Source organism: Hyla sarda, chromosome 12 (assembly GCF_029499605.1).
Source record: "Hyla sarda isolate aHylSar1 chromosome 12, aHylSar1.hap1, whole genome shotgun sequence".
NCBI lineage: Eukaryota > Metazoa > Chordata > Amphibia > Anura > Hylidae > Hyla > Hyla sarda.
The window spans coordinates 61,186,913-61,259,001 of NC_079200.1; the positions used below are offsets into that span (position 1 = coordinate 61,186,913).

General features: G+C 43.1%; 1 protein-coding gene across 5 annotated transcripts; it reads right to left on the reverse strand.

Annotated features, from left to right (window-relative positions):
* Nucleotides 1-6,692: 6,692 nt before the first annotated feature.
* RBBP8NL (RBBP8 N-terminal like) lies at nucleotides 6,693-49,384 on the reverse strand. Of its 5 annotated transcripts, none has more exons than XM_056547739.1 (14): nucleotides 49,354-49,384; nucleotides 37,575-37,705; nucleotides 27,167-27,209; nucleotides 26,670-26,765; nucleotides 26,438-26,550; nucleotides 25,411-25,495; nucleotides 20,780-20,937; nucleotides 19,685-19,767; nucleotides 19,115-19,272; nucleotides 17,133-17,943; nucleotides 13,305-13,386; nucleotides 13,055-13,134; nucleotides 10,781-10,886; nucleotides 6,693-9,588 (listed from the first exon to the last, which is right to left on the reverse strand). In XM_056547739.1, the coding sequence occupies exons 2-14, from the start codon at nucleotides 37,639-37,641 to the stop codon at nucleotides 9,491-9,493; spliced, it is 1,980 nt and encodes a 659-aa protein (XP_056403714.1). In that variant the 5' UTR covers nucleotides 37,642-37,705; nucleotides 49,354-49,384; the 3' UTR covers nucleotides 6,693-9,490. The 5 variants fall into 5 exon arrangements, with proteins under 5 accessions (XP_056403714.1, XP_056403715.1, XP_056403713.1 ...); XM_056547740.1 differs by lacking the exon at nucleotides 49,354-49,384 and adding an exon at nucleotides 49,141-49,243; XM_056547738.1 differs by lacking the exon at nucleotides 49,354-49,384 and adding an exon at nucleotides 44,729-44,875.
* Between the last annotated feature and the right edge of the window lie 22,705 nt (nucleotides 49,385-72,089).

The following is a 72,089-nucleotide window of genomic DNA, read 5'->3' on the forward strand; positions in this document are numbered from 1 at the left end:
CCCTAAGGAGCGGGGCCGCATGTGCCGGGGGGACAGAGACAGCACTTGGGAACGGAGCTGCAGGTAAGGAGGAACAGGATGAGGCGCGTGTGCGGGGATCAGCTGCCACGCTCACCGCAACCCCGCCGGAAGAATCCCTGCGCTCTCGGCCAGCGTGTCTGGCCGGGAGGTGCCAGGAATCAGTAGACAGGGGCCGAGACAGCAAGCGCTCCAGTACAGAGGAGGGGACCGGAGCACACACTGTTACAACATTACTTTGTGTATTATCCTTGTACTGGGACATCATTGTACAGTCATGTTTTGCTATACACATGTTTATTCCCTTTGTGTATATTGGAACTAAACCAAAAAGGGAAGAAAAAAAGCAAATTGGACTTAATGTCACACCAAACTCCAAAAATGGGCTGGACAAAATTATTGGTACCCTTAGCTTAATATTTCGTTGCACACCCTTTGGAAAAAATAACTGAAATCAGTTGCTTCCTATAACCATCAATAAGCTTCTTACACCTCTCAGCCGGAATGTTGGACCACTCTTCCTTTGCAAACTGCTCCAGGTCTCTCTTATTGAAAGGCGTCTTTTCCCAACAGCAATTATAAGATCTCTCCACAGGTGTTCAATGGGATTTAGATCTGGACTCATTGCTGGCCACTTCAGAACTCTCCAGCACTTTGTTGCCATCCATTTCTGGGTGCTTTTTGACGTATGTTTGGGGTCATTGTCCTGCTGGAAAACCCAAGATGTCGGACACAAACCCAGCTTTCTGACACTGGGCTGTACAGTGCAACCCAAAATCCGTTGGTAATCCTCAGATTTCATGATGCCTTGCACACATTCAAGGCACCCAGTGCCAGAGGCAGCAAAACAACCCCAAAACATCATTGAACCTCCACCATATTTCACTGTAGGTACTGTGTTCTTTTTTTTTGTAGGTCTCATTTTCGTTTTCAGTAAACAGGAGATTGATGTGCTTTACCAAAAAACTCTATCTTAGTCTCATCTGTCCACAAGACCATTTCCCAGAAGAATTTTGGCTTACTTAAGTTCATTTTGGCAAAATATAGTCTTGCTTTTTTATGTCTCTCTGTCAGCAGTGGGGTCCTCCTGGGCCTCCTGCCGTAGAGTTTAATTTCATTTAAAAGTCGACGGATAGTTCGCGCTGACACTGATGCTCCCTGAACCTCCATCACAGCTTGAATATATTTGGAACTTGTTTGGGGCTGCTTATCCACTATCTGGACTATCCTGAGTTTACACCTTTCATCAATTTTTCTCTTCCGTCCACAACCAGGGAGATTAGCTACAGTGCCATGGGTTGCAAACTTCTTGATAATGTTGCGCACTGTGGACAAACGCAAATCTGGAGATGGACTTGTAACCTTGAGATTGTTGATATTTTTCCACATTTTGGTTCTCAAGTCCTCAGACAGTTCTCTTCCCCTCTTTCTGTTGTCCATGCTTAGTGTGGCACACACAGACACACAATGCAAAGACTAAGTAAACTTCTCTTCTTTTTATCTGCTTTCAGGTGTGATTTTTATATTGCCCACACCTGTTACTTGCCACACGTGAGTTTAACCCCTTACCGACGCAAGACATAAATGTACGTCCTGATGAGCTGATACTTAACGCACCAGGACGTACATTTACGTCCTAAGCATAACCGCGAGCATCGGAGTGTTTCCCGGATCATGCTCGGCAGGTCCCGGCTGCTGATCGCAGCCAGGGACCCGCCAGTAATGGCAGACATCAGCGATCCCGCGGATGTCCGCCATTAAAGGGGTACTCCACCCCTAGACATCTTATCCCCTATCCAAAGGATAGGGGATAAGATGTCAGATCGCCGCGGTCCCGCTGCTGGGGAGCCCTGGGATCCCCGCTGCGGCACCCCGCTATCATTACAGCACAGAACGAGTTTGCTCTGTGCGTAATGACGGGGGATACGGGGGACGGAGCAGCGTTACGTCATGGCTCCGCCCCTCGTGACATCACGGCCCATCCCCTTATTGAAAGTCTATGGCAGGGGGCGTGATGACCGCCACGCCCCCTCCCATAGACTTGTATTGAAAGGGGCGGGCCATGACATCACGAGGGGTGGAGCCGTGACGTAACGATGCTCAGGCCCCTGTGCTGCCCGTCATTACGTGCAGAGCGAACTCGCTCTGCGCTGTAATGAGAGCGCGGTGCCGCAGCGGGGATCCCAGGGCTCCCCAGCAGCGGGACCACGGTGATCTGACATCTTATCCCCTATCCTTTGGATAGGGGATAAGATGTCTAGGGGCGGAGTACCCCTTTAACCCCTCAGATGCCAAGATCAATACAGATCACGGCATCTGCAGCATCGGGGTCACTAAAATGGATGATCGGATCGCCCTCAGCGCTGCCGCGGCGATCCGATCATCCAGCACGGTAGCTGGAGGTCCCCTCACCGGCCTTTGCTGCCTTCCCGGCGTCTTCTGCTCTGATTTGCCTTCCTGCAGACCAGAGCAGAAGATGACCGATAACACTGATCAGTGCTGTGTCCTATACACTGTGTCATATAGCACCGAACAGTATTAGCAATCGAATGATTGCTTTAAATAGTCTCCTATGGGGACTATTAAAGTGTAAAAATGAAAGTAAAAAAAAATTGAAAAACCCCCTCCCCCAATAAAAACTTAAATTGTCCCATTCTCCCTATTTCACCCCCAAAAAGTGTTAAAAAAATATTTTATATACATATTTGGTATCACCGCATGCGTAAATATCTGAACTATTAAAATAAAATGTTAATGATACCGTACGGTGAACAGGGTGAACGTAAAAAAAAAAGTCCAAAATAGCTGCTTTTTTTTTTTATAACATTTTATTCCCAAAAAATTAATAAAAAATTGATTAAAAGTTTTATATAAGCAAATACGGTATCAATAAAAAGTACAGATCACGGCGCCAAAAATGAGCCCTCATGCTGCCGCTTATATGGAAAAATGAAAAAGTTATAGGTCTTCAAAATAAGGGGATTTTAAACGTACTTTTAAGCGCAACAGTAATAGAAAAGTATGTTATCATGGGTATCATTTTAGTCGTATTAATAGTATTAATAAAGAATAAAAAACATGTCATTTTTACCGTAAATTGTACGGCGTGAAAACGAAACCTTCTAAAATTAGCAAAATTGCGTTTTTTTTAAATTTCCCCACACAAATAGTATTTTTTTGTTTGCGCCATACATTTTATGGTAAAGTGAGTGATAGCATTACATTTTTGGAGTTTGGTGACATTATGTCCAATTTGCTTTTTTTCCTCCCTTTTTTGGTTTAGTTCCAATACACACAGAGGGAATAAACAAGTGTATAGCAAAACATGTGTTACTGCAATCCTTTTCTGTGAGAAGTACTTCATTTTCTTGAAAAATTTAGGGGTGCCAGCATTTATGGCCATGACTGTATGTGACAGTTATGCCCTTTCCTTTATTTCTTGCTATTGCGCTGCTGCGTGCAATGGAGACGGGGAGACGGCTCACCAAGCTCCCCTGCCTTCGTCCCTCATAATAAATATGCAAATGTATTCACTCTTACGTCACTTGGATGTGAGAGCCTACCAGGGGTGAACTTTAAGCTCACAGAGCAGACTGCCACTGCCTTACTACACTCACAAGGCAGTGATGTCAGAGCGCTCACCCTCGGCAGGCAAGTGAAGACATTTGCGTATTCATCACAGGGACAGGCCAGGCAGTGAATATTGAGGAGGCAGTAAACATTGAGGAGGCCCATCTGTCAATGTATTTATACATTTCCAGGAGGAATAACAGAGGAATAGCACAATGGTTAAACAAAAAAGTGATACATACCTACCACGATGCTTCTGAGAGGAGAAGCAAGAGCAGGATTAGCCGATTCAGCCAATCATTGGTGTCTTCTCATCCTTTGATTGGTTGAGTACACAGGTCCTGTTCCAACATCTCGTCTCAGAAGCAGAGACCAGTGTATGGCCAGGGTATATATTACATTTTTTTATTTCTATTGAAATATCCCTTTTAAAGCATTAATGTGGTTTTATAAACTTTTGACATGTCATGCAGACACGTCAAGAGTTAATAGTGGTTAGAGTGTCATTAGTGAGACCCCCTCTAATCTCTAGCTATAGCTTAGTAAAGCGCATGGTAGCATTGTATGTCTATGGCACCTGTGCGCTCCTCCTGGCTATATTTAATGCTGGGATCTTATTAATAGGAAAGCTACCAATCTAAACGTTTGATATGTTTGTGTGACTTGTCATTAGTCATCTCCCATTGTGGAGAGGGCAGCGGGTTCAGGCTCTGACTGCAGCAAATTGACTCCCAGCTGCCCCCAGTCATTCAATCTGAGGAGTGTGCGAAGGAGGGGTCCCAAAAATAGATGCTTTCTGGGACTCAAACTTTTATTATCTTTTTTTTTCTTTCAGATAGCAGCCTGCATAAGAGAAGAGTAATTTTACCAATTAATGAATCAATTCAGTTAAGTATATTTCTGTCATCATCATACCGCATAAAGAATAATCTACTGTAACTACACAGTAAAGCACTTCACTGCTCCAGGCAAGCAGATTCAAGGTGACCTACCTAGGTTTACAAGGAGCCAGTTTGGTGAGAAGTAAATAATTATCCTTAACCCATGATGATACCTAATGTACGGGACTCAACGCAGAACACTGCATTTTCATACATGTACATACATTACATTACTTATCCTGTACTGAGTTATATTCTTTATTATACGCCAGAGCTGCACTCACTATTCTGGTGGTGTACATACATTACTTATCCTGTACTCCAGGTAAGTTACATCCTGTATTATACTTCAGGGCCACACTGTCATGACCAGGGGTGGACAGGGAGAGTGAGCCCTAAGCTGTCCCTAGAAACACTCTCCCTGCCTACTTGCCCATCCGCCCTAAATAGCGGATCGACAACCATGGTGCTGGTCCCTTCCTGCGCTAAAGTCCATTGAGAGTAAAGGTACACAAATAATACTGAACATAGTCGGGAACAGGTCAGAAACATAACGGGAAAACAACCAGATAAACCAGACAGGATATAAATATACAAACAGGGCAGGATATAGCATATTAACCTACAGAACAGTAACTGGAATCAAGATAAGCGGCAGATATGAATAAATGAATAAGACTAGATATGGAATAAGTATACGGAGAAACCAAGAAATGTAGGGGATGAACAGATAAACTGAATGTAAAACACTAAACAGGTCAGGAAACAGAACACTGTTTACACTGGACACTTAACAAAGAACAAACTAGACTCCCCACTCCAAACATGGAGGAACAACAATACTAACTCCAAATAGACTTCTAGTTAGCATGCACATTCCACCGTGTGATCAGGATACTGGCCTAGAAGGAAAGAGAAATATAATACACAGAACGCAAGACTGAGAACAGGATGAGTCTGAACAGATTCCAGAGAAAACTTCAAAAGCCAAACTCCAAAACATGGAGGAGTACAGGTCAGGATACCAAACAGGAATATTACAAACCGAGCATGGTACAAGCAAGACTCACAGTGTGAACACAGACTAAGATAGCAAAGTTAAAGCAGAACGAACATACATAATCCTAAAAACCGACAAATTAACTAAAAACCAAGCAGACTAAAATCAATCTTAAAGGAGATGTCCGGTGCAGACTTTTTCTATTCCATCCTGCCGGGCTGCAAAAAAAGACAAAACAAACTTTCACATATCTTCCTACATTCCCCTGGAGCTCAGCTGATCGGTCGGCCGGGCTGTTTACTTCCTACTTCCTTTAGCCCGGTACGTCACACGGCGCTTCAGCTCCGGGGGAACGTAGGAAGGTAAGTAAAAGTTTGTTTTGTCTTTTTTTGCAGGCCGGGCAGGATGGAATAGAAAAAGTCTGCACCGGACATCTCCTTTAAACAGAACTATTAAACGTGGTTAAAACTCAGATAAACAAACATAGCAAAGATAAAACAATAACCAGCACAGAGTTCAGGAGAGCTTGGGTTTAAATAGCCACACCCAAGCTGTCATTGGTTAAGAGCTTTAACTATTCCCTAATCAGGAAGAATAGCAAAGAACAGCCACAACCTAGTGTCTGAACAGACACCAAAAGGGAAAAATAGAAAAACACAAAAACTGACATTACACACACTTACTGACCACAGTGCTCTCTGCTGACACCTCTGTCCACGTCAAGAACTGTCTAGAGCAGGAACAAATCCCAATAGCAAACCTCTTCTGCTCTGGACAGTTCCTGACACAGACAGAAGTGTCAGCAGAGAACAGTGTGGTCAGACTGGAAAGAACAACTCAACTTCCTCTGTAGTATAGAACAGCTGATAAGTACTGGAAGGATTAATATTTTTTAATAGAAGTAGTTTACAAATGTGTATAACTTTCTGGCACCTGTAGATTACAAAAAAATTGTTTTCCATCGGAGTACCCCATTAAAGCACAAATAATGCAACATGTATGCCTATGGGTAAACGGATGGTACCCAGTGGTAACTAACAGCATGTTTAAAACACTCTGCACTAGCGAATTTTGTATGCTTAAAAAAAAGACCCCCTTTTTTGTGTTTATATGCACAGAGAGGTATCGGAAGACTCAATGGCCCCGTAGGTTACGCCAGATAACCTTTGCAACATTGTAATGTTTACTAATCCTTTATGAAACACAAATATTTATTTTCATATATTAAATCACATCATATTACAGAATAGCAGTCACAACAATTACATAATTGGAGGATTATTGAACCTGTACACACATTTATATGTACAACATCTATGAAAGTATCACAAAAAGAAGATGAGAGGGACGACTTACACTACACATCTCCTACTCTCTAATTCGTTGGGTTGCTTCATGGTCCGGGGGAGTGTAGGAAGAATTAGTGAGGTTAAAGGGAAACTCTATGAGAAAATATTCTGATATGTCATATAGGCAGGAAAGGACAGTGCTTAGTTTGCTTGCACTGGTCAGAGTTCTCCATTACTTTGTCAGACAATGCTTTGCAGTTCTTCAGGAAACATGTTTTTGCTGAATTGGTGTACACTGCCATTGATGCCAGCCACAGAAAACAACTAGAGGTGGAAGGTGTATTAGTGAATAAGTGCATACAATGTGTAGGTACATAACCGTTACATTCAATATCGAAAATAAGGATGATTATATATATAGAGAAAATATAAGGGGGAACCTTGGAGCTGATCTCTTATTACAATGGACAAGCAGTTACAGGGCATGATGGGAGTTATCTTATTGTATAGGGAAACGCTGCACTACAACTAACAATCTATCTTTTGATAAGTGCAAAGGTCGTAATGAAGGAACACATTCTGTTTTCACCTGAGATATGTAATATTATAGAGTTGGGAGAGGGGCTGCACAACACACTGTGCTCTGCCTTTCTTATTATAAGTGACAGTGACCTTAAAGGGGATGTCTCTGGATACATGGGTGACACATTCCTAGGAGACACCATCCAAGTCCAATTAGGTGGGCTTCAACTATGAAGTGACAGTAGTGCTAAGAAAGCCACATACAACTTCTATTGTTGCTTGCCACCTATTCCAGGGGTTGCGTGGATGATCCATAAAAGTGAACGACTCACCATGTGGACCCCTGCACCCACCCCAACCAACTAAAATGGTATATATGTGTATGTAGGGACATGTAGCGACACTGTATATAGGGGCATGTGGCTGCTTTGTATGTGGAGACATGTGACAGGTTATTCCTACAGTGATGTATTTAATACTTTGTGTATGATGTGGCATGTGTCTTCACTGTATATTAAACCATACGGCAAGGACATTATATGACAGTGTTTCCCAACAAGGGTGCCTCCAGCTGCTGCAAAACTACAACTCCTAGCCTTTTCAGACAAGTTTTAGTTTGCTACAGCTGACGGCACCATGGTTGGGAAACACTGTTGTATGGTGATGTGTGTGCCTGCACTGTATATGGAGGGATGTGACAGGCACTTTGTATGGTGTGACATGTGTATGCATTGTATATGGAGGTATGCAGCAGACACCTTGTATAGGGTGCATGTGGTTGCACTGTATATAAATGGCATTCAGCAGGCACTTTGTATGGTGATGTATGTAACAGGCACTTAGTATGGTGTGGAATGTGTCTGCACTGTATATGGAGGTATGCGGCAGACACCTTGTATGGGGTGTATGTGGCTGCACTGTATATAAATGGCATTCAGCAGGCACTTTGTATGGTGATGCATGTAACAGGCACTTAGTATGGTGTGGAATGTGTCTGCACTGTATATGGAGGTATGCAGCAGACACCTTATATAGGGTGCATGTGGCTGTACTGTATATAAATGGCATTCAGCAGGCACTTTGTATGGTGATGCATGTAACAGGCACTTAGTATGGTGTGGAATGTGTCTCCAGGTGCCTCCAGCTGTTGCAAAACTACAACTCCTAGCCTTTTCAGACAAGTTTTAGTTTGCTACAGCTGAAGGCACCATGGTTGGGAAACACTGTTGTATGGTGATGTGTGTGCCTGCACTGTATATGGAGGGATGTGACAGGCACTTTGTATGGTGTGATATGTGTATGCATTGTATATGGAGATATGCGGCAGACACCTTGTATAGGGTGTATGTGGCTGCACTGTATATAAATGGCATTCAGCAGGCACTTTCTATAGTGATGTATGTAACTGGCACTTAGTATGGGGTGGAATGTGTCTGCACTGTATATGGAGGTATGCGGCAGACACCTTATATAGGGTGTATGTGGCTGCACTGTATATAAATGGCATTCAGTAGGCACTTTCTATAGTGATGTATGTAACTGGCACTTAGTATGGGGTGGAATGTGTCTGCACTGTATATGGAGGTATGCAGCAGACACCTTATATAGGGTGCATGTGGTTGCACTGTATATAAATGGCATTCAGCAGGCACTTTGTATGGTGGCGCATGTACCTGTTCTCTATATGGGGGCAGGTGACAGGCACTCGGTACAATGCTTCTCCATACGGACTGCAGGACCAACCCCAACCAATCAGACTGTGATGGTTTACCCTATAGCAATATACCCCCAATGTATCCTGTGACATCTCTTTTGCAATCCCTGTGGCGTCTCTAGTGACCACTTTATTGTTCTCCCCAGATTGCACAGAAATATGGCAGGATTTACCCAACTACCACACCTTGACTTTCTCTGCCAGCCCTATTTATCTTTCCTCTTTCTCTTGCACAAATTATGACTCTCTAGCTATGTATCAAGTAAATTTTGTGTCTGACACCTCAACCAATAAATAAAAGTTTTATACAATGTCACGATTACACTGTATAGCGGCTGATGGTATACCCCTCATTCCTCATAGCCAAATAGTGAGTTATATTAAGATAACATGGGGGTCTATGACTGAGGGCTTCAGCCTGGTCTTCACCATATGTTGCAGGCCCGTTCCTGTATCTCTACTACATGTAGGTATTGTCATTCCATTCCCTGTCCAGTCACTCAGGTTGGTCATTTTGGTCATTCTCCTCAGAGGTGTCACTCTCTGTAGACTCGACTGTGACTTTCTTCTTCTTTCTGAGAGATTTCTTGGTTGCTAGCAAAAAAAGAACATAGTACCATCACCACAATTGTCGTGTTCTTACAGTTACATTGCTTCTACACACTGCAGTACTACAAATCTTAAAGGGGGACTCCACCCCCAGACATCTTATCCCCTATTCAATGGATAGGGGATAAGATGTCTGATCACAGCCATCACGCCCCCTCCCATAGACTTGCATTGAGGGGGCGGAGTCGTGACATCACGATCCTCCGTCCCCGTGGTCGGGAGCCAGACCCTCCAGCGCTTCCGGAGCAGTAACAGGTGGGTGCTGCATGCTATATTGTGGGGGTCCCCCGCGATCAGACATCTTATCCCCTATGCTTTGGATAGGGGATAAGATGTCTAGGGGTGGAGTACCCCTTTAATACATTTCTAAGCACTTTGTAAATAATAAAGCTGCCTATTGACACATAACAGCATTAGCATTTGGTCTCCTTCCCCCTCTGACAGCTGACAACAAAGTCCCACCTTACTGACCCAACAGAAGATGTTCTATCATCTTTAAAGGGGTACTTCGGTGGGAAACATTTTTTTTTTTTTTTTTATCAACTGGTGCCAGAAAGTTAAACAGATTTGTAAATGACTTCTATTAGAAAATATTTACCCTTCCAGCTCTTTTTAGCAGCTGTATGCTACAGAGCAAATTCTTTTCTTTTTGAATTTCTTTTTTGACTTGTCCATAATGCTCTCTGCTGACACCTCTGTCCGTATCAGGAACTGTCCAGAGCAGCATAGTTTTGCTATGGGGATTTTCTACTGCTCTGGACATTTCCCGATACGGACATCAGGTGTCAGCAGAGAGCACTGTGGACAAGACAAAAAGGAAATTCAAAAAGAAAAGAATTTCCTCTGTAGCATACAGCTGCTAAAAAGTTCTGGAAGGGTAAAGATTTTTGAATAGAAGTCATTTACAAATCTGTTTAACTTTCTGGCACCAGTTCATTTAAAAACATTTTTTTTTTTCCACAGGAGTACCCCTTTAATGGTAAGTTGGTATGACCTGGCCACTTTGTGCCTAAATGGTGTTATAAATGCCATGCATTATTATTTTTAGTTTACATGACGGCCTCTGAGTGGCAAAACAGTCAAAAGAGCGGCATCCGCAATGTTGGTCACGTATGTGGGCTACTTTTGTATTTTTCTGTGTAAATATCTGCAATTTCTCTTGTTTCTAATGTGTTACCTTGAGGCAATCTCTTCTTCCATCTGGCTTTGTCTAGGTTCCTCTCATTAGGGTAGCTGTCTCTTAGCATGTCTGCTGGGGATTGTTCTGATCTTTCCATTTTTTCCTGTAAAATTAACGTAAACATTATACACACACAACACATATCTCATACCATGCACATACTCACATAGAAGATACACCGCACACCATGGACATATACATACAATACACACCATGCACACACCATGCACACAGTCATTCACTACACACAGGTATGCGGGGTATGTGGCAGATACTTTGTATGTTGATGTTTGGGGCTACCCTGTTTATGTAGGAGCCATATGTAAAGCACTTTGTATGGTGATGTATGTGGCTGCACTGTATTTGAGGGTATGAGGCAGGCATGCCTTTTTGTGGGGATGTATGTGGCTGCAGTGTAGATGGGGCGTGTAGCAGGTACTTTCTATAGTGATGCATGTGGCTGCAGTATATTTGGGGCATGTAGCAGGCACTTTTCTATAGCATTGATTCCCAACCAGGGTGCCTCCAGCTGTTGCAAAACTACAACTCCCAGCATGCCTGGACAGCCGTTGGCTGTCCGGGCATGCTGGGAATTGTAGTTTTGCAACAGCTGGAGGCACCCTGGTTGGGAAGCACAGTTCTATAGTGATGTATATGGCTGCATTGTATAAGGGGGCATGTAGCAGGTACTTTCTATAGTGATGCATGTGGCTGCAGTGTATATGGGGCATGCAGCAGGCATTTTCTATAGTGATGCATGTGGCTGCACTGTAAATAGGGCAGGTAGCAGGCACTTTCTATAGTGATGTATGTGACTGCAGTGTATATGGGGCATTTAGCAGGCACTTTCTATAGTGATGCATGTGGCTGCAGTGTATATGGGGCATGTAGCAGGCACTTTCTATAGTGATGCATGTGACTGCAGTGTATATGGGGCATGTAGCAGGCACTTTCTATAGTGCTGCATGTGGCTGCACTGTAAATAGGGCAGGTAGCAGGCACTTTCTACAGTGATGCATGTGGCTGCATTGTATATGGGGCATGCAGCAGGCACTTTCTATAGTGATGTATGTGACTGCAGTGTATATGGGGCATGTAGCAGGCACTTTCTATAGTGATGCATGTGGCTGCAGTGTATATGGGGCATGTAGCAGGCACTTTCTATAGTGATACATGTGACTGCAGTGTATATGGGGCATGTAGCAGGCACTTTCTATAGTGATGTATGTGACTGCAGTGTATATGGGGCATGTAGCAGGCACTTTCTATAGTGATGTATGTAACTGCAGTGTATATGGGGCATGTAGCATGCACTTTCTATAGTGATGCATGTGACTGCAGTGTATATGGGGCATGCAGCAGGCACTTTCTATAGTGATGCATGTGGCTGCAGTGTATATGGGGCATGTAGCAGGCACTTTCTATAGTGATGCATGTGACTGCAGTGTATATGGGATATGTAGCAGGCACTTTCTATAGTGATGCATGTGGCTGCGCTGTAAATAGGGCAGGTAGCAGGCACTTTCTACAGTGATGCATGTGGCTGCATTGTATATGGGGCATGCAGCAGGCACTTTCTATAGTGATACATGTGGCTGCGCTGTAAATAGGGCATGTAGCAGGCACTTTCTATAGTGATGTATGTGACTGCAGTGTATATGGGGAATGTAGCATGCACTTTCAATAGTGATGCATGTGACTGCAGTGTATATGGGGCATGCAGCAGGCACTTTCTATAGTGATGCATGTGGCTGCAGTGTATATGGGGCATGTAGCAGGCACTTTCTATAGTGATGCATGTGACTGCACTGTAAATAGGGCATGTAGCAGGCACTTTCTATAGTGATGCATGTGGCTGCACTGTAAATAGGGCAGGTAGCAGGCACTTTCTACAGTGATGCATATGGCTGCACTGTAAATAGGGCATGTAGCAGGCACTTTATATAGTGATGCATGTGGCTGCGTTGGATATGGGGCATGTAGCATGCACTTTCTATAGTGATGTATGTGGGTGCAGTGTATTTGGAGCAGGTAGCAGGCACTTTCTATAGTGATGTATGTGGGTGCAGTGTATTTGGGGCATGTAGCAGGCACTTTCTATAGTGATGTATGTGGGTGCAGTGTATTTGGGGCATGTAGCAGGCACTTTCTATAGTGATACATGTGGCTGCACTGTAAATAGGGCAGGCACTTAGTAAGATGAGGCCTTCTGTCATCTGTGAAAGTTGGGAAGTATTCACACACATTACATATTCCAATACTCCTTACTACCTCACTGTCTGATGTGCCTGATCCCTCGTCCATGTCTTGTTGCGCGGAGTTGGCATCCATAATTTGTTCTTCATCCTCATCTAATGACAGAACACGAAGGTTACACAACTCACTTCACAGACTGAGATTTTCTTACAGAGAAAAAGTAACCAAACTGCAGTATAATGTTACTTCAATGGTCATGTGCATTGTACAGACATAGATATTTCTATGGCAAAACTTTGTGCACCCCCCTCCCCCGTTCACTCACCTGAGTCTCGGTATCTTTTGTGCCCCTTTGTTCTCTTCATGGAAGACAATTCTATCTCTGCTTGTGGAACCAGATTAAAGTCCTGCATTAAAAAAAACACAAAGGACACCATAAAAATCTCAAGATAAATGTCTACATTGTTGCCTCTCCATCGCCATGTCTGCTATTACAGCTCAGCCCCATTCAGATAAATGCTGACACCTTGGATGGGTCTGAGCTACAATACCGCTCACAACCTGCCGACAAGTGTGGTGCTGCCAATCCTCGACAACACAAAAAAAACTTTGGAATTTTAGAAGTTTTCACATGATGTAGATCCATTAATCTGTGTTATTGCCAGAAAGGGTGGGCCCCTAAGATCAGGTTATCACCTTTTTTTTCACTACCTCTTCATATCCTACAATTGTAAGACTCAATGGCCCTCATTTACTAACAGGATCCCAACACTTTTTGTCGGGTTTTGCGCCAGAATTTGCACCAGAATCTGGCGCACAACCCGACAAAATCAAAATCACTCAGAGTGAAAAAAAAAACTACAAAAGGGGCGTTTTTCCCGACAAAAGGGGCGTGTTCCCGACAAAAAGAGAAAAAACTCTCAGAGTGTGAAGAAAACTCACAGGAAAACCTGTGAGTTTTGCTTCACAGAAACCCGACATCTCAGAGCTGTGGGGAAATTACTCAAAACGGAGTGAATTCTGCTACCCCCAGCATGGAACAGGGTCTGTTCCATGTTGGGGGTAGTAGTACAGGGGCTGAGGGATTGATCGCACCGGGTCTCACTTCTGAGACCCGATCCGATCAAAAGTTATTAAGCAGGGGAGCGGGCGGCATGTTCCGATCCCCTGCAATGTACAGTAAACTTTCATTTTTAAATTCCCCACCAGAAGCCCTGAATGGCCGGGACCGAGGAGCCAATCAGGAACCCTGGCAGGGTTTTAATATAGAAGCGCTGTGGTGGGCAAAGATGTATAGAATCGCTGGGGGGGGGGGGGGGGGGTATATATCTGGCCCCTCCAGCGTTTCTATATATATTTCCCCCTGCTGTGCTATATCAAACTTAGTGGCCACTGTGCTTGAATAAATGTACTGCTCCCCCCAGCGCTATTATATATCTATACTGACCCCGCTGCGCATATACTGACCCCCGCTGCGCATATTTATATATATATATATATATATATATTTTTATATATATATATATACTGCCTCCCCCAAGCTGCGCATGTTAATCTTCATCTTCTCTCTCCCATGGCTGCCAATGAATGAAAACTCTATTAGCAGCGGAGCGGAAGGTTGCTGCCCGCTCACACTGCTAAGAGTTTGTCATTCATAGCGGGCAGCAGCTGTATATCATGCTGTGGGGGTCAGACATATGGATATATGTCTGACCCTCACAGCATCTATATATACAGGTGCCGGCTCACCGCTATGAATGACAAGTAAGCTATTAGGAGCAGCAGCGCGCCTCCGCTCCCTGCACTGCTTTACTTGTCATTCATAGCGGTGAGCCGGCACCTGTATATATAGATGCGCAGTAGGGGTCAGACATATGGATATATATCTGACCCTCACAGCATCTATATATACAGGTGCCGGCTCACCGCTATGAATGACAAGTAAAGCAGTGCAGGGAGCGGAGGCGCGCTGCTGCTCCTAATAGCTTACTTGTCATTCATGGCGGTGAGCCGGCATTTGTATATGTATGATGTGGGGGTCAGACATATATCCATATGTCTGACCCCCACAGCATGATATGCAGCTGCTGCCCGCTATGAATGACAAACTCTTAGCAGCGTGAGCGGGCAGCAGCCCTCCGCTCCCCTGCTAATCGAGTTTTCATTCATTGGCAGCCAGGGGAGGGAGAAGATGAATATTAATATGCGCAGCTTGGGGGGGGGGGCAGTATATATATAAATATGCGCAGCGGGGGTCAGTATATTTGCGATAATAGCGCTGGGGGGAAGTACATTTATTCAAACGCAGCGGCCACTAAGTTTGATATAGCGCAGCAGGGGGAAATATATATAGAAACGCTGGAGGGGCCAGATATATACCCTTCTGGTGGGGAATTTAAAAATTAAAGTTTACAGTACATTGCAGGGGATCGGAACATGCCCCCCGCTCCCCTGCTTAATAACATCTGATCGGATCGGGTCTCAGAAGTGAGACCCGGTGCGATCAATCCCTCAGCCCCTGTACTACTACCCCCAACATGTAACAGACCCTGTTCCATGATGGGAGTAGTAGTACAAGCACTAATGTAGTCAGAATTTGCTGAGACTTTTTTCTGTCGCACAGAATACATTTTGTGCGACAGAAAAAAAAACTGCGACAGAAAGAAAGGGAAATTGGGCGACAGATTAGTAAATCACAAGGAAAAAAAAAGAGGAGTACACTGAAAAAAAAACCACCTAACTGACACTCCAGTCTTTGTAAATGAGGGCCAATATCTATTTTAGCTCTTTGGAGGTAGAAGAGATAAGCGGCAACAATGCATCATTGACAGCACTTATCCATGGAAAAACTATACACTTAGATCAAACTCTATCTATTTACTGTTTCCTTGATATTAGACTAGCAGTCCCTAGAGCAGTGTTTCCTAACCAGGATGCCTCCAGCTGTTGCAGAACTACAACTCCCAGCATGGCCAGACAGCCTTCGGCTGTCTGGCCATGCTGGGAGCTGTAGTTTTGCAACAGCTGGAGGTACCCTGGTTGGAAAACACTGCCCTAGAAACACAGTGGGAGCTGCCAACAAGTCTGTAATGTAAGGGCCAGCTTGTGATCGATAGACCTAACAATAGATCCTGTTAAAATGGAGGGGTGGCTGGCTCCACGAATTGCCTGTATCAAGGCTGATAGACAAAAAACAGCCAGGAACAATCTGGCCCTTATGTAAATGAACCAACCTGACAACTTCTTACATTGTTTTCAAAAATTTGCAAGTATCATATGTTGGATAAAAGGGAACTGGTGATACAAATGAGGTAAGCGATTGCTTAATTTACATTGTACTGATAAAGCAGGACAACCATGCTATTGTTATGTTAAGCCCTTCCTCCTGTTTACGTGCCACTCCATGGCGCTGTCTGGGAAACAGCGCCATAGGCTGAACGTCTTATCCCCTATCTGCAGCACAGGGGATAAGTGTCTCCGTGTGCGAAGCAGTGACAGAGCGGTGGTCGACATGCATCTCTATGGGAGAGTCAGACTTATAGCGCTCGTGTATCTCCAGCTCTCCCATAGAGATGCATAGAGGAGACATGTCCACCACATGCATCTCTATGGGAGAGTCAGACTTACAGCGCTCGTGTATCTCCAGCTCTCCCATAGAGATGCATTGAGGAGACATGTCCACCACTGCTGTGTGCGTTGGTCGCTCCATGCATGAGGAGAGCTGGGGCAGCTGGGGCAGGAGATTGTGGGAGGTACCTGCAGTCTGACCCCCTTGATCAATCACTTATCATCTATGGATATCCCCTTAGGTGATAAGAAGTTAATTACTGGAGAACCCCTTTAAATAGAGCTGAGCCTGTCCATGTTAACCCTGCTTGTTTTGTATTTCTTTCAATGCCTATTTTTTTTCTTCATGTGTAAAAATGGAAATGTGTGGAGAAATTGACTAAATAAAAATTAAAAAAAATAAAATAAATAGAGCTGAGCTGCAATACCAGACAGAACCTTAGATTGGGTTGGTGCTTTTATTTTTTTTTGTAGAAAACAAACCAAATTTTGCTATCCTCCTATGGAAATACACTGATTTCATTGAAACCATGGGTGACCTTCATTCCACTGAATAGGTATACAGAATGGACATTGGACAACTTACAACCACTTTGTCTTTTGTGTCTTCTTCACTGTCTTTTTCATGTTCCCCCTTAGCCACTGAGTTGGGATCTTCCAGCCCAGTTCCATGTATGCGGTCAGAGCACGATGTCCTGACAGGAGGGGAGGTGTTATTTCTGTACGCTGGGCTTAGTGTAGGGCCCTCATAGCTATGCCTTTGTTCTCTCTTGATGTCATTTGGATAGGTGTGTTGACTTCTTTTGGTGTCGGAAAGGTCCAGTGGTTTGTCTGGAGCCTCCTCATTCTCCTCGGATGTCATCTCGGCCTCTACACACTTGGTTTCTTTCTCTTCCAAGTCTTGCTCTCCTTCTTGGCTATTGATCTGCTTGCTGTTCCTCCAGTGAGCACTTAAGACCTGTATCAGGGACATTTCCCTGTCTTCTTGGCTTTCCCTCCGTAGACATTTCTGGACGTCGCCTCTTGAGTTTGCTATCCTAAGTCCTTGGTTTTGCTTGGTTAGCAAGTAGTGAACTTTCTCTCTTTGGGCTGCTTGATTTATTCTGTTCTTCAGTCCTTGCTCTCTGACGTATAACATGGCTCCTTGCAGCTCTGCCATCGCCACCTTTTCTTCCCAGTTATCTTCAGATCGTTTCCTTTCTAAAGGAGTTTCCAAATGTTTGTCCAGTAAAATGTGAGCTGCCCCATCACTCTGCAATCCACCACCGCGTTGAGCCAGATGCTTCTGGATGTAGTGTTGTTTCAAGAGAGTAAATTGTTCTGCTGAGAGGACGTGTTTTAAAGGTTCAAGAGGAAAAGGCGAGCTACGCGTCTCCACCGGGAGCTCCTTCGAATGTCTATGAATGAGATGCAATATTCATGAATGAACAACCCTATGAGAAATCTTATTGTATGCTATAGGCCGGTGGTCTCTAACAGCTGTGAAACTAGAATGCTCATTTGTCAGTGTATGAGCTGTAGCCTTTAAACAGCTGTATGTCTTTAAAGGTATATTCCCCTCTCATGATGTGATGGAATATCACTAAGATATATTTTTTGCATTATGATTGGGAAGGGTTTGCCATATAGCCTGAGAAAGAGGGTACAGTAGTGCTAATGTAAATCTATGGCCCCTTCACTTTTTTCCTGCATACTGGTTCCATTTACTTGAATAGAACTGTGTTGCAGTTCCCTGGAGGGTCCTAATGTTTGTCCCACACAAATCATCCTAGTGATTTACCATCACTTTTTAAGATGGGAATACAGCTTTAAAAAAAAACTATGATATGAAATAATTGCACCATGTACATTCACAACACAATCTTACTAAGTGTATGGCTTCATCCCAACCCTATAAAGAGAGTCATCATGCAACTAACAAAATACCTTGCGTCGCCCTTTACTTTAAAACATCTCTTATATATCTATGGACTATGGACACCTTTGCATCTTTTTTTGCATTGTATGTATTATGTGATTTTTTATTTTGTTTCTGCAGCTTACATGTATTATAATACAGAGCAAGCCTCTTGATGCCTTTAGTGCTGATCCTGTCATCTGGGCTAACTGTAGTCTCCAGCCCCTCCTGTGTTTTCTTGAACGCTCATCTAAGCTTGCATCTGATAAAAAAACGATTTGTGTACAGGTGTGGCTAGAACTAGAAACCAAGCTGAGCTCAAGAAACCTAATGGCATTTAGCAGCTTGCAGTGTGTTCTGAAAGTTTTCAGACACTTTCACTTTTCTCAAATTTTGTTACGTTGTAGGCTTGTGCTAATAAAAGAAAAGAAAAACAAATTTCCCCCATAATGACAAAGTGAAAACAGATTGGTACAAATATTTAATAATTTATTGAAATGGCAAAACTAAAATTTAACATGGACATAAGTATTCAGACCCTTTACTCAGTACATAGTTAAACATAATTATGCAATGCAATGAAAAAGATGCAAAGGTGTTCATAGCCTTCAATTCCAATAAAGCCATATATCATCCTTACTTCAACCATATAAGAAACTTAGGTGACTTACATTTCATGGTTAGGGCTACACTTATTCATAGGTGGTGGTTGCACATTGTGTCCACCCTTGGCTCCTGGTCTCATTACAGCGATGGTTCCATGAAGCTGGTTGGATATTCGTTGCTGGTTGTGAGTACTAAGGAAGAGTTTCTGCACACCAGACATATTCTGGAAAGCAAAATTCTGTGAAGTTAGATGTAGTTCAAACCCACATTGTTATAGCAGACAATTCAATTAAAGAACATTTCCCAAAAAGAAAGCCATTTCTGATCCTACACAAATGCTGGGTAACAATCACTAAAGAGTAGAGGGTACATAGCCTGTCACTGCTGAAGAGGGCACCAACGGTGCTGATTTGAACTTCCTGTGGATATCTAGCTGTTGCCAAACCACAACTACCACCGGTTGAGGAACAGCACCATATGATTTGACCGATACCCTGCCATTGTGAGTCAATCTTTACTATATGGCCTTTTATTCATGAACCAGTTGCTTGGACTGAATTGTCCTTAAAGTACCGGAAATATATATTATATATTTATATATAATATTAAATAATATTCAGTTCCCCCATACATACCATGTCAGCCTGGCGAGCTTCATTATCTAGTCCCTGCAGATTCTTCACTGCCGATGACAGTCTTAAGACTGCTGCGCATGTTTCTGACATGGGAACATAGAAACAAAGCCATAACATATCAGATCTTTATTTTATTTTTTTGTTGCTTGACACATATTTTGGGATAATCTCTTTTAGGGTGGGCTCACACATGCACAAAACACACCCGTGTGAATTGCTGCACTGGGGCTCTCTCTCAGTCATGGGCAGTGCAGTGATGGGTATGGATCAGAGGTTCCCATTGATGTCATTGGGAGATTTAGCGCTGAACCACACTGAAATGACATGAAATGTCACTTTTTTTCAGCATGTTTCCCCCATTCCCATTGAAGTCAATTGGAGCAGGGTTTTGGTCAGTAACACTGCGCTGTTTGAAAATGAAAATCAGTGCATTTTCTGCATTCAAAAACAGTGCATTTCAGTGTTACCTGGAATGTTCCTTTAAAGGGTACCTTTCATCAAAAAAACATTTGATATATTATAGTTTAATGTATGCAGAATAACTTTCCAATAGCATGTTATTAAAAAAATATGCTTCTTTCTATTAATTTTCCACTTTGAAAAAATGACCACTAGGGGTCTCCCTACCAGTCCTTTTGTATAGATTTCAGACTCATGCTGGAGTTCTAAATCTCAGACTGCAGCCGGGACAAAAGCAAAATCCCTGGCAGTGAGCAGTGCTGAGTTTGTCTGTGTTCCGGCTGCAGTCTGAGATTTAGGACTCCACGAGTCTGAAATCTATACAAAACGACTGGTAGGGAGACCCCTAGTGGTCATTTTTTCAAAGTGGAAAATTAAATAGAAAGAAGCATATTTTTTAATAACATGCTATTGGAAAGTTATTCTGCATACATTAATCTATAATATATCAAAAGTTTTTTTGATGAAAGGTACCCTTTAAGGTGGCCATGCATTGCCAAATTGGGGACCTGATTTCAATGTCATATTGTGACCTCCTCCATAGGTTCCCATACAATCTGATGATAGGTAACCTGCATGCACATTATGTCCTGTATACTGTTGTGTATGTATGGTATCAATTAATGTATGACTGACCTTCAGGTACTTGACGTTCAAGGATTATCTCTGACATCTCCTTGTCTTTGCTGGTCTTTTCTGTGCTGATTTTGTGATTCCCAGAGGAGACTCCGGGCTGCTGAGCCTCAGGGGTGATATTATTTTCTGGGGAATTACTTCTAGATCTGCTTCTCCCACTAATAAGAATAACTTAATATTAAATTTCTGTTTCTCTTCTATAACATTGTTATATTATATTTAGACCACGTTGTGGCATAACTTTGTAGGTTGTATAAAATAATAGTTACATGAGTTATCCCAAGATTCAAAGTTATCCCCCTACCCTCAGATTACTGGAAAACTATCTGATCGGTAAGGGGTCTAACCACTGTGAGAACGGAGGCCCATTGTCACCCAAGTGAATTAAAGGGTACCTCTCATCAAATAAACTTTTGATATATTTTAGATTAATGAATGTTGAATAACTTTCCAATAGCATGTTAATGAAAAATATGCTTCTTTCTATTGTATTTTTCCCGATCAGTCCTGTCAGCAAGCATTTCTGACTCATGCTGGAGTCCTAAACACTCAGAGCTGCCAGCCTGCTTTGTTCACAGCCAAACAGGCTGTAAACAAAGCAGGCTGGCAGCTCTGAGTGTCCTCCTTTGTGAACAAAGCAGACTGGCAGCTCGTAGTGTTTAGGACTCCAGCATGAGTCTGAAATGCTTGCTGCCAGGACTGGTAGGGAGACCCCTAGTGGTCATTTCTTCAAAGTGGAAAATTAAATAGAAAGAAGCATATTTTTTTTAATAACATGCAATTGTAAAGTTATTCTGCATACATTAATCTATAATATATCAAAAGTTTTTTTGATGAGAGGTACCCTTTAAGCAGCAGCACACATGCTCAACTCCCAAACATTGCAGATTTCAGCGCTTGTACAAGTTCTGTGGAGAATGAATGAAGCAGAGGCCAAGCATGCCTTAAAAGTTCTCCGGTGTTTAGATCTACCCCCGTAGATCAGCTAGCTAGTCCTCTGCTGTGGATAGGTGATAACTTTTTGCCGGTGACTTCCTCAAGCACACATGGGAGGTTGGCCTCCTCTGTGGAAGCAGATATGCTTCTCCATTAGAATGCTGGCCATACAGCAATTCATCACATCTACACAACCTGTATTAGTAGGACATAATCCAACAACAAATAAACTATATGTAAAAAAAAAAAAAAAAAAGGCAAGAGCCCAAAACTATATTAACCTACAATGACCCGCCTTAAATCAAAATAATAGGTACCACGATATAGGACAAAGTATAAACTTTATTGGCAAAATCAATGCAATACATATGAATAAACCCACCCAAAGGACGATTTAAAAACACAGTGGTGGGGGAACACAGATAAGGAAAATGTATAATGATGTCATACATAGATATCGGAAGCACAATACACTCACAATGAATGCATTGGAGGTCATATAAATGCAAACCGAGGTGAATACCTCTATGTGATTATATAAATATATTATGGGGACCAATATCAGTAGATATAGTACAGTAATGTCTCCTTCTTTATGAAAAATACAATAGGAACACCTATGCTGGTGACCACAGTGCGCTCTAACAAACACAAAAGACCCACCACAGATAGGTACTGTTGCACAGCTGTTCCCCCACCTCACACTCCAACGCGTTTCGCCCTGCTTCTTCCGGGAGTGTTTTTAAATTGTCTTTTGAGTAAATTTTTTTATGGTGGGTTTATTCATATGTATTGTATTGATTTTGCCAATAAAGTTTATACATTGTCATATATTGTGGTACCTATTATTTTGATTTAAGGCGGGTCATTGTAAATTCATCACATCTGCCTGTGAAGGCTAGGGTTTTATGGATGCATTTTCCCATCTACAATATATTAATGGTATTATTGCAGTGCTTGACAAATTTGCTAAGAATCTAGGAGCAAGAAAAAAATTTTTAGGAGCCAGGATGCCGCAAATTGCATCATGTGATGTCACTACGAAACGTGGTTATGTGATGTCATAGTCATAACTGTCTCTTCATTTCTCCTTGTGTGTCACAGGTATTACTACTGTGCCCTCATTTCCCCCTGTGTGTCACATTCCTTACTGTCCCCTCATCTCTCCCTGTGTCAGTTTTACTTACCTCTGCCTCCATTCCCACGCTAATCCCCTGCTCTGCCTTGTGTTCAGCAATGGATGTCTTTGGTTTGTGCTCCGGTGCCAAATGACTGCCACAGCCAATCAGAATCCTCGCCGTGACACTCTGTATTCTGGAGTATGGAGCACCACAAAAGAGGCCGCTTATAGGCTGCTCCGGTAACACCGAAGAACCGACCACAGGCGGAATGGAGGATCAATGCAGGAACGGAGGTGGAGGTAAGTAAAACAGTTTTTTTTTTTCTTTCAAAAGATGAACACTAAAACATTAAAATGGGCTGACAAAAAACTGTGATTTGTCAAGCACTGTATTATTGTATCACAGTCATGATTAAAGTGGTACTCCGGTGGGAAACTATTTTTTTTTTAAATCAACTGGTGCCAAAACATTAAACAAATAACTTCTATTTAAAAATCTTAATCCTTTCAGTACATATCAGCTGCTATATTGCTCCAGAGGAACTTGTATAGTTCTTTTCTGCCTGAGCACAGTGCTCTCTGCTGACACCTCTGTCCATGTCAGGAACTGTCCAGAGAAGGAGCATTTCCCCACTGCAAACCTCTCCTGCTCTGGACAGTTCCTGACACAGACAGAGGTGTAAGCAGAGAGCACTGTGGTCAGACAGAAAAGAACTTCACAACTTCCTCTGTAGTTTACAGCAGCTGATAGGTACTGGAAGAAACATGATTGTTAAATAGAAGTAATTTACAAATCTGTTTGACTTTCTGGCACCAGTTGATTTAAAAACATTTTTTTTCCACCGGAGTACCCCTTTAAGGACTATGGGACCAAAACACATCTGCTCTGTTTTTGTTGCTGTCTTTTTAATGAGAAAACATCAAAAATTAGAATTTTATCTATTGGAGCTGAAAGTTGCTTTCTTTGCATTCTTTACCCATGAGTCTGGGGGACATCTTTTGTGCTCCACATGTATGGGAGATACCAGTGGATGCATAATAGTGCTGGACTCCCTTTGGTGTAATTAATGACTTTTATTCTTGAAACAATTCCTTTAAAGGGGTACTCTGCTGCCCTGCTTCCGGAGCTCCGCACCCCAGCGTCCGGAAGTTTATTGTTCCGAACGCTGTGTGCGGGCTTCCGTGTACAGGGCCGCCCTTCGTGACATCACGCCTGCCCCCTTGTGACGTCACGCCCGCCCCCTTAACGAAAGTCCCATAGACTTTCGTTGAGGGGGCGGGTGGGTGTGACGTCACGAGGGGACGGGCGTGACATCACAAGGGGCGGCCCTGAACACGGAAGCCCGTACACAGCGTTCGGAACAATAAACTTCCGGACGCTGGGGTGCGGAGCTCCGGAAGCAGGAAGGCAGCGGAGTACCCCTTTAAGAATAAATATTTCTCAAATTAAAGGAGTATTTTGACCAAATTTATCTTATCAGTATGGGCATGTCAATCAAGTAGACAGACACATTGGCAGCTCTCTCTTCATCTTTTCATATTTGACCTAGATTGCAAGCAGGGTGGGACCCCCACCTATCAGACATTTATGCTGTAGATCTATCATGTTGGAATACCACCCTTCCACATTTACATGCATATAAATATAAGAGGGATCTGATGACCAAATATACATGAAATCTGATCTAATACATCGACTTTTATGTTTATGACAATGTATTTTTTGCTGAAAGAAAAGTGATCCGACTGGAAACAAATGTCGGCCCATTACAGACCAGTGGAACCTGTTGGTGTAATCTGTACACACCCTCCTTCTGCAATTATATGCTCACATATGGATGGAGTCCAGGGAATTTTCCATAGTTGAAGACGGAGCTATGTCCTTAGTAGCTAGAGCTACTTCACAAGGATTGAGCAGTATACCACCATATGGATTTTCTTGCTAATCTCTTTGCCCCATAATGGGCATACCTAATGGAACTAGATGGCAGAAAGCTGGCATCTTATGCTTTTGTCAAAAAAGGGAATAAGGTGCTTTGACAGCTCCAGCTATGCTAATCTGCCGATCACATTGATACAGGCTTGTAGCTGAATTGCTCCAACCAATACAAAGAAATATCCTTATACTGGCACACAATAGAGAAGTTCCAGTGGATGGTTTCTCTCTATGGCAGTGTTTAGAACTGCAGAACTTTAAAGGGGTACTCCATTGGCCAGCGTTCGAAAGTAAATGTTCCAAATGCTGTTTTCACTCTGCGAGGGTCAGACACACCCCTTGTGACATCACGGTCACGCCCCCTCAATTCAGGTCTATGGGAGGGGGCATAATGGCTGTCACGATCCCTCTCATAGACTGGCATTGAGGGGGCGCGTCCGTGATGTCACGAGGGGGCGTGGCCGACCCCCACAGTGCGAAAACAGCGTTCGGGACATTACCTTAGAATTCTGGCCAGTGGAGTACCCCTTTAAGTTCTATCAAGGGCATGATGGGAGATGTAGCTTTGCAACAGCTAAAGTAGCACAGGTTGAGGACCACCGTGCTAAAGCATAGAAGCTCTATAAAATGATGTTATACCTGATATTCATCTCGGCACATTTGACTTTCCTCAGCTCATCCAGTAGAGTCTTGTTCTCGTCCTTCAACAAGTTAATTTCATTTGCTGCAAAACAGAAAGAACGCGTTGACATGTAGAATTTAAATCTGCCCATTGCATATTCAATTGCAAACAATCCATAACTGTGAATGTAATTTTATGCAGACCCCCCACTACTCCCTACTATGGCTTTGTTACAAATTACTGGGGGATGGGGCTAATATACTATTTATGGCCCAGATTTACTAACGCTTTCTAATAGTTTTTTTTTATTTTCAGCCTTAATAACCTTATAAATATTACACCAATTATTAATAGTAAACCAAGTATTACACCAATTATTAATATTAAACCAAATATTACACCAATTATTATATTGACACCAATAACCTAATTCTTTGATAGTGTAAACTTAAAAGGGTATTCTGGTGGAATACATTTTTTTTTAAAACCAACTGTTGCAAAAAAGATCCTTCCAGTGCTTATCATCTGCTGTACCCCTGTCCGTGTCAGGAATTGTCCCGAGCAGGAGAGGTTTGCTATGGGGATTTGCTCCTTCTCTGGACAGATCCTGACACGGAGAGAAGTGTCAGCAGAGAGCACTGTGGTAAGAAAAGAACTATGCAACTTCCTGTGCAGCATACAGCAGCTAATAAGTACCGGAAGGATTAAGATTTCTAAATAGAAGTAATTTACAGATGAGAAGTCTGAGTGGAGTCTGATAAAGCGAACCTGCATGAAACAGCTGTATATCCAATCCAGTCTGTGGTCGTCTGTTTGTTTGCATTGTCCTGCACTATTCTAATCCTCGGATGCCCACAATAAAGAATTAAGTTTAATACTATGCAGAGGGTGAGTGCCATGAACTTTTTCTATTACCTATTAAGATCAGAATTCTCAGGTCTGTTCGTAAGGGCAGATAATTATTCTTTATTCTAGAGATGTATTACAGATTGGAGGCAAAAACATGAATCTAGCGGAGCATCTGTGTGTTCATTATGTACTCACTTAGAGATGAGATCTGCTGAAGATTGTGGAAGTGACAGTTTTCGTATTCATGCTGCTTCTTCTTTGCTAGTTCTTGGGTTACTGTGCACCGATCACATAGACCAGCTCTCAACCTGAAGACCAAATAATAACATGTGAAATATGATGCTAAAGCTTAATAGATATATATTTGTTTTTATATGGAGATGTACATACAAATAGAATAAAAGACAAGCATCTGGAGCAAACTCACCTGTTTTCGAGCACCTTTATGTTTTCATTCAGCACTTTTAGCTGCTCCCTTAGTACATGGTTCTTTGAAAATAACTCTTCAACCCGTTGCGAGTCTCTAAAATGGATCAACAAGTGAATACACTGTTAACCTCTGTCTTTGCAAGCTGTATCATGTATACACATAGCTAAGTTTAGTAACCTCAGCCACCTGCTCATCTGTAGAGTTTATTACTATTTGTTCTTTATACCATAAAATACGAAACTTTTATTGCCTGTCAAAGACATTTTACTCTTTGTGTCACAACATTTTTTTAGGTACCGCAATGGGAGCAAACAATATGCCTGTAGTGCTTTTTTCTTCAGGCAGAGGGAGCAGGAGAATTGCACAGTCTCAGACTGTTAGCCAGTTTATTTACTTGATAGTGTAATAGTGTCCTTCATAAAGATATCAGTGGGAACTCATAAATCACATATGTATGAAAGCTGAGAGAAATAGTTGGGTGGAGTCTGACTTACCGACACTTCTCCATTGTTAATTCTGTGAGCTTGGCTTGCATACCTGAAACAGTAGAAGTCATAGTTATTTACTGCTAGGTAGTAGATCCAAATGGTTGTTCTTAGTAGATATTAGTAAATATTCGTAAGTATATTTTGCATATACACAGCCATTGATCCACATCGATCACCATAATGTAAAATATATCCTTTACTGATTCCCTGTTAGTAATCAAGTAATATTTATGTAATAAAATGTTTCCAATACATTTTCAATGGATTTTAAATGATTTTGACTGATTACTTTCATTTTGGTCATATCATGTACACAGCTGTTACTATGTTCATTTTTGGCTGGTTAGTTGTCCAGGTCATCCATAGTAAAATTTCCAACATTTTATGGTTCACTTTGTCTGGACAGCACTGGTTCTGTATGCCATGTGGCAGGTAAGTAGACATTGGAAGGAAGTACATACAGGTGGAAGTCTGTAGCAGATTTTATCGCTTGTTTACCAAAGGAGTGGTTAATAATTAGAGTAACAGCATTGTTGCTTCAAGCAAGAAAGACAATGTAACATTAAAGAACGTACTACATGTAGATCACTAAAATTCACCTAATCCAGTTCAGGAGGAACAATATCAAGCAGTTTAAAGCTCTTTTCACATTAGTGTTATGCTCCTTCCAACAGGCCTTTGATATATTTTATGGCAAAAATAGAGGAGTCTGCATCTTTGCCATCAGAAATACTGGAACCACAATAGACCCTGTTATATGTCAATGGGGTTCATCACAATTTTTGGCATCCAATCATGGGATCCTATCATGGGGTATATACTAAAGTGGACAGAACTTTAATTGTAAAGATTTCTATGTGATACCTGTGCCTATGTTTTTTTTCTGTTTGGAATAAGTGTCTTGTTAGAGGGTCATTTACATTAGATTCATTTTGGCTGAAACCACAGATTTCAGCAGGATTAGCTATCCATCTAGTATGTATGGGGACCTCTCAACTCTCCCATGACATCAGATGTCGGGGAAAAGAAGGATCAAGTAGCTGGATTTCCAAATGCCTAATCTTTTGTTCTGAAGGGAGATAAGCCGCAGATATAGAAGTGTGGCAGTGGCCTTCCACCCCTTGTATTTCAGAACTCATGCATTATCAGCTGAGCCAAATGTGCATGTATGTGAGGGGGTTGGGAGGAATAGCTGTTAGCCAAAAGAGCATTCAACTCACAATTATCTGAAGTGAATGACTTCAATAAATATTTGTAGAGTTGTCTTCTATCCAATTGCTAAAAAATGTAATTCAGGAATTTAGTAACTGTGGTCCCTTGGGCCCACCAGAGGAAAATTATTCTGAGGGCACACTTTCTGTCTATATAGGATGTACATCCTACACGTTTTTTGTAAATGGCAAGTGGCAAGTGACTGGCTCCAATGCCTCATCCAAATGTCTGCTGGACCTTTAGAGGGAACCTGAATGTGCCAGAGGATTTTTATGTTTCTGTGGAAGATGGTGACACATGAGTAATGTTTTATTTTTCTTTATAACAGTTTTTATCATTTTGTATGATCTTCTAAATCTCTCTGTGAATAGGAAATTAACAGAACACCTGTTTGCTTTAGACAGTGTGCCAAATTCTGTAATGATCCCTCGATTTCCCCTGTGGATAATATAAGCAGTCATGTGATATACCTCTATACCTCCTGTGTTTTATACCTAACTAGCTGAGTACCCGGCGTTGGCCGGTTTTTCCTTCCTAATCCTTGTTGGGGAGGAAAATCAACAAAGGAGTAAGCTTTTGATTTCAAATCCCATCCTCATATATTGTTGTCATATCCCTACCCCATATACCATCCCTATATCATGACCTCCTATCCCGTGTTCCTATGCCGTCCTCACATCCCGTCCGCATATCCCGTCCCGACCTCATATCCCGTCCTCATATCCCCACCTCATATCCCGACCTCATACCCCGTCCTCATACACTGTCCTCATACCCCCTCCTCCTATTCCGTCCTCCTATCCAGTCTTCCTATGCTGTCCTCACGTTCCTTATATTCTATCCTCATATCCTGACCTCATGTCCCATCCTCAGGTGGGACTGATTTGTGGTGAAGATATTGTAAGCTGAAAATAGAAGGGGACGTGCCTTTGTGGGACTGGGCATGATTTGCAAGCCAGACCGATGCACAAAAAGGGTAGAGAATAGCAAAGGAGTGGGGCTTAAACAGTGGGCTTGTCTTTGTGAGATGGGGTGTGGCTTGCAAGCCGGACTGACACATTCACCAGGAGATACAGAGCGGAGCTTGTGGAGTAAGGTACTGGAAGTCCCATATACTTGCATGGGACTTGAAACAAAAACCCATCTTTTATATAAGGGTGTAGGTAAGGGTTAATTTAACTATCATATATTTTTATTTGACATATAAGTAATGTGTGTACCAGGTATCATTGAAATATCTCCAGACGTACAGAAGTTATGCCGGAACATACATTTTTCCGTAGATTTGTATGGGACTTTAAACAAAAACCTGACCCTCACAAATGGGGGTAGTTAAGGGTTAAATTAACTATCCTATATTTTTAGTGGACATATAGGGTTCACATCGCGTTTTGTCCCATACGGGACCGCATAGTGCAGGGGGAGCTGAAAACTTGCGCTCCCGTATGCGGTCCCGTATGTAATTCATTTCAATGAGCTGACCGGAGTGAAACGCTGACTCCAATCGGCTCAATTTTGCCCCGTATGCGGTTTTCCACCGGACCTAAAATCGTAGTCGACCATTCATTGAAATGAATTACATACGGGACCACATACGAAGGCATACGTGAGCGCAAGTTTTCAGCTGCCCCTGCCGTATGCGGTCCATTATGGGACAAAACGTGATGTGAACCCAGCCTAACATGTGACCAAGTATTATCGAAATATCTCCAGCCGTTTGGTAGTTATGCAGTAACATATATTTCCCATAGACCTGAATGGGACTTTAAACAAAAACCCAGACCCTGGCAAATGGGGGTGAGTAAGGGTTAAATCCCTTATCCTATGTTTGTTGTTGACATATTAGTACCACGTGTGCCAAGTTTCATGTTAATATCTTTAGCCTTTTGGACGTGATGCTGGAACATACAGACACACATACATACATACATACACACACACATACGCACACACACACGCATACACACACACACGCATACACACACAGACATACATACATACATACACACACACATACACACACACATACATACACACACATACACACACACACACGCATACACACACATACACACAGACATACATACATACTTACACACACACATACATTGAGTTTTATATCTATAGATACCACACACATTGCTGATCATTACTGTGAAAATATTCTCTGCCCAAGTACTTGAGACACGTGACAAACCAGTCTGACTGGGTTCTGGCTTTTTACACAATTCCAACAGCTATTTGCACTTCAACGTACACTGTGTTTGTGTTCTAAGAAAATGTGACATTGAAAGAAGTCCCAAATACTTGTTAAATTCCATGTACCTTAATCTGGTTTGAGGTGATGAAACGTCTGGTCACACATCACAGACAATATTGGGTTGAAGGGTTTATGTTACAGCGTTGTTACCTTAAAGGGGTACTCCACCCCTAGACATCTTATCCCCTATCCAAAGGATAGGGGATAAGATGTCTGATCGCGGGGGTCCCGCCGCTGGGGACCCCCTCAGAAACAGGTGGGTGCTGAATGCTATATTGCGGGGGTCCTCAGCGGCGGGACCCCCGCTATCAGACATCTTATCCCCTATCCTTTGGATAGGGGATAAGATGTCTAGGAGTGGAGTACCCCTTTAAATCTACAGGACTATAGATAGACATGTATAAAGGAAAACAAGGGTCATCTCAAGATTGCCCTAACTGGACCCTGGTCAAGTTGGAAAAGGTGGAATGACCTGAGAGATATGTCTGGGGCCTTACTGGAAGGATATTCATTGTACACAGGAGGCATGTGGGAGAAAGTACCACAATATGATGCCAACCTCTCATCAGATGGCAAATATCTTACTTATCCTAGACTTGAAATAGACTAATAGGCTACTTTCACAGATGTCCGAAATGCTGAAAATTTAGTGGAAAAACATGTGTATTTGGGTATAAATTTGCTGCAGTATAAACAGAGTTGAAAAAAAAAGTTGCAGATTCAGCTGTGGAGTAAAAATCCGCAACAATAATATATTAATTATAAATTAACTCTGCAGATTTAAATCCCGACCACAGATTACTTTCTGCATGGATTTCATCCAGATTTTTTCCTCAACAGGCGCAGAATGATTTCTTAAAGAGGACCTGTGGCCAATCCCCAAAAAATGAAATTGCCGTATTATAAAATAACTTCGGGTGCCCTGATCACACACCTTTTTACAGTTTCTTGATATGCCCTCCCAGTTCTGAAATATGAGGTTTTATAGTTTGACTGACAATTCAGGGAATAAGTCAGATGGGCGTGAACTTAATTTTAATAATGAAAAAACTACATTTTTGCTCACCACTTTGATGACTCCCGTAGTGCACTGATCTTTTGCGAAAGTGCTGTGCCGAATTCCATACAAACAAAAAAGTAAAGGATCCAGCACGTAAATGTCTGTAAATGCCCTTAAAAGTGAATCTTCCTTTATTAGAGCATATGAAAAGGTAGCAACAACATGGACATGAATCTCATACAGAGAAGATTTGACGCGTTTCAATGCTATATGTTTTATTCATAAATCTGAGACTTATGACTAATACGCACGGCATCGAAACACATCACACCAGGGCTCAAGTCCTGCAGGAACGCATGGGAACTGAGTTCCTGCACTTTTTCCCCAGCAAGAACCACATTCCCATTAGCAGGAGCCCTGCAGGACCAGCCCTTGAGTGGAAATCTTGGAGGAGTTCCCTCACTTTTTTTTCCAGGACTTGACCACTGCGTCAAACCCTATCTGTATGAGAAGTATGTCCATGTTGTTGCTTCCTTTTTATATGCTCTAATAAAGGAAGATTCACTTTTAAAGGACAACTGCAGCACAATATACACTTATCCCTTATCTACAAGATAGGGGATAAGTGTTTGATCGCGGGGGGTCTGACCGCTGGGACCCCCCTCGATCTCCCTAAAGGGGCGCCGCCATTAGTGCTCATAGTGAGCGCTAAGGCGCGTAGCGTCAACTTAGAGGTTGACGGTGACGCCCCGTCTCCTCCCCGTCCCAATACAGTTCTATGGGGGAGATGGGGAGGCAGGAACACTGCCTCCCCGCCTCTCCCATAGAGATGTATGGAGGAGGCGTGCCGGCCGCAACGTCATGCTGCGGCAGGCACGCCCCCTGCACGGCAGAGCTACGGCACAGCCGCGGCCCCGTACAGGAGATCACAGGGGGTCCCAGCGGTCGGACCCCCCCCGATCAAACACTTATCCCCTATCCTGTGGATGGGGGATAAGTGTTAATTACGCTGCAGATGTCCTTTAAGGATATTTATGTGCTGGATCATCTGCTTTTTTGTTTTTATGTTATTTTAATAATGGGAGGGAATATCAGGTGATGGGTGGGTTTATACAGTCAGGGGTGTGTATTAGGCATACACAGCCCTCATTGTACCACCTCCACCACCCTGACTGTATAATCCCACCCATTGTCTGATAGTCACTCCCATTATTATAATTAAGTTAACGCCCATCTGACTAATTCTCTGAATTGTCAAACTATAAACCCTCATATCTCCGGAACGGGAGGGCGTATCAAGAAACTGTAAACCGGTATGTGGTCAGGGTGCCCTAAAGTGTTAATGACAACAAAATATCTTTTCTTTTTTTATGTGGAGGTGGTGCCCCCCACCTCCACAAAAAAATATATATATATATATTTTGTTGTCATTAACACTTTAGGGCACCCTGACCACATACCGTTTTACAGTTTCTTGATACCCCCTCCCAATCTCAGGTCCTGTTTAAAATCTCATTTTTCGCATGAAAATCAATACACGAAATACAAAGCATATACAACCTGAGTAAAAGCAGGCATAGAGTTTTAAATACAGTGGTCCCTCAAGTTACAATATTAATTGGTTCCATGACGACCATTGTATGTTGAAACCATTGTATGTTGAGACCAGAACTCTATGGAAACCTGGTAATTGGTTCTGAAGCCCCAAAATGTCATCCAAAAATAGGAAAAGGTGAGGATTAAAGAAAAATAAGTAGATAACTAATACAGATAAAGCAAGTCCTTACATATAAAAGTAATAAAGATCTGCTGGGAGCTGTAAATCACTGTCTATGTCAGTGTTTCCCAGCCAGGGGGCCTCCAGCTGTTGCAAAACTACAACTCCCAGCATGCCCAGACAGCCGCTGGCTGTCCGTGCATGCTGGGAGTTGTACTTTTGCAACAGCTGGAGGCACCCTGGTTGGGAAAGAATGGTTTATGTAGAGGACAGGAGCTTCTTCAGGGTCCTATACAGTACACACAGTGTCCCAAATGGAGCCCCCCTTACTTGGTGTCCAAAAGGAGCAGCTAACCCTGGCACCTTACATGCGCATTTCACTTCAGCTCCTTTTCTCTTTAGTCAATTATACTAAGGATACTAGAAAGACTACTTTCTATGTTTTTTGTGACTTTGAACTCCTGAACTCTGCTTGCTGTCAGTAAATTAGAATCTTGTTTACAGCAAAAAAAAAATAATAATAATTATAGATTTTAGCAAACTGTCAGGGCAGGAGAGACCTTTATGTTGCGGATCAGTGTAGCTCACAGAGGATTGTCTGGACTAGGTCTATGCAGTCACTGGCAGCAAGAAGAGATCTTGAAAATAATGAAAAATTTGAATACCATGTATATTAAAAAAATTCTCCAATACGAGGAAAATTAGTATATGTCCGGCACCGCTAGTTTAAAGAGAAACATTGCGGTATACTGGTGCGCGCATTCAAAGAGCGTACCTATGATATTACATTAAAGGCGTTATCCAGGAAAAAACTTTTTTTTATATATCAACTGGCTCCAGAAAGTTAAACAGATTTGTAAATGACTTCTATTAAAAAATCTTAATCCTTTCAGTACTTATGAGCTTCTGAAGTTAAGGTTGTTCTTTTCTGTCTAAGTCCTCTCTGATGACATGTGTCTCGGGAACCGCCCAGTTTAGAAGAGGTTTGCTATGGGGATTTGCTTCTAAACTGGGCGGTTCCCGAGACACGTGTCATCAGAGAGCACTTAGACAGAAAAGAACAACTTTAACTTCAGAAGCTCATAAGTACTGAAAGGATTAAGATTTTTTAATAGAAGCAATTTACAAATCTGTTTAACTTTCTGGAGCCAGTTGATATATAAAATGAAGTTTTTTCCTGGATAACCCCTTTAAGGTTCCCCAGGTAGCGGTGCAGTAATCCAAGTATGTAGAGAAGCAAATGTAAATTGTATAAAGAAGCAGAATGGAAGACGCACTCACCAGGAATCTTGCTGGGATGAAACAACTTCTATTTATTAAAGCATGCGGTGCAGAAATTCAACAGGTACATAGTTACACAGGGAGCTGTAGATGGAAACAGGCAGGGGGCGTGCAGGGGGTGGCAACTAGTTTCACGCACATGGGCGCTTCCTCTGGCTCGCGAGGAAACTTTGTTTTATACACAAAACATAAAACTATACCCTATATCTGAAGAGGGGGAATGTGCAGGAAAATAACTTTCTAGGATAGTGGTCTCCAAGCTCTTGCAAAACTACCACACCCATCATGCCCGGACAGCTGCCCTCATAAACTTATGCTACAATATCACAACTGAGTGTTTACATTCACAGAACCAGCAGGCTCCATCCAGCATGTGACTGAGCGGAGAGACAAGTCTATTCATGAGCCGCTCTCCTCCGACCTGGAGAACAATGCCGTCTCACCACCGGCCTAACCCGTTTATCCAACGCAGCCCATTTCACTCTCTCTTTCCCAGGACATTTTTCTCAGGGCTCTCAGACGTGTCTCATCTCGTCCTTAATAGACAAGATAAATCATTAATCCTAACTTTGGCCTCAGAAATGATTCCGAAGGTGATGGAGACGGTTGTAAGATGCCATCCACTAAATTATATGAAAGGTGTATACCACAGGAAGGAAAGTTCTAAAGGACAATTGGGGGAGATTCATCAAGGCCTATGATGAGGAAAAGACCAGTTGCCCATAACAACCAATCAGATCGCTTCTTTCATTTTTCAGAGGCCTTTTCAAAAATAAAAGAAGCAATCTGATTGGTTGCTATGGGCAACTCAGCAACGTTTCCTCTATACAGGTTTTGATAAATCTTCCTAGGGCTGGGCGGTATGACCAAATATGTGTATCACTGTATTTTTGTAACTAATGGCGATTCCACGGTATATAATGGTATCCCCCCCCCCAAAAAAAATTTGTTTATTAGCCCAGTGCTGCGCTGTCTCCATCGGGGTACTACTCACTTCACCCGCAAGCGCTGCCCTCCTCGTCCCCCCTTTGTTGCGGCCGCCAGCGCTGACACTCTATACTGTATCCCTATGCAAAAGGTAAACAAAAATAAACTTTAACGCATGTTCCTACATTGGCCTTACGCTCTCCCTGGGGACGTGAACGTTGGAGAGCCATTAGCCTATCACCGGCTGCAGCGATGTTCCGCCTCGGCCAGTGATAGGTTGAGCCCACTGTCATGTAAGAAGCCGGCTTCTTACATGCAAGTGCGCTCAACCTATCACCGGCCAAGGCGGAACATTGCTGTGGCCGGTGAGAGGCTGACAGCTGTCTGACGTTCCATTCCCTAGGAAGCTGGTCCGGACCAACGGGGAAGGTGAGTTAAAGTTTATTTTGTTTACCTTTTGCAGCCCGGGCATAGGGATACAGCTATAGAGTGTCAGCGCCGGCGGGCCGCAACAAACAGGAGGACGAGGAGGGCAGCGTTTGCGGGTGATATGTGAGTATTTACCCCGATGGTGACAGTGCAGCACTGGGCTGATAATTAATTGGGGGGGGGGGGGGGGGGGACAGAACAGCGCTCGCTGGTCACATATGATTAGTTCCCCGATGTGGGGACAGCGCAGCGCTGGGTTGATAATTCATTCCTGAGGGGGAGGGGCCAAACCGGTATTGCGGTATGGGGAAAAATTAATATTGTGCAGAACAAAAATTTCGGTATTCGGTATGATCCGGTATACCGCCCAGCCCTAAGTCTCCCCCTACCTGACATGAGGGTGGGGCGTCTGTACAAGGGGGTGTGGCTTCTGCTAAAGTGTAGTGGATTTTTAAATGAATTTATTATTTGTGCAATCTCACTGCACTCAATGGTTGGTCTAGAGATCCACAAGGCAAACAGTGAATAATGGGCCAAATCCAGCACACATTGGGTGACAATATTATACAGTTGGTACATTTGATATTGGCATAAGGGAAAAAGTGCAAGCTAAAAATATGGTGTGAAAAAGTAGCGAATGAGAAATTCCCCCCAATGGCCTTATCCCTTCATGATTGTGATTTCTTGTCTGTAGATCTTTGATTCTATCTACCGAGTACTAGAAGCACATAGGGGAAAATATATCAAAACCCGTGTAGAGGAAGAGTGGAGCAGTTGCTCATAGCAACCAATCAGATCGCGTCTTTCATTTTCCAGAGATTTTTTAAAGAATAACAGAAGCAAACTTATTGGTTTTTATGGGCAACTGATCCACTTTTCCTCTGCTCAGGTTTTGATAAATCTCTCCAATAGTTACCAGCCGTGTGTTACCAATAACATAGCTGCAGGATCAGATTATATGGAAACGACATAGAAAAAAAATTGCTCTGCAGATTTGCAGTTTTTCAAGATTTTTCACGATTTTTTGCTAAATTGTTATTTTTTTTTTATTTAAGAAGGATAGGAGCATAGGGTATACAAATTATCAATAACACATTATTTTCAAAACAGACTGTTTTTTTTCATTATAAAAAAATTAAAACACCCAAAAAATAGGCCAAAAATGCTGCAACCATGATATGCCATTTTTTTATGATATGCCATTTTTTTTAAAAATAAATTGTGCCATCTTTCCTCCTGTAGACTTCTATCGGTGGAAAAAACGCTAGAAAAAAGCACCACGAGTCCATGTATGTTAGCGTTTTTTTCTGGCGTCTCCCCCCCTATTCGTCAATAGAAGTCCTTGTGTCACATGCTGAAAACAACTTATACTAATACACACTATTTTTTAAGAAAAATGCCACAAAAACTGCATCATGGAGGAGAAAATGAGGCCAAATGAAATTTTGTCTATTTGTAGCCTAACGTTAGCATCAGAGCTGTTCCTCGCAGTTGCAGGACTGATGCTCCCCCAAGTGTATGGCTTGTTATATCAGTGGATTAAGATAGTTGTACTATGGTCTCTATATGGTAATATATCCAGCCTCACCTATTACTTCCTTGTCATGGATCTCCTTCAGTCTGTGCAGAGCTTCAGCAAAGCTTTCATTCGCCATATTGCCTCTTGGACACGTCCCACTTTTTGTTCAGATTCTGGGTTACAACCATTCAGTTGTTGCCCTTAAAATAGAAGGAGATGAATAAAGTTATATATTGACTTCATGCTACATCATCTTTCTCCAACAAGTACATTCGGAGGTCACCTTTTGCTCTTAAACACCCTGCTGTGTCTCTATAGACAATTCTCAGTTAGAGGAGGGTCCTGTGTTTGGGAAAGGGTGGCATAGCTAACCTGATGTACAAGAAGGATATTTTCAGACAACTTGAAAACTTAACAAATATAATACAGCCTTGTCAGCACAAAATCATCTTTAACATGTTGACCCACACAGCACTAACTCTGACCGTAGGCCACTGAAGATTTTAGTGTAAGATTTTAGTGTAAGCAAAGGGATCTTTGTTCAGCTTTTTTCTTCTCTGACTAAATGATCCTCCTTTTTGGAGCTGGAACTTGAGCACTGGAGAGGACCTTCTGGAGAAATCCTTCAAACTCTGTACAGTGCAGTGATCACTTAACTTGTATCTGTCTCAGGTGATAGAACTAGCAACTGGAACAGGTCTTGTGACTTGCTTGAAGAAAGCCTTGAACAGGTTACAGGACAGGATCGGCCAGAAGTTAACTGAACCTTGGAGTAACACTCTGTTCTAGGTGTCAAGGGCATATTTGAAAGTCAATTTAAATCTTTGCTATGGGGCCTCCTTTCTTATATGTACACCACTCCTAGATGTATGTATACCTAACAGGAGCAGAGATAGGAGAGCTGTTTCTCTGGCTTTAGTCAGAACAAGAGTGAATGCTTTTGGGCCTATCCCTCTCCAGAAGAGGGGGGTTAGACACGTGATTCTTTCCACAGCTGGTCTACAAATTTCTATATAGAAACTAGATGGGAAGCATCATGTGACCAAGACATAGTCATCTAATACACAGCAGTATGCAAATAAGTAACCCTTAAAGGGGTATTTCGGCTTTATACATCTTACCCCCACACCCCTCCATTCGTGTCTATGGGAGGGGGCATGACGGCCATCACGCCCCCTCCCATAGACATGAATGGAGGAGACATGGCGTGACATCACTAGGGGGCATGGCCATGACGTTGCGCCCCTGTCTTGGAGGCAGCGCATGGCTGGGGATCCCCAGCGGAGGGACCCCCTGTGATCATACATCTTATCCCCTATCCTTTGGATAGGAGATAAGATGTATAAAGCCGGAATACTCCTTTAACTCCTGAAATACCTCAGTGTATTCAATGCAGTGCACAAAAACAGTTTTACAAATTAAATCACAATACCCCGCATACAGACTTATAGAGTTGGCAGACAGTTTCTCTCAGCCACACGACAAATTGTAATGTATGGCAGCTAAAACATGGGTACCAGGATACTACACTCTCTGATCAGCTAATTGACAAGGTATCTAACATGTATGGACTGTGCAAAGCAGAGAACCTCTTTACATCACCTCTATTACAAATTATCTATGTTATGTATTATCTATCTTACACACCTTCCAGCAGTCTATGTATCTACTAACTCTGCAAGTAAATGGAAATATCATTGGCCCTAATGAAAATCCAGTTAATTTAAAGCAATCCATGGAAGACAAAGAGTAGGGGTATGAAGATGCAGTATGCTGTGAGAGGGGAGGGGGAACGGCTCTAGGTTTACACCACAAGTCGACTTTTTACTGAATAGGAATTTCTAGAGCTCCCGCTGCACTGAGTCTTGTACAGTAATTGTCTAAGCTACATTTTGGGCCTAAAAATAAAATTTGATTCATTTTAAGAGTTAGATGTGCATGGCTGAAATTTTTTGGTCCCCTCCTTGGGGAATTTCTAGGCTCTCCCCTTACTTCACAACTTATGAAATGTTCAGTCCTACTGGCATTTAGTAAACTTCACATTGACTCTAACACCTTGTGGTTTAGTGACTCAGCGATGGCCCCAGGGAATCCTGTTTCATGAATGTGTTTGGTGTAGCCCATTCTATGTTGCTAGGAATTTTGTGTTAGAAATAACTGGTGAGGGGGCCAATGCATGGCAGCAATATTCAACAATATTCTATAACCTGAAAAATGGATTAACACTTCTTGTAGATAAAACATGTTTCACTCCCTTTTATTTTCCTTGCTCCTTTTGCTATTGCATTCAATTGTACCACAAATATCTTAATATTTTAGAATTTGAATATTTTAAGATATCTTCACAACTCCACACAGACCGGACTCACATTAAGCAGAAACAAATGCGTTTTGCATTTCACTCCAGCTTTTCTGGAGGACTACTTTTGAGACATTCTCAAGAACTACAACGCGTTTCGCTCTAAGGTTTCTTCTCTTTAGTCTATTGAACTAAGGATATCAGAAGAACTACTCTTAAGACATCTTCAAGAATCTTATTTCTTTTAGTGAAACTGAACTCTTAATATTCAGCCTGTAATTTTACCCTGGTTGTGACTGTAAGCTGTTCGGAGCAGGTGAGTATTTGTCCTGTACACCCTTGTGTGTCATTTGACCCATTGTGAAGAAAGCCAACATTGCAGAGAACTTGTTATTTCACTTTGTGTTGACAGTCTTTTTGAACTTGTTAGTGTTATATGTTAACTACGCCTCATAGTTTTGGTAATGTCACAAAAACATTTATCTGCACCATTTTTCTTTTAGACCAACACAACAATCCCACTGTTTACTATAACTTCTCTTCTCCACCGATATCTGCCATTGTTCTACATTAACCCTTTCCTTGCAAAAGCCATGTAAAATAGTTATCCCAGAAGAGTGTTAAATATTTTATTTATGACATTTCCCAATGATAATGTGAATAAGTAGGGTACCATCTAAGGCTGCATGCAGGATTGGAGGTCATCATGGTAAGTAGTGGTGTAATAAACCCTGATATGGGACCATACACGATGGCTGTTGCCCCAAAGCTTTTTTGGCAGTCAGCCCTGTCGCTCCATCCCCCATACACATGCCCACACAACTGAGCGTGCATGTATTTCTAAAGGAGACAGGAAGGGTAAGCTGCTGTCAGACTCCCCCAACGGGGCAGAAACATGAGTCTCCATATGCCACCAAAATCCACAGACTCAGCTGACATTTGTCTTATGTGCACAGTCAGCTTTAGCCTGTTATCAGACTTATAAAGACCCCTGGACAAAACTTTAAAGGAAACAAATAACATTGTAGAAAAATCTGAACAATTATAGTGCCATATGGTGTCCAAATAATGCCGTATAATACCTAAACAATATCAACAAAAAGTACCCAAAGAAAATTGGATGGGCTACAAAAGTGTTGGTTTCTCTCATTCTGCACATTACAGATACGGGTGGATCCTTACATCTTGTTATAGTCTGTCTTCTTCCTTATTTTTTCCATTAATTTGGGTCTTCACATATTTTGAACTTGGGTCTGGACCAAAGGGCTTTAAGTAAAAGGTCTGACTTAATTTGGTCAAGGATCTTCCACTTTTAGCACCTTTGGTCTTCACAAAAGTCTCTGCTGATCGTATGAAATAATTTGTGTAAAGTGGGCCATACCTACTAGATAACTGTTCGTAGTTCTGTTCCAATGTCCTGCTATATTGTTCCACCAATAATTTGCATTAAATGTTTGTTGTCAGGAACAGCCAATTCCCCCTTATTGTTAGGGGGAATAGGATCATACATGTTGGATTACTACATGGGCAGTTCTTTGTTTTAGTTAAGGACATATGAATGCTCAGAAAAACCAAGCATGCATATGTATGTATGGGGGAAATCGGGAGAAACAGTTAAGTGATCATTTGATCAACAGACTTATCTACCATCATCTCCACATTAATATGATGTATATACAACTGAGATTCTGGGTCAGCAATTATGACAAATCATCTCTGAACCACACTACTGCAGTATCAGTCATGTGTTGTCCCAACAGTGGTAAGACAACAGGCTGAAACAAGTGCAATGCAAAACTTAGGTTTATTAGGAATCCTAAGGCTAAGAACCCATCAATATTCAGGCATGACAATTGTACATTGCAGTTTTTGGACCGTTTTAAATTAAAAAACAAAAACAAAACTTGTAAGAGTGGACATACACTTTTCATGGGCATGGTCGGAACTCAAAAACGTTTTATATGTTTCACTTATGTATCAAAAACATGTATCTTTCTTTCTAATACAGTACATTATAAAAAAATGTTTATCCTTTTATAGAAATCACGGCTTATATAAAAATTAAAAAAAATAAAGACCACTAGAGGTCCCCATACCATCCAGAATATAATCCTGTCCGGCCACAGCATCATCTTTGTTAGAGCTTAAGCACATCCTCTGTGCTTACTCCTGTCCTGTCAGACTGCAGCAGGGAGGAGGGGGTTATAGAGCAGCCTGCAGTGATTGGATGAAGAAACACAGCACATCACAGCAGACTCAGGGAGGACGTGAATACATGGTGAGCAGTGGATGGAGGAGGGATTTGTGAGCCAACTACAGAAGCTAGACCCTTAAAAAGACATGTAAAGTATCTGCATGACCTAGAGAGTAACATATAGAAGCATTTTTTCTGTGATATGACAGGTACGCTTTAGGCCATGATTATATATGTCCCATAACACCGATGCACTGTTGACACACTATTGTCAGCTCTCATCACCCAAATTCATTTTTTATGATAAACATTGCTTAAATCATTACTCTATACCTAAGACATCATGTCTGACACTGACATAGGCCTTTAATAGCTGCCAATATTACCACCCAGAAAATAAATAGCTTCTCTGGTGTACAAAACAGATCTGATTTAATGCTGAATAAATGTTGTGTATACAAGCTTTACCTGTCTGAGGAGAATTATTCAGCTACACCAGTATAAGGGTGTGACTGGGCCATCACCACAGCTCAAGCTGCCAGATGACTAGCGATGCAGAGGCCGAAGGATTGTGATGTCACGGCCCCGCCCCCTCGTGACATCACGTCCCACCCCCTCAATGCAAGTCTATGGGAGGGGACGTAACTGCTGCCATGCCCCCTCCCATAGACTTGCATTAAGGCGTCAGGGCGTGATGTCACAATCCTCCGGCCCCTGCATTGCCAGTCATCAGGAAAGATCGTGGGGGTTCCCAGTGGCGGATAGTGGATAAGATGTCTAGGGGTACCCCTTTAAAGCCTACTTTCTATTGAAAACACATGCATGTGCATGAGGGTGTAGAAAGGTTGCAGTTGGCTGACAGGTATGTAATGGGTATGACCAGCTCAAGGCTTGCTATAAGAGAAAAACTAATCTTCCTAAATTATTTTCAGGTCCCATTTGGTACACAATGGCCTAATGAGGCACAGTAGGCTACAGCGTAGTGTGCCACACAAAACACGTACAAAAGCAGTGTCATAGGCAGGAGTCCTTGCTCCTATACAGTCCACCGATTGGTGGTACACATTCACTAGGTCAGTAGCAGCGTGCCCAGCCCAACAAATGTATAGAGTATAAGTGGTGCATACAGCAATTCGGGTTAGGTTTGGGCCACTCACAGGAGCAGGAACTTCTGCCATTTACAGGAGTCCCTGCCCCTTTATGAGTGATTTTCTAATTTCAAAGTTTAAGATTCAGACAAATCCGAATGTTGTGGAAAATTTGGAACAAATTAGATGAATTCAGAATGGATTCGCTCATCTCTACTCGCCATACATCATCCGTTTTTTGCCCTGCATGATGTATAGGAATCAGGATAGACAAGGGGAAGATAATACTTGGTATTAATGGCAGGAAGTACTTGCAGTCGCACAAGGAGATTTTCTAACTTGACAGGGAATCTTCATCCTATACACATGATCCTTACTTTATTGAAAAGGATTGTTTTACACCACTTGTGTGCCGCTGGCAATATCTCTGAGAGCGGGGTATACAGAGGCACTGCAGCTACGTGGTTGCTTTACTTCCTTCACTGTAGTGGCCCACTAATGTGAGACCACACGTCTATATCAGGGGCCCCTCTAGTGGTTATATAACATAAGGCACACATGGCCGCTTCCTGATATAGCGCCACTTAGGGCTGGGCAGTATACCGGTTCATACCGAATACCGAAATTTTTGTGCTGCACGGTATGAATTTTAACCCATACCGCAATACTGCCCAGCGCTGCGCTGTCCCCACATCGAGGAACTAATCCTATGTGACTTGGAGCACTGTTCTGCCCCCCCCAATTAATAATTAGCCCAGCGTTGTCCCCATCAGGGTACTACTCACATGCCACCCGCATGCGCTGCCCTCCTCGTCCTGTTTGTTGCGGCCGCCGGCGATGACACTCTATACCAGTGGTCTCCAACCTGCGGACCTCCAGATGTTGCAAAACTACAACTCCCAGCATGCCTGGACAGCCGTTGGCTGTCCGGGCATGCTGGGAGTTGTAGTTTTGCAACATCTGGAGGTCCGCAGGTTGAAGACCACTGCTCTATACTGTGCAGTATCCCTATGCCCGGGCTGCAAAAAATAAACAAAATAAACTTTAACTCACCTCCCGTTAGTCCGGTACCGGCCTCACTTGTTTCCTGGGGACGGGAACGTCGGACAGCCGTCAGCCTATCACCGGCCGAAGCGATGTTCCGCCTTGGCCGGTGATAGGCTGAGCGCACAGTCATGTAAGAAGCCGGCTGCTTACATGACAGTGGGCTCAGCCTATCACCGACCGAAGCGGAACATCACTGCGGCCGGTGATAGGCTGACGGCTGTCCGACGTTCCCGTCCCCAGCGTAAGGCCGACGTAGGTGCGTTAAAGTTTATGTTGTTTAACTTCTGCAGCCCAGGCGTAGGGATACCGCACAGTATAGAGTGCCAGCGCCGGCGGCCGCAACAAACAGGGCGAGGAGGGCAGCGCATGCGGGTGATATGTGAGTATTTACCCCAATGGGGATGTGGACTGGTAATTAATATGGGGGGAGGGGGGGCTAGGAAATAGCCCACCGGAGCACCTGAAGGCTGAACTAATTTACGCAGGATAAGTCATCAACTGCCGAGCCAAGAAGTTCGTGACAAATCGAATTTACTGTAAGTTCGCTCATCTCTAGCAGCCAGGATTAGACATTCTTTAATCCTAGATGTTTTACCCCCTTGATACTGTACTCTATGGTGACTGTGGCATCTAAGTGGTTGCAACATGGATGGCGGTTCCCTCTAGCTCCCCATGAAACAATAGCAGATGCCAAGTAGTTATGATGGAACCCAGGGCCCATATTTTGTACTCCTAGGGGGAGATTTATCAAAAACTGTCCAGAGGAAAAGTTGCTGAGTTGCCCATAGCAACCAATCTGATCTCTTCTTTCATTTCTATCAAGGCCTCTGCAAAATGAAAGAAGCGATCTGAACTTTTCCTCTGGACAGGTTTTGATAAATCTCCCGCATAGTCTTTGGCTGTCTATACTATTGGAGCAGCCCAACTGCAATCTTTACACTTGCCTGTACAAGTCCCAACGGGAATTATTATTATTATTAAAAATAAAAATAAAATAAAAGGTTTTTGAAATTGTGAAAACTCGAAAAATAATTAAAAACTCAAAATAGACTCTTTCTAACTTTATCACTTTCAAAAATCTGTCCCATCTACCCCAAAATAGTATTGATTAAAAAAAATAAATAAATAAACTACAGCTCACCCCATTCCACGGAATATGAGTCCCACACTCATATTTAAATGTAAAATAAAAGGTACAGGGATTCAACAGTATATTTTTTTACATTTTTTTTTTTACTATTAAAATTATTAGAACATCTAAAAATGTATTTAGATTTGGAGTTGCTGTAATTGTTCTGACTAAAAAACATAAAACCTGACCACAAAAAGTCCTCCTATGGCTCTGTCAATAAAAAAAAATAAAAAATGGTTGGCTCTTAGAAGGTGAAAAGAAAAAATTGTAAATGCTATTGTCATAAAGTGCGGCAGTGTGTAAAGGTTTTCCAAAAATACACAAAAAATGCGACAAAACTGTTGAAAAAAAAAAAAAAAAACACCGCAAATGCTCTTACACAATGGTTGGAGCTGATCAGTACAGATTCTCTATGGGGGGTATTTATCAATTTTGCCTGTTGACAGTTTCTTTTTACCCTTTTTTTTTCACTTTGGTTTTCGTGGACATGCACCAAATTTATCATTTGGTGCAAGTTGTTAGTAATTTTGGCTTAAATGTTGAAATCAGCTGTTCACAGCGCCTTTTACACAGAACTTACCGCCACAGAGGACGCGTATTTTACCCTGTAGAGCAGCCATTTCGGAGTCCCTCCTGCAGTATATCAGCAAGCGACAGGAGTTCTTTTCTTTTGTGGGGTTTATAGCCACCATGTGAAATGGATTTTATTTTCAACTTGGGTAGTTTTTATTTGGTTACTTTAGTGCAGTGGTCTTCTACCTGCAGACCTCCAGATGTTGCAAAAACTACAATTCCCAGCATGCCCGGACAGCCGTTGGCTGTCCGGGCATGCTGGGAGTTGTAGTTTTGCAACATCTGGAGGTCAGCAGGTTGGAGACCACTGCTTTAGTGCTTTACCTTTCCTGAACCTGTGTGGCCATGTCCAATGCTGGCTCAATGGAGGGTGAAGGTTCCTCAGAGACAACTATGTCGCAGGAGGCGTCGCTTCTTTCACAAAATTTTTTTTAATGTATTTTGACGCCTTTACATTTTCTGACATTGCTAAGTGTCAAAATTTCTTGGCGGGGATTTGCACCAAAAAAAAAAACCTAAAGGCGCAAAATTGCGCCAAAGATCGATTGGCGCAAATGATGAATTACTGACTAAAGTTAAAATCACACACAGGACCGTGTGATTTTGATAAAGTTGTAAAAATGACAGTGGAGAAAATGCGCCAAACTTTGGCGCAAAAAGACACTGCGCCAAAGTTACATAAAAAAAACACATAAATTCTTTGATAAATCCCCCCCTTATGTCTATGGCCAGTTTAGGAGGCAGCTAGCTCACTACCTGGGTGCTGGAGGTCATGGAGGGAATGAATATCTGCTACAATGTTCCATCATGTGTCTTTGATGATATGTTAAAGACCTGCAGACAAAGACCGTCTATTCTTCTCTGCCTGGGTGGCAAGGCACTGCCATTCCTTCAGAGACATTCCACCTGCTTGGTGTGTAAATACAAAGCTCCTCTTATGTGGCGGCCCATACTCCTGCATTCCTGTGGGGTAAGACTGGAGCAGTCAATGCCAACCACAGCGTCTGCATAGTCACATGACTCCTGCAGCCATTACCAGAGATAACCCTTTGTGTACTCACCTGCCCAATCCCTTGCCACTGCCAAATTTGACACTGACAAGGTCTCTGATTTCCTGATTAATCAATTACTGTTGAGATGAGGACTAGAAAGAGGAGATCAATGAGGACCCGGGCACATTGGGGGGGATCAGGCAGGCAATTTTCTTTTTTTTTTTTTACACACATTTAGGGCACTTTTAAGAGGCTTTATTCAGAATTAGTAAATCATTTTTTTCTTCTAGGAACAGCACTACATTGGTCTACAGGTTATGCCTGGTATTGCAGGACCATTGAAGTAAATGGTGCAGAGTTGTAATACCACACACAACCTGTGGACATGTTGAGGAACACTGCTATTTAGAATTTGTATGAATTATATTATAATAGTGTGCCTCTTTATTCTACTATGCATCTATCTACCTATCTACAGTATCTATCTCATATCTATCTATCTCATATCTATCTATCTATCTATCTATCTATCTATCTCATATCTATCTATCTATCCATCTCCTATCTATCTATCTATCTATCTATCTATCTCATATCTATCTATCTATCTATCTCATATCTATCTATCTATCTCATATCTATCTATCTCATATCTATCTGTGGTAGCCCAGTACGGGGGAGATGTTACCCTGTACCCTTGCTGTCCTGTCAGGCAGCCTCCTTCAGTGTCCCCAGGGCCCCTTGCACCTGTTTCCCCCTGTACATATGTGTTTTATCTTTAAAGGGTACCTCTCATCAAAAAAACTTTTGATATATTATAGGCTAATGTATGCAGAATAACTTTACAATAGCATGTTATTAAAAAATATGCTTCTTTCTATTTAATTTTCCACTTTGAAGAAATGACCACTAGGGGTCTCCCTACCAGTCCTGGCAGCAGAGCTGCCAGCCTGCTTTGTTCACAGCCTGTTTGGCTGTGAACAAAGCAGGCTGGCAGCTCTGAGTGTTTAGGACTCCAGCATGAGTCAGAAATGCTTGCTGACAGGACTGATCGGGAAAAATACAATAGAAAGAAGCATATTTTTCATTAACATGCTATTGGAAAGTTATTCAACATTCATTCATCTAAAATAAATCAAAAGTTTATTTGATGAGAGGTACCCTTTAAGAGTTATGTCATGTGATTGTTACCCAGGAGGTACCAGTGACCAGGTGACCCCAAGAGTGACCTATGGGCTCCCTGCTAGTCTCCCCCATATAAGCCCTAGGTGGAGCTTCTCTCTCTTTTAAGCTGAGGTCCAGTGCAGTCGCCTAGTGTGTGAGTCCAGAGTGTTGGAGACCTCAAAGTCAAGTCCTGCAGTCACCATCAAGTCAAGTAAGCTAAAGTCACAGCTTTATGAGTCAAGTCAAGTCAGTCCCTGTCATCTGTCAAGTCAGTGTGGTCTGCATTCAATTGTCCCAGCAAGCCCTTAAGGTCTCTACGTCACTGGTCACCTCCTTGGGCCCTGGCTGAACTGTGTAGACCTTACCAACTGTCTACCCTCAGTAAAGCTACCGTTGTCCATAACTTGGCATCGGAGTCTTTATTGCCTCCGTGCCTAGCCCAGGATCCAGCGGTATACCTTCGGGTGGTTATAGGCTAAACCACGTCCTGGTGTCAAGAATATAAGGGGTTAATGCTATCTGCCCCTAGGGTAACAACATCTGCCCTCATCTAACCCCACTACCAAAAATCGATCTATCTCATATCTATCTATCTATCTATCTCATATCTATCTATCTCTTATCTATCTATCTATCTATCTATCTATCTATCTATCTATCTATCTCATATCTATCTATCTCATATCTATCTATTTACCTATCTATCTCATATCTATCTATCTCCTATCTATCTATCTATCTATCTATCTCATATCTATCTATCTCCTATCTATCTATCTATCTATCTATCTCATATCTATCTATCTATTTACCTATCTATCTCATATCTATCTATCTCATATCTATCTATCTATCTATCTATCTCATATCTATCTATCTATCTATCTATCTATCTATCTCATATCTATCTATCTATTTATTTACCTATCTGTCTCATATCTATCTGTCTATATATCTATCTATTTATTTATTTATTTATCTATCTATCTATCTATGTATCTATCTTTCTTCTCACATCTATCTACCCATAATTTTTAAATTTTTGTACAAAATGTAATGTTATTTAACTTTTTTCTTCCAGAAAAAATAGTATATAGTACATAATATATGGTCACCTACAGACACCTTCTGCATACATTGACTTACCAAATTCTAGCAACATTTCTAACATGCTCAGGCATCATTTTCAGTCCCCCCATGCCCCCCTGTGCACAGGGCTGTGTTCTCCATCTTAGTCTATGCCACTTACTGGTCTGGTGATCTTTAGGTCATACCTTGCAGTCCTGCCGTCCTCTGTACCCGCAGAGTCACACTATAGCTGCAGACTATAACTGTAAATGTACGGCACATGCCACTTACATATCTCTCCTCACAGACAGTTCCAGGCCTTGTCGTCCACCTTCTAATTTGTCAAATTGGAAGATTTTCAGCAGCCTGGTATGAGCCGACACTCCGAACGCACAGACACCAAACACACAAATAAAATAAATTTGTCTTTTTTCTTTTTTTTTTTTCTTTCTTTTTGACTAACCCGTTGAACAGGTTTAAGTTCCTTCATCCCTGCAGCAGGAACGAGGCAAACCATAGTCAAAGTGGACAGACCGGTTGCGCTGTTTCTCAACAAAGCTGCAGAACTTGTATAGTGCTGGATGAAATAGAGATACGATTGTAGTATGGGAATGTAGAGGTGGAGGCTTTGTGTATAGGCAGCCACTGGGAAAGTTTGTCCACAGGTAATCCAATCTATACATTAAAGAGTTAAAAATATAAATACCCCTAATTTGTCTTTATGACCTTCCATATGGTCCTGTTATCACTCATGTTTCCTCATTTTTCTGAATGTCAATAAAATCATATATTCATGCTCTGCCCTATTCTACTATATAACTATGCAGATCTGCTATTCAGGTAAATTTATAACTATGGAGAAATTACATGCAAGAGCCTCCCTGCTTTCCCACAAGGGTACAAATGTAAGCGGTCCCATTTGTTCTTAAAGGGGTTCTCTGCCCCTAGACATCTTTTCCCTTATCCAAAGGATAGGGGATAAGATGTCTGATCGTGGGGGTCCCGCCACTGGGGACCCCCGCGATCTCGGCTGCCGCACCTCAGATATTCAATGCACAGAGCAAACTTCACTCCTCACTCCATGCCAGATGACTGGCGATGCGGGGCGAAGGCTCGTGACATCACAGTAATGCCATGCGTGTGTCATCACAGCCATGCCGCCTCAATGCAAGTCTATGGGAGGGGGCATGAAGGCTGTCACGCCCCCTCCCATAGTCTTGCTTTAAAGGTGCATAGCCGTGACGTCATGAGCCTCCGGCGCTGAACCCTACACTCTAAAAGAATGCCGGGTGCAGCAGGGAGATCGTGGGGGTCCCCAGCAGCGGAACTACCATGATGAGTCATCTTATCCCCTATCCAGCAAGTCCATCCCGCTTTGCGGCGGGCTCTGGTGAATACCAGCAGCACCTTAGACTCCGCTCCCTAGTACGACCCACGCCATCATCCACGCAGGTTCAGCAGATCCACTTCTTCAGTGCCACTTACAGTAAGATCCAGCCATGGATCCCGCCAAGGTGCCTCTGCCGAATTATGCTAATCTCTCTGCTATTGTGGCACAGCAGTCCATGCAGATAGAGCAACAAGCACAACAACTGAACCAGTTATCCACAATGATGCAGCAGCTCCTCACCGCACAACAGCCGCAACAGCCACAACCAGTTCCAATGGCTCCTCCAGTGTCTGCAGCTTCCGTGGTTTCCGTAAGCTCCAAGATACGACTGTCTGCCAATGAAATATGAAGGCGACCTTAAATTGTGTAGAGGGTTTGTGACCCAGTGTTCAATGCATTTGGAACTTATGGCTGATCAGTTCCTGACGGAGCATGCTAAAGTGACGTTTGTGGTCAGTCTTCTTTCAGGAAAAGCCCTGACCTGGGCTACTCGTCTCTGGGACAGAAATGATCCGGTGTCCTCCAATCTGCAGAACTTCCTTTCTGAATTCCGCTGTGTCTTTGAAGAACCTGCATGGGTCTCCTCAGCCGAAACTGCACGGGACTCTTCTGTTGGTGATTAAGCAGTTCAATTCCACTCCCTGGCCTCCGAATAGGCCTGGAATGACAAGACCCTGTGTGCCACCTTTAAAAAGGCACTTTCTGGTGGAGTCAAGGATGTTCTCGCTGCATGGGATCCTCCGTCTTCCCTGAGTGATCTTATTCAATTGGCGACTCGAATTGATGTGCGCTTTGCCGAGATGCAGGAGAAGTTTCGTCAAGAGCATGAACCTCCTCTTTGCCCTATTCTGAAGAGGCTATGCAGGTGAATTGTGCTCGATTAACCCAGCAGGAAAGGTCCCGCCGACGCAATGAAATCTTGTGTCTCTATTGCGCCAGCCTGGAGCATTTCCTCAAAGGCTATTCTATACGACCAACTCGTCCGGGAAATGCTCTCATCTAGGGCGCGTGGGAGAGGCGTCCCTAGGTGTGAATTCTACCTCTCCTCGTTTGACCATGCCGGGTATCGTTCTCCGCTGAAGCATTTTTGGACTCTGGTTCCGCTGGAAACTTTATCAACGCCTCCCTGGTCCACAAACACAGTCTTCCAGTGACTTAGCTCATTAAGCCTATGTACATTTCTTCCATCAATGGAGAATCCCTTAAGTGTGCGCTACAATTCCGCACTGAACCTCTTCTCTTACAAGTGGGAGTGTTATACAAGGAGAAGATCAAGTTCTACGTGCTTCCTCATTGTACTTCGGAGCTTCTTCCCTGGCTACAATGTCACGCTCCGCATCTCGACTTGCAAACTGGTGAAGTCACCCGCTGGGGACCTTACTGTCAGAACCACTGACGACTACTCTGCCTTAAACCATCTCTTCATCTCCTTCCCTGCCGAGTCTGCCTCTTCCTTATCGTGATTATTCAGATGTGTTCTGCGAGAAGCAGGCAGAGTGGTCTTCCACCACATCGTCCCTATAATTGTCCAATTGACCTTCAACCTGGGACTACACCTCTCTGGGGAAGAATTTAGCCCTTGTCTGTCCCTGAGTTGCAAGCTATGGCTCAATACATCAAAGAAAACCTACAAAAGGGCTTCATCCGGAAGTCCACCTTTCCTGCCGGAGCAGGATTCTTCTTTGTGAGAAAGATGGACGGGTCACTCAGCCCCTGTATTGACTATCGGGGACTAAATAAAATAACGATCAAGAATTGCTACCCTATACCTTTGATTTCGGAACTCTTTGGTCGTCTACAGGGTGCCAAGGTCTTCTCCAAGCTGGATCTGTGGGGAGCATACAACCTCATTCGAATTCAAGAAGGAGACAAATGGAAGATGCCTTTAATATCCATGATTGGCACTTTGAGTACCTTGTGATGCCTTTTGGCCTTTGTATCGCTCCGGCTGTCTTCCAAGAATTTGTCAACGACATCTTCTGTGATCTACTCTACACGTGTGTTGTTGTGTACCTTGATAACATCCTGATCTTCTCGTCCAATTTCGAGGTACATAGTTCACATGTGCGACAGGTCCTACAACGCTTCCGGGATAATCATTTATATGCCAAACTCGAGAAATGCCTTTTCAAGAAGTCAAGTCTTCCATTTCTTGGTTATATTGTTTCCAACCTAGGTCTCCAGATGGACCCTGTTAAACTGTCAACAGTGTTGGACTGGCCTCGACCTACTGGCCTATGGGCAATACAACGCTTTCTGGGGTTTGCCAATTATGATCGTCAGTTTATTCCACACTTTTCTTCTTTGGTTGCACCGATTGTTGCTCTTACTAAAAAGAACTGTAATCCCAAATCCTGGTCTCCTGAGGCTGAAGAAGCCTTCTCCCGATTAAAATTGGCATTTAATTCTGCGCCAGTCTTGTGAAGACTTGATCCTGAGAAACCTTACTTCCTCTGTAGGAGCTTGCGCCGTTCTGACTCAAAAGACCTCCAAAGGTAAAACAGTGACTTGCGGCTTCTTCTCCAATACCTTTTCTATTGGAGATCGGGAACTTCTCGCAATTAAGCTTGCTTTTGAAAAGTGGCGACATCTATTGGAAGGTTTGTCTTATCCAGTCAGCATCTATATGGATCACAAAAATCTTTTACATCTCCAGTCTGCACAGTGACTGAACCATCGGCAGGCCAGATGGTCTCTATTCTTTTCCAGGTTTAATTTCCTTATTCATTTTCGTCCTGCGGACAAGAATGTCAGAGCCGATACTCTCTCTAGGTCCTCTGATGTGGTAGGACTGGACTCCACTCCATGGCATATTGTACCACCTGAATGTTTGATTTCAGCAGCAACTGCCAACCTTCAGCATGTTCTTCCGGGGAAGTCTTTTGTGTCTTCTCAACTTAGACACAGAGTGTTGAACTGGGGACATTCCTCTTTGCTGACTGGGCATTCTGGAGTATGGAAGTTCATACAACTAATCTCCCAGCATTTCTGGTGCCCAAACCTTGTACCCGATGTCACTGATTTTGTCCGTTCCTGTACAACTTGTGCCCGCGACAAGACTCCTCGGCTTAAACCTGCAGGTCTTTTACAGCCTTTGCCTATTCTGGAAAATCCCTGGTCTCACATTGCTATGGACTTCATCACCGTTCTACCACCTTCCTGTAACAACACAGTCATCTGGGTGGTTGTTGATCGTTTCTCCAAGATGGCTCATTTCGTGCCTCTGCCTGGTCTTCCTTCAGCATATCTTTTGCCTACATGGCCTTCCGACTCACATCGTGAGTTCAGTTCGTCTCCAAGTTCTGTCGGCCTCTGTTCCCGTCTTAAAATCAAACTAGACTTTTCTTCTGCCTACCATCCCCAGACCAACGACCAGGTTGAGAGAGTGAATCAAATCCTTGGAGACTATCTTCATCATTTTGTTTCAGCCCAACAGGACAATTGGGTCAACCTTTTGCCTTGGGCAGAGTTCTCTTATAACCACAAGTAAGAGTCTACACAAACTTCACAATTCTTCATAGTCTACAGCCGTTACCCTTGTCCTCCTCTTCCTGCTTCTTCTGGAGTTGATGACCAATTACGGGATTTTATGAACATCTGGCAAGAGACCCGGCGCTCTTTAGTTCTTGCCTCCTCCCGTATGAAGTCTCAGGCAGATAAGAAGAGAAGACCCCCTCCGACTTAATCTCTTGGCGACAAGGTCTGGCTCTCGGCCAAATATATTTGTTTTAAGGTTCCCAGCTACAAGTTGGGTCCTCTCTTCCTGGGTCATTACAAGGTTATGCATCGCATTAATCCTGTGTCATACAAACTTCATCTGCCCACATCTCTCCTCAAGCCTTTCATCATCAATCGGTTTTCCCAAAAAGACATCACCCCTATTCCTTTGTCCGGTTCCTCTGATGTCTTTGAGGTCAAGAGGTTAAGGACATTTTAGCTACTAAAACCGTTAGAGGGAGACTGTGTTTTCTTGTGGACTGGAAGGGGTTCGGTCCTGAAGAAAGGTCCTGAGAGCTGGAGAAGAATATCTTGGAACATGACCTGGTCCTTAATTTTCTGCGACCTAAAAAGAGGGGGAGACCAAGGGGGGGGGGGGGTACTGTTACAACTAGCGCCCCGGCCAGACACCCTGGCTGTGAGCGCTCTCCTACCCCGTCCTCCTCTGCCGGTGGGGCGAGTCAGCATGCATTACTCACCTCCTGCTTCCTCCACTGTCCCAGGTCGCCGGCATGTGTGTCCCGCCCTCTAGGGTGCGCGTGCCGGCTCTCTGTAATTTAAAGGGCCATTACGCCCTTTATTGGTTACTGCTGCTCACTGACACAATAAGTGTCAGCACTTCCTGTTTCTCCTTGCTGGATCTTTGTGCTCATTAGCCTATAGAAAGCGTTCCTGTTCTGAACTGCCTTGCTGTGTTCTGACCTTCTTGCTTTGTTCCTGACTACGCTCCTGTGCTGGCTGCCCTGACATTCTGCTTTTCCTTAGAATGTCAGTGCCACGTGTCACCTCGGCAGCCTGTGTGGATGAGTCGTGCCAGGGATAGTGACCTGGGTGCTGCCTGCCGCAGCAAGTCCATCCTGCTTTGCGGCGGGCTCTGGTGAATACCAGCGGCATCTTAGACTCCACTCCCTGGTACGGCCCACGCTATCATCCACACAGGTTCAGAGGATCCACTTATTCAGTGCCACTTACAACTACACACATCTACTAACTGTATACAGGGTGTATAGATCAGTTTGTGACGCCAGACCACCGTTAACCTACATGGTCCAAGGTTAAGATAGCTTCTCCTGGGCCAAGCGTGGAGACAATGATGACACAGATGCAAGGCTACAGATAACTATCTTTAGTGAGGCAGTGATTGTTAGATCCGTCACAGTACAGACTTTGGTGCAGAAGGAAGTGCAGAGTGAACTGGGATAGCCTGTCACCTTGCTGGGATTTGTAGTTGCTGAGACTTGAGATTAAATAATAGCCCACGCTAACTTGAAGACTATGTGCTGACTGACTGAAGAAAATGCTTTCCCCAGAATTTTATGCTCACCGCTAGGCTTTGACCTTCACCTGAACATGGGATCCTGAGATTGGCGTGGCTGCAAATTTCAGAGTTTCTTCTTCTTAGGCCTCCTCTGACTTCTTTACATACTTCTCCACACAGCACTGAACTGGAATAAACTCTAACTAAACATACTCAGACTGACTAGACTAAACACTGAACAGCTCCTCAGCTCCTCTCAACATTGGGGGGTTCCTATTGGGGCGCCAGGGTCACCTGTGTCACTCTGCAGCAATCCCTTAAAACGACAGTATAATAATTGATCACAACACAGTGCAATACAACCTAATACAAGATGGAGTAGGGGGTCCAGCACGGTAGCAGAAAGGATGTCCGAGGCAATCTTTAGCCCACAAAATGACATCCTGTATCGGGACAGCACAATAGGTCCTCCACATAGAGATACACTATTTGCAGCCACTCATTTTAACACAGAGTGTCCAAATAGGATATTAAAAGTAGGTTTTCCAATTCCTGTAAATGATGTGATGGAATATATGGAAACATTATAAGTTAGATCCTGGGTTTAGGCTCTAGGGATGGGAGATATTAATGACGCCTTGCGACCATAGATAAATTGGGGCCATTATAGGATTTCCTTTCATAATGAGTCTTCATATTGCTAGAATGTTTCAGGGGTGTGGGCCGGCTAGGAGATAAGTCTTGTAGCCTCAGGGTCCCATGAGCTTTAATATAATGGGATTACAGTAGTGGGTGGCTTCAGTGAGGAGGGCTGGACCTTATACCTTGTGCCGCTGAGCATCAGAGAATGTAAGGTGATGCCCCAGCCCACTAACATATTCACACCCTGCTTTCAGGAACCGGTTCATCATACACCTTTTATAAAAATGAGAAACATAACAGCTTACAAACCGCACCAACCACATGCCGGGACACAAGTTTAGCAGCTGGGAAACAAAATACACTAATAAAACTCATCTCTGGGGGACAGAGCAAGGAGAAACTGTCCAGGGGACAAGAGGTGCAGCCTAAAGCGCCTGGGTTCCACTGTAAAATCTGTAGCAGAGTTCCCCCCAATAGTGACATGTCATTCATGTCACTGCTGTCCTTTAATGGAGCAAAGGGCAGCTTTAATCCTATAGTTAAAACTGACTTTCTCACATAATATAAATATGTTTTCCATGGTCTGCTCCCCCCAAAGTAGTCACTCTTATCCACAGACTGTGTCGTATTGGGGTCACTTCACATGTGCAGATTTTCTGCTGCAGATCTGATGTAGATTTGCTGTAGCAGATTTCGCTACCCATTGAAGTCAATGAACAGCAAATCCTGCAGAAGCAGATCTGCAGCAGAAGATACACATGTGTAAACTGACCACAGCAGTTCTGCTCTATTCATGAATATAGCTAAGCTACAATACCAGATACAATCTATGGCCAGATGTGGCGCTGTTTATGGGTATAAAAGTTAACAATTTTAAGACAGTCCCTTTAAATGCACATTATGGGAATTGTTTTAGGTCAGCCGCTCATCAAATGTCATTATAAGGTAGCAGTAACCAGCTGATGACAGAGGCCATGATCAAGGATTACTTTAATATTGGCGATTCAACCCCCTAGATGTAGTGGTTGCTATTGACTGTGGCATCTAGACAGTCAGATACATGTTGGGGACCCGTCTGTAATGGGTGTATTAGGAGATTAGCAAATGACTGTATACTGCAATACATTAGTGTAAGATGGAGTGAAAGTATATTCAAGCCACATAGGAGGACTAAAGGGGTAGAGAAGGGGATTGAAAGTGAAAGTAAATCGATCTTTACTGTGGCAACCACTAGGGGGGCCAAACTGCAACTCCCAGCATGCCCAGAGAGCCAAAGGCTGTCTGGGCATGCTGGGAGTTGTAGTTTTGCAACATCTGGAGGGTCACAGTTTGGAGACCACTGTTACAGTGGTGCCCAAACAGTAGCCCTCCAGATGTTGCCAAACTACAACTCTCAGCATGCCTCGATTGCCCAGGCATGCTGGGAGTTGTAGTTCTGTAACATCTGTCCCTTCAGATTTAGCAATTTTCATGACATTTTTGAAAATTGCTGCTCTACTTTGAAGCCCTCTAATTTTTTCAAAAAGCAAAAGTATGTCCATTTTATGATGCCAAGATAAAGTGGACATATTGTGTTTGTGAAGAAAAATAAAATTTATTTGGAATATCCATTTTCCTTACAATTAGAGAGCTTCAAAGTTAGAAAAATGCTAAATTTTCAAAATTTTTATGAAATTTTGGGATTTTTCACCAAAAAAGGATGCAAGTAACGCCGACAATTTACCACCAAAATAAAGTAGAATATGTCACGAAAAAACAATCTCAGAATCAGAATATTCGGTAAAAGCGTTTTCGCGTTATTAATTTGTAAAGTGACGGTGGTCAGAATTGCGAAAAAGGGCTCAGTCCTTAAGGTGAAAAAGGGCTGCGTCGTTAAGGGGTTAAAAATCATAACTCTTTCAATTTTGGACCTAAAAATCCATATGATGGCTTTTTTTTGCGCCACTAATTCTACTTTGTAATGACGTCAGTCATTTACCCAAAAATCTACGGTGAAACGGAAAAAAAAATCATTGTGCCACAAAATTTAAGAAAAAGCGCCAGTTTGAAACTTTTGGGGGCTTCCGTTTCTATGCAGTACATTTTTCGGTAAAAATTAAACCTTCTCTTTATTCTGTAGGTCCATACAATTAAAATGATATCCTACTTATATAGGTTTGATTTTGTCATACTTCTGGAAAAAATCCTAACTACATGCTATTTCCACGAACGGGGCGGTATGAAGTTTTTATTGGTACCATTTTTGTTTTGATCGGACTTTTTGATCGCTTTTTATTCATTTTTTTATGGTATAAAATTTGATAAAAAGTACGCTATTTTGGACTTTGTAATTTTTTTTCTCGTACGAGATTGACCGTGCGGTTTAATTAACAATACATTTTTATGGTTTGGACATTTACGCATGAGGCGATACCACATATGTTTGTTTTTATTTTTATTTTATTTTGGGAAAAGGGAGGCGATTCAGATTTTTATTAGGAAAGGGGTTAAATCACATTTATAAACTTTTTTTTTATTTACTTTTTTTATGCAGTGTTATAGCCCCCTCTAGGGGCTGTAACACTGCATATACTGATTGCAGACACTGTTCAAGGCATTGTCATAGGAATGCATTGATCAGTGTTTTCTGCGCTTGATTGCTCAAGCCTGGATTTCACAGCCCACTGTACCAAAGATCTGTCAAACACCAGTGGGGCGTAAATGCTCACTGCACCCCTTATTACATTCCGTGAGAGTGTAGTTTCCAAAATGGGGTCACAAGTCCACTGTTCTGGCACCACGGGAGGCTTTTTAAACAAATTCTCTCTCCAAAAGCCCAATGGCGCTCCTTCTCTTCTGCGCATTGTTGTTCGCCCGCAGAGCACTTTACATACACATATGGGGTATTTCCATACTCAAAAGAGATGTGGTTAAAAATTTTGGGAGGCTTTTTCTCTTATTACCCCTTGTGAAAATAAGGAAATTGGGGTAACACCAGCATTTTAGTGAAAAAAATCTAATTTTTCATTTTCACGCCCAACTTTAGATGAAATTTTGTTTTTTTTGCTGTTCTGGCACCATAGGGGCTTCCTAAATGCAACTTGCCCCCAAAAACAATTTCAACAAAATTTGCTTTCAAAAAGCCAAATGTGGCTCCTTCTCTTCTGAGCATTGTAATGCACCTGCAGAGCCCTTTATGGCCACACATAGGGTGTTTCCATACTCAGAAGAAATGGAGTTACAAATTATGGGGGTCTTTCCTATTTTTCCTAGGGAAAATGAAAAATTTGGGATAACACCAGCATTTTAGTGAAAAAAAATAAATAAAAAAATGTCATTTTCACATCCAACTTTAACGAAAATTCTTCAAACACCTGTGGGGTATTAAGGCTCACTATACCCCTTTTTACATTCCGTGAGGGGTGTAGTTTCCAAAATGGGGTCACATATGGGTGTTTTTGTTTTTTTGCATTTATGTCAGAACTGCTGTAACGATCAGCCACCCCTGTTCAAATCACCTCAAATGTACATTGCACTCTCACTCCTGAGCCTTGTTGTGTGCCCGCAGAGCATTTTACGTCCACATATGGGGTATTTCCGTAATCAGAAGAAATGGTGTTACAAATTTTGGGGGTCTTTTTCCTTTTACCTCTTGTGAAAACGAAAAGTATGGGGCAACACCAGCATGTTAGTGTACAAAATTCTATTTTTTTTACCCTAACATACTGGTGTAGATCCCAACTTTACCTTTCATAAGGGATAAAAGGAGAAAAAGACCCCCAAAATGTGTTAGGCAATTTCTCCCGAGTACGCAAATATCCCATATGTGGCCCTAAACTGTTGCCTTGAAATACAACAAGGCTCCGAAGTGAGAGAGCACCATGCGCATTTGAGGCCTAAATAAGGGATTGCACAGGGACGGACTCGGATGCAAGAATTACCTTGTCTCCGATACCAAAATTACACTACGGCAGTGTTTCCCAAACAGGGTGCCTCCAGCTGTTGCAAAACTCCCAGCATGCCCGGCATTGCTGGGAATTGTTGTTTTGCCACAGCTGGAGGCTCCGTTTTAGAAACCGTAATGTACCAGACGTTTCTCATTTTTATTGGGGGGGGGGGGGAGGGGGGTAAATGTGTAGGGGTATGTGTGTATGTAGTGTTTTACTTTTTATTACGTGTTAGTGTAGTGTGGTGTTTTTAGGGTACATTCACACAGGCGGGAGTTCACAGCGAGTTTCCCGCCGTAAAGAAACTCGCTGTAAACCCCTGCCCGGGTGAATGTACCCTGTACATTCACATAGGGGGCGCAAACCTCCAGCTGCTGCAAAACTACAACTCCCAGCATGCCCTTTGGCTGTCCGTGCATGCTGGGGGTTGTAGTTATGCAACAGCTGGAGGCACACTGGTTGCAAAACACAGAGTTTGTTACTGAACTCAAAGATTCGTAACCAGTGTGCCTCCAGCTGTTGCAAAAGTACAACTCTTAGCATGTATGGACAGCCAAAGGTCATGCTGGGAGTTGTAGTTTGCAACAGCTGGAGGCACACTGGTTGCAAAACACTGAGTTAGGTAACAAACTCTGTGTTTCGCAACCAGTGTGCCTTCAGCTGGAGCAAAAACTACAACTCTCAGCATGAAGTGACAGCTGAAGGGCATGCTGGTCACGCCCCCTCCCATAGACTTGCATTGAGGGGGTGGGGCGTGACGTCATGGGGGGCTATTACGTCATGAGCTCCCGGCGCTGGCACCAGCATTCGGAACAGTTTGTTCCAAACGCTGAGCAGCGGAGTACCCCTTTATGGTCTATTCACACCTACAGTATTCTGCGCAGATTTGATGCGCAGGATTTTCTGCTGCAGATTTCAATGTAAACTGAATGACTGAACACGGCTTGAAATCCTGCACATCAAATCTGTGCATCAAATCTGCGCAGAATACTGTACGTGTGAATAGACCCTTAAGGATCGGGGATGCAGGGTGTATGCATACGCCCTGCGTCCCCAAGAAGTTAAAAAATCCCCCCCATTTCCTGTTTAAATATAAAAAATCTTAACTACAATTGTATTGTCATGTCTAAACTATTGACACTGTGAACGACAATGCCAAAACTGCTGTTCTTTGAAGATGAAAAAAGACAAAAAAACATCTGTCTATAAGGGGTTAAAGAATATGATACTACATTCGAGGATAAATTAAGATGGCCTTGTCTCTATAATACTGAGTCTAGGTCTTGCAGTCCCCACATCATTCTTTATTGTTTTCTTTTTTTAACATTGAATTTATAGGACCTGCTGATCTTAACTGAACTAGAGGCATAGGCTTCCCTCCACAGCACACCTAGTGGTCATAAGTGGTACTGACATTCTATTTCCTTTATTGACATGTCAAATTGAAAAAATAAAATAAATTAAATAGCAGCAAGAAAAAGTTTAATACAGAGCGAAAAAGTAAAAGTGATGACAGGTTCCCATTAGATGGTCACAGACCAAGTTATCTATTCCTATCTTGTCTGTGTGTATTGCTGCACATGTTCTATCTCATTGACAGTGGATTAAATAGTATGTCTCAGACCGAGCGCAATTCTGTACCATACACCACATATACCTTCTAACATTTAAATCTCAAATTGTAGTGTGATGTCCCAGTACAGGTACACATTCCTGAACTACCTGTAGGCCCTGTCAGGTTGAGTCCCTCAATGACCTGGGGGCTCCCCTGCAGGGACTCCCCTTGTTCTCCTGTTAATTCAGTAAAGGTACATACACCAACTTTAAGAGCATAGACAGGATCCTAATGTCTAGATAGTATACAGGACCTTTGGAGGACTCAAGAACCTGTGAGTAATCCTGTCACATGTTATGTTATGCAGTTATATGATTGGTTGTAACATGAGCACCAGCTTTAACCTATGACCCACAGCTTGACCAATGGGCTTTAGTCCAGCCCCCACTATATAAAGGAGTGGCAATCTTAAATTGCTCTCTTTGAGTTATGTGCTCATAGCTGTAACATCTAAGTCTTTGCTGAAGCAGCTAAGGCTGGGTTCACACCACGTTTTGTTAAATACGGTTCCCGTATACGGCTGGGAGGAGGGGGCGGGGCTTAATCGCGGCGCCCGCACCCAGCCGTATTTTGGAACCGTAGTTAATGTATGTCTATGAGCCGACCGGAGTGAACCGCAGCCTCCGGTTGGCTTTGTTTTCGGCCGTATGCGTATGCATATGGCCGAAAACGAAGCCGACCGGAGGCTGCGGTTCACTCCGGTCGGCTCATAGACATACATTAACTACGGTTCCAAAATACGGCTGGGTGCGGGCGCCGCGATTAAGCCCCGCCCCCTCCTCCCAGCCGTATATGGGAACCGTATTTAACAAAACGTGGTGTGAACCCAGCCTAACAGAGATCTCAGGACAAGTGTTCAGCATCTGGAGGCCACAAAGCTACAACTCTCCAGTAAGTCTACAAGTCTATGTCTGCTGTCACTGAAGTTAGTCACGTCCTGCACATAGTACAAGTCAAGTCTAATTACAAGTCAAGGTTATTACAAGTATTGGTCCCGCAAGCTGCGAGGTTCTCTGGGTACTGTTACCTCTCTGGGAATTCTGGTCATAGCTGTGAAGATAATTATGTGGTAGCCTGGGGTTGTAGGGTATATGGGGTGTAGCTGTGCGGTAACTAAAGGGTGCTTGTTTAACCCTTATCACTCGTGATGCCAGGGTGAGGGCTCCTCTGTATATGCTTGTCCTATCGCCACCCATCCCAAGAACGATAGAGAGGTATAATAAATAAATGATTGTCCACAACTGGAGATTTTGTAGAAACTGTCGGAACTTTTACTGCAGCTTTTATGCAGGATTAAACAGGAACAGTCCCTATAAAAAAGTCTATTTGGAGTTTGACAGTTGGTTTGCACCTTGTGAGTTTTATAGAGCTTAGGAGGTTAATATGCGCTGTTCCACTGGATTTAGGGGATTGGTATTTGGCCCAGTAGTCACGCTAGCTTTAGCGGGGATTGATATTTAAACTCGCGGTTTCGCAATATGCGTAATTTTCAGGCTTTTGGCCTGGTCTTGTCTTTGTAAGTAACACGGAACTCCCCTCTCTCTGATTGTCCGGCACCCAAGAGAGCAATCATTGGCTGCAGCTCCCTTATATGGGCAGGAGCTGGCCTTAAGCTCATTGGTCCATACCATATGTCAATTCTCCTTACAAAGGATTATGGTCTGACATGTGACTATACCATGTGACCTTGGAAGGTCCTTCAACATACCTTACCAGAATTAACATCAGTCATGTGACCTAAGGTCCTGCGACACTATATAGATAATTAAATATACAATTAAATACACATGTAAACATCATAAAATTGAATAAGGAAGAGGCGACTAGGGGATATCCCACTAGGAGGACCCTACTTGAACGAAGTAACTCTAACTTTGGGGACCACCATACAAGGTATAGTATACCATATGGTACCGGGACACCACAATTACATCTGTCTTCTATTCAGTAAAGCTTATGTTTACCCTTAACTGGTTGTGGACTCTTTATTCACGACTAGCCCGTGGGATAGTGGAGAATCCGAGCGTGTGGTGTTCCGGAACCCGAAAACCACACTGGCGTCACAAACACATATGGGTTAATACCATCCGACCCCCGGGGTTAATAACATCTGATCCCAACACTCATCACCGCAACACCCGTGGCCCTGCCACTCACCACAGTAGGAACTTTAACCCCTTCCCGCAGAATGACTTATATAAACATCATGATGTGCAGGTAGTTCGTGCATCATGTCGTTTATATAAATCATTCAGTTAACCCGGCAATGCGCGGCATCGCACGGGTTAACTGGCAGAAGTCCCGCTGTTACCAGCGGGGGACAACTTCTGCAAGCCCCCCCAGGACCATCTGTGGATGGTCCTGGTCAGCGATCACTGTGATTGGTCCCTGTGGACCAATCACATTTATCGCTGACTGGGGGGGGGGGGTTAAAGTTCAGATCTCCCGCTCTGCCCGCCCCTAGAAGTAGGGCAGAGTGGGGGAAAAGGATCCCGAGAGCTGCGGGGGGACTGCGGCACATACCTGCGGGGGGACGGCGTGGCAGTGGGGACCGGCGGCAGGAACACGTAGAGGCGGCAGCGGTGGCAGCAGTGAATATCGCCATAAAGTGATCTTCACTGCTGCTTCTAGGAGTTTCTAAACTACAGCTCCCAGCATGCCCAGACAGCCTTTGGCTGTCCCGGCATGCTAGGAGTTGTAGTTTTGCAACATCTAGAGGGCTGCAGTTTGGAGACCACTGTGCAGTGGTCTCCAATCTGTGCTCTTCCAGATGTTGCAAAATTACAACTCTCAGCATGCCCAGAAAGTCCAGGCATGCTGGGAGTTGTAGTTCTGTAACATCTGGCCCTTCAGATGTTGCTGAACTACAACTCCCAGCATACCTGGGCAGTCTGGGCATGCTTGGAGTTGAAGTTTTGTAACATCTGGAGGGCTACAGTTTGGACACCACTACTTAGCGGTCTCCAAACTGTTCTCCTCCAGTTGTTCCAAAACTACAACTCCCAGCATGCCCTTCGGCTGACTGGGCATGCTGGGAGTGGTAGTTTTGCAACAACTGGAGGCACACTGGTTGGGAAACATTGTTTCCTAACTCAGTGTTTCCCAACCCTTGTGCCTCCAGCTGTTGCAAAACTATAACTCCCAGCATGCAGTGACAGACCATGCATGCTGGGAGTTGTAGTTTTGCAACAGCTGGAGGCACACGGGTTGGGAAACACTGAGTTAGAAAACAATGTTTCCCAACCAGTGTGCCTCCAGTTGTTGCAAAACTACAACTCCCAGTATGCCCAGAAAGCCGAAGGGCATGCTGGGAGTTGTAGTTTTGCAACAACTGGAGGAGAACAGTTTGGAGACTGCTAAGTAGTGGTGTCCAAACTGTAGCCCTCCAGATGTTGCAAAACTTCAACTCCAAGCATGCCCAGACTGCCCAGACATTCTGGGAGTTGTAGTTTGGCAACATCTGAAGGGCCAGATGTTACAGAACTACAACTCCCAGCATGCCTGGACTGTCTGGGCATGCTGAGAGTTGTAGTTTTGCAACATTTGGAAGAGCACAGATTGAAGACCACTGCACAGTGGTCCCCAAACTGCGGCCCTCCAGATGTTGCAAAACTACAACTCCCAGCATGCACGGACAGCCAAAGGGCATGCTGGGAGTTGTAGTTTTGCAACAGCTCGAGGTTTGCCCCCCCCATTTGAATGTACAGGGTACATTCACACAGGCGGGGTTTACAACGAGTTTCTCGCTGCAAGTTTGAGATTCAGCACATTTTCCGCTGCAGCTCAAACTCCCAGCGGGAAACTCACTTTGAACCCTCGCCCATGTGAATGTACCCTAAAAACACTACACTACACCTACACAAAATAAAAAGTAAAACACTACATATACACATACCCCTACACAGTCCCGTCCCCCCCAATAAAAATGAAAAACATCTGGTACGGCACTGCTTCCAAAACGGAGCCTCCAGCTGTTGCAAAACAACAACTCCCAGTATTGCCAGACAGCCATTAACTGTCCAGGCATTCTGGGAGTTTTGCAACAGCTGGAGGCACCCTGTTTGGGAACAACTGGCGTAGAATACCCCTTTGTCCATCCATATGCAAATCCCTAATTTTGGCCTCAAATACGCATGGCGCTCTCTCACTTCTGAGCCCTTTCGTATTTCAAGGCAACAGTTTAGGACCACATATTAAAAATTAAAAAATTTTACAGAAACTTGCTGGTGTTGCCCCATATTTTTTATTTTCACAAAAGGTAAAAGGGAAAAAAGACCCCAAAATTTGTAACGCAATTTCTCCTGAGTACGGAAATACCCCATATGTGGACGGAAAATGCTCTGCGGACGCACAACAAAGCTCAGGAGTGAGAGCGCCATGTACATTTGAGGTGATTTGCACAGGGGTTGCTGATCGTTACAGCGGTTCTGACATAAACGCAAAAAAAAAAACCCACCCACATGTGAACCCATTTTGGAACTATACCCCTCATGGAATGTAACAAGAGGTACAGTGAGCCTTAACTACCCACAGATATTTGAAGAATTTTCGTTGAAAATGAAATTTTTTTATTTTTTCACTAAAATGCTGGTGTTATCCCAAATTTTTCATTTTCACAAGGGGTAATAGGAAAAAAGCCCCCCAAAATGTGTAGCACCATGTCTTCTGAGTATATAAATACCCCACATGTGGATGTAAAGTGCTCTGCAGGCGAACTACAGGGCTCAGAAGAGGAGCGCCATTGGGCTTTTGGAGAAAGAATTTGGCTGGAATTGAAGGCCATGTGAGTTTACAAAGCCCCCATGGTGTCTGTCAAACACCAGAGGGGTGTAAATGCTCACTGCACCCCTTATTAAATTCTGTGAGGGGTGTAGTTTCCAAAATGGGGTCACATGTGGGGGGTTCCACTGTTCTGGCACCATGGGGGGGCTTTGTAAACGCACATGGCCTCCGAACAAAAGCTCCAAAAGCTCCTTTTCTTCTGAGCATTGTAGTTCGCCCGCAGAGCACTTGACGTCCACACATGGGGTATTTCCATACTCAGAGGAAATGGGGTTACAAATTTTGGGGGGCATTGTCTTCTATAAAAATAGTAATTTTTGGGAGAAAACAGCATTTTAATGAAAACATTTTTTTTTTCATTTACACATCCGACTTTAACCCCTACAGGATCCATGACGTAACGGTACGTCCCGACACCCTGGGTCTTAAGGACCAAGGATGTACATTTACGTCATGGGCAGTTCTGGTCCCCGCCGTACGCCGGGCGGGAATCGGAGCGGGATGCCTGCTGAAATCATTCAGCAGGCATCCCGTGCAAATGCCCAGGGGGGTCATCAGACCCCTCAATGTCGGCGATCGCGGCAAATCGCAAGTGAATTCACACTTGCGATTTGCGCGATTCCGGGTCATTACGGGTCTATAGTGACCCGGTGACCCGGAATGTAAGGGGGATCGCGGGTGTCTAGACGCGACCACCAATAGCAGATCGGGGGCGGGGGGGTTTACTTTCGTTTTCCCCATCCTGCCCTCCCACAATAGGCGGGGCAGGACGGGGAAACGACGGGGACCGGCGCCAAAGATCCACTTACCGATCTGGGCGGGCGACGGAGGCTGCGGGCGACGGAGATCGGCGGGCGGCGATGATGCCTAGCAACATCTGGAGGGTACAGTTTGAGACCATTATACAGTGGTCTCTAACTGTAGCTCTCCAGATATTGCAAAACTACAACTCCCAGCATGCCCAGACAGCTGTTTGGGCATGCTGGAATATGTAGTTTTGCAACAGCTGGAGGGCTACAGTTCGAGACCACTATATAGTGGTCCCTAAACTGTAGCCCTCCATATCTTGCAAAACTACAACTCCTAGCATGCCCAAACAACTGTTTGCTGTCAGGGCATGCTGGGAATTGTAGTTTTGCCACAGCTGGAGGACCACAGTTTGGAGATCACTTTGCAGTGTTCTCTAAAACTGTAGCCCTCCAGATGTTGCAAAACTGCAAATCTCAGCATGTCCAAACAGCAATCAGCTGTCTCGGCATGCTGGGAGTTGTAGTTGCGTACCTCCAGCTATTGAATAACTACATCTCCCAGCATGCCCTTCGGCGATCAGTACATGCTGGGAGTTGTAGTTTTGCAACAGCTGGAGGCACACTGGTTAGAAAATACTGAGTTAGGTAACAGAACCTAACTGAAGGTTTTCCAACCAGTGTGACTCCAGCTGTTGCAAAAGTACAACTCCCAGCATGCACGGTCTGTCAGTACATGTTGGGAGTTGTAGTTTTGAAACAGCTGAAGGTTTGCCCCCCCATGTGAACGTACAGGGTACATTCACACAGGCAGGTTTACAGTAAGTTTCCTGCTTCAAGTTTGTGCTGCGACAAATTTTTCGCCGCAGCGCAAACTCCTAGCGAGAAACTCACCGTAACACACCAGTGCGAATGTACCCTAAAAACACTACACTACACTAACACATAATAAAGGGTAAAACACTACATATACACCCCCTTACACTGTCCCCCCTAATAAAAATGAAAACCGTATTGTATGGCAGTGTTTCCAAAATGGAGCCTCCAGCTGTTGCAAAACAACAACTCCCAGCATTTCCGGACAGCCACTGAGTGTCCAGGCATGCTGGGAATTTAGCAACAGCTGGAGGCACCCTGTTTGGGAATCACTGGTGTAGAATACCCCTATGTCCACCCCTATGCAATCCCTAATTTAGTCCTCAAATGTGCATGGTGCTCTCTCACTTTGTAGCCCTGTCGTATTTCAAGGAAACAGTTTAGAGCCACATATGGGGTATTTCCGTACTCGGGAGAAATTGCACTACAAATTTTGGGGGGCTTTTTCTCCTTTTACCCCTTATGAAAAGGAAAAGTTGGGGCTACACCAGCTTGTTAGTGTAAAAAAAAAAAAAAATTTACACTAACATGCTGGTGTTGCCCTTTACTTTTTATTTTCACAAGCGTTAAAAGGAAAAAAAGACCCCCAAAATTTGTAACGCAATTTCTCCTGAGTATGGAAATACCCCATATGTGGCTCCTTCTCTTCTGAGCATTGTAGTGCGCCAGCAGAGCACTTGACGTCCGCAAATAGGGTATTTCCATACTCAGAAGAAATGGGGTTACAAATTTTGGGGGGCATTTCTCCTATTACCTCTTGTAAAAATGGTAAATTGGGGGACAAAACTGCATTTTTTTATTTACACATCTGAATTTAACGAAAAGTTGTCAAACACCTGTGAGTGTTAAGGCTAACTGTACCCCTTCTTACGTGCCTTGAGGGGGTGTAGATTCCAAAATAGTATGTGGTTTTTATTTGCTGTTATGGGACCATATGTACTTCCTAAATGCGGCATGCCCCCCTAAAACCATTTCAGCAAATTTCACTCTCCAAAATCCCATTGTCGCTCCTTCGCTTCTGAGCCCTCTAGTGCACCCACAGAGCACTTTACGTTCACAAATTAGGTATTTCCTTACTCGAGAGAAATTGGGTTACACATTTTGTGGGGCATTTTCTCCTTTTAACCCTTGTAAAAATTAAAAAACTGGGTATACAAGAACACATAAACATAAAGTAGACATATTGTATATATGAATCAATATATCATTTATTTGGTATGTCTATTTTCCTCACAAGCAGAGAGCTTCATAGTTAGAAAAATGCAAAATGTAAAAAATTTTCATGAAGTTTTGGTATATTTTTTTCACCAAGAAAGGATGCAAGTATCGCCGAAAATTTACCACTATGATAAAGTAGAATATGTCACAAAAAAACATTCTTGAAATTAACTTCATAAGTCAAAGCATCCCAGAGTTATTAATGCTTAACCCCTTAACAACCATGGATGTAAATGTACGTCCTGGTTTGGCGTGACTTCCCACACCAGGACGTACATTTACGTCCTGTGTATGACCGCGAGCATTGGAGCAGTGCTCGCGTCATACACGGCAGGTTCCGGCTGCTATCAGCAGCCGGGGACCCGCCGGTAATGGCCGCCATTAACCCCGCAGATGCCGTGATCTGTACAGATCACGGCATCTGCGGCAGTGCCGTACTTTGAATGGATGATCGGATCGCCCGCAGCGCTGCTGTGGCGATCCGATCATCCAGCATGGCGGCCAGAGGTCCCCTCTCCTGGCTCCGGCATCTCCCTGGGTCTTCTGCTCTGGTCTGAGATGGAGCAGACCAGAGCAGGAGATAGCCGATAATACTGATCAGTGTTGTGTCATATACATAGCACTGAACAGTATTAGCAATCAGAGGATTGCTATAAATAGTCCCCTATGGGGACATAAAAAGTGTAAAAATAAAAGTTGAAAAATGTAAAAACAAAAAGTAAAAAAAAAGTGAAAAATTCCCTCCCCCAATAAAAATAAAAATTGTCAGTTTTTCCCATTTTACCCACAAAAAGCGTAATTTTTTTTATAAACATATTTGGTATTGCCGTGTGCGTAAATGTCCGGACTATAAAAATATAATGTTAATGATCCCGTACGGTGAACAGTGTAAATGTAAACATTTTTTAAAAAGTCCAAAAATGGTGCTTTTTTGTCACATTTATTTTAAAAAAATTTTATAAAAATGTTATAAAAGTTTTATATATGCAAATGTGGTATTGATAAAAAGTTCAGATGACGGCGCAAAAAATGAGCCCTCATACCGCCCTATATACGGAAAAATGAAAAAGTTATAGGTGGTCAAAATAGGGCGATTTTAGATTACTGATTTTGTACAAAAAGTTTTAGATTTTTTTTAAGCGGTACAAAAATATAAAAGTATCTAGCCATGGGTATCATTTTAATCGTATTGACCCACAGAATAAAGAACACATGTCATTTGTACTGTAAATTGTACAGAGTGAAAACGAAACCCTCCAAAATGTGCAAAATTGTGGTTGTCATTAAAATTTCCTCCCTAAAAAATTTTTTGGGGGGGGTTCGCCATACATTTTATGGTAAAATCAGAGGTTTCATTACAAAGTACAATTGGTCACACAAAAAACAAGCCCTTATATGGGTCTGTAGATGGAAATATGAAAGAGTTACGGATTTTAGAAGGCGAGGGGGAAAAAACGAAAATGTAAAAATAAAATTGGCCTGGTCCTTAAGGTGAACATGGGCTTGGTCCTTAAGGGGTTAAAGTGACAGTGGTCAGATGTGCAAAAAATGCTCTGGTCCTTAAGGCCAAAATTACCTCAGTCCTTAAGGGGTTAAACTCCACCCCTGCTTCATGCATGCAGCCTAAGGATGCCCACTTTATACAACAATCTAGTCCCAGTGTGAGAGCAGCAAGTATGAGCTCCATTTCAACACTGCCCACCAATAAAAGGGTTAAGTTGCACATATGTTTTACAGGAAAGTCAGTGGAACCTTCTGATTTTAGTAGGATTGACCAAACACCTAATGTTTATGGTGTTGTCCTGACTCTTCCCAAGCAGATGATAGGGACAAAGGATTTGGCTGTTAGATTTTAACATGCATACCCTGATTCCTATAGGAGATCTACCACTTCCAGGGCACGGTGTCTGATAGCAGCTTATTCCCCTGTCCCTATTAAAAACATATGCACGTTTGATCATATAGGGGAATCAGGAAGAATGCCATTTCATTGGGACGTATTGAAGGTATATAGTGATTTTTTATAGTATAGTTTTGTGGTTTATAAAGCCTCATTTTGTCCAATAATGTGTGACTTTCATTTTTGCATCCCAAAAAAAAAGGGCACGGGCAATGGGCCTAGCTGGAGGTTTCATGGCCTACCGTCATCTGATATATTTACTTTAATTTATGCTAAAAAGTTGCATAAATTCTAGCTTAAATCTATGCTGCCTCATAACTACTGTAGGTTTTTACTATGGCGTATGGACAACCACCAATGCAACAAATTCTTTAAAAGACGAATATATATAGTGTGCTTGTCTTTAGTAAATGGCCACCCAAGTGTTTACTACAGACAAAAGAGCCATTTACATGTATGATGCTGATTTGTAAATGTGTATGTGTAAATATTTACATATGTGTGCAAAGTCATGCATCCATCAAAGTGTCCTGGTCATTTCAAAAAAACTTTGGAGACTCACAGAGGCATGTCAAAAGTTTGGATGTGTATTACTAGAACATGAGAGCGCCTGTGCGCTTCACTCCCCAGCTCTCTATTATCTCTGTTCAGTTGCGCTAGACAGGCTCCATTAGGGTAAGTTTCCTTTTTTTTTCCTGGCAGCTTTTGTAAACCTGCCACTGCAGTTTTTGAGCCAAAGTCAGAAGTGGATCCATAAGGGAGGAGAAGTGTAAGTCCTTCCTTTATATCTCCTATTCCTTTTGAATACATTTCTGGCTTTGGCTCAAAAAACTACAGTGGCAGATATCCAAAAACTGCCATGAAAAAACCCAAGTGGAAACTTAGCCTTATGGATCCACTTCTGACTTTGGCTTAAAAACTGCAGTGGCAGATATCCAAAAACTGCCAGAAAAAAAC

Bases quoted from the DNA above. Each gene is read 5' to 3' on its own strand.
- RBBP8NL (XM_056547739.1), bottom strand. From the start codon at position 37,641: ATGGCGAATGAAAGCTTTGCTGAAGCTCTGCACAGACTGAAGGAGATC. The intron at 26,551-26,669 runs GTGAGTTTGCTC...TTTGGTCTTCAG, and splicing joins ATAAAGGTGCTCGAAAACAG to GTTGAGAGCTGGTCTATGTG. The intron at 17,944-19,114 runs GTAAGTCACCTA...TCTCATTCATAG, and splicing joins TGTAGCCCTAACCATGAAAT to ACATTCGAAGGAGCTCCCGG.